The sequence below is a fragment of the Solanum dulcamara genome, chromosome 9 (genome assembly GCF_947179165.1).
Source record: "Solanum dulcamara chromosome 9, daSolDulc1.2, whole genome shotgun sequence".
Taxonomy (NCBI): Eukaryota; Viridiplantae; Streptophyta; class Magnoliopsida; order Solanales; family Solanaceae; genus Solanum; species Solanum dulcamara.
The window spans coordinates 63,925,873-63,997,961 of NC_077245.1; the positions used below are offsets into that span (position 1 = coordinate 63,925,873).

At 34.3% G+C, this 72,089-nt stretch overlaps 3 protein-coding genes across 4 annotated transcripts; 1 reads left to right on the top strand and 2 right to left on the bottom strand.

The window, feature by feature from the left end:
- Window positions 1-14,826: 14,826 nt before the first annotated feature.
- LOC129902904 (dihydropyrimidinase) lies at window positions 14,827-25,628 on the top strand. Of its 2 annotated transcripts, XM_055978350.1 has the most exons (13): window positions 14,827-15,038; window positions 16,276-16,443; window positions 17,584-17,635; window positions 17,977-18,246; window positions 18,397-18,608; window positions 21,465-21,585; window positions 22,129-22,216; window positions 22,316-22,394; window positions 22,843-22,930; window positions 23,031-23,071; window positions 23,172-23,224; window positions 23,591-23,747; window positions 25,181-25,628. In XM_055978350.1, the coding sequence occupies exons 1-13, from the start codon at window positions 14,949-14,951 to the stop codon at window positions 25,364-25,366; spliced, it is 1,605 nt and encodes a 534-aa protein (XP_055834325.1). In that variant the 5' UTR covers window positions 14,827-14,948; the 3' UTR covers window positions 25,367-25,628. The 2 variants fall into 2 exon arrangements, with proteins under 2 accessions (XP_055834325.1, XP_055834326.1); XM_055978351.1 differs by lacking the exon at window positions 14,827-15,038 and having other exon boundaries at window positions 16,353-16,443; window positions 17,573-17,635.
- LOC129902907 (uncharacterized) lies at window positions 25,624-36,026 on the bottom strand. Its single transcript, XM_055978353.1, has 7 exons — window positions 35,965-36,026; window positions 35,216-35,404; window positions 33,970-34,152; window positions 29,454-29,633; window positions 27,745-27,927; window positions 26,103-26,288; window positions 25,624-25,851 (listed from the first exon to the last, which is right to left on the bottom strand). Exons 1-7 carry the CDS (start codon window positions 35,980-35,982, stop codon window positions 25,801-25,803), a joined length of 990 nt encoding a protein of 329 aa, XP_055834328.1. The 5' UTR covers window positions 35,983-36,026; the 3' UTR covers window positions 25,624-25,800.
- Window positions 36,027-37,215: 1,189 nt separating this feature from the next.
- On the bottom strand, window positions 37,216-45,956 carry LOC129902905 (transcription factor TGA2.2-like). The gene is made up of 9 exons (XM_055978352.1): window positions 45,641-45,956; window positions 43,617-43,739; window positions 42,565-42,627; window positions 42,423-42,482; window positions 41,794-41,871; window positions 41,613-41,664; window positions 40,056-40,327; window positions 38,826-39,071; window positions 37,216-37,642 (listed from the first exon to the last, which is right to left on the bottom strand). The coding sequence occupies exons 2-9, from the start codon at window positions 43,671-43,673 to the stop codon at window positions 37,496-37,498; spliced, it is 975 nt and encodes a 324-aa protein (XP_055834327.1). The 5' UTR covers window positions 43,674-43,739; window positions 45,641-45,956; the 3' UTR covers window positions 37,216-37,495.
- Between the last annotated feature and the right edge of the window lie 26,133 nt (window positions 45,957-72,089).

The window sequence follows — 72,089 nt, forward strand, 5'->3', positions numbered from 1 at the left end:
GACTTGGATTGACACATATCCTTGACACGTGGCATGATTTTAGTGACCTATTTAATTTGACTTGGATTGCCACATAACTTCGACACGTGACATAATTTTAATAGCTCATTTATTTGACTTGGGTTACCATATTAATTAGACTATTTTTTTGAATTTAATAAAGTCCAAATTAATTTACTGATTTAAATATAATAAAATTTTGACACTTATAAATGCCCCTTACTTCAAATCTAGTCAAAATTTATTTATTAAATTTAAAGAGTAGGTTTGAAGTAAATATATTAGAGTGCTATTGTGAGATATCAATATGAAACAATGTTCTAGAATAGAGTAAAAGGATAACATACAGATCTTATCAGTTTGTATGTCAAAAGTTTAAGAAAAATCCTTTTTGTTTCTAATTATTTTTTTTTGTTGTTGTTAGTGTTCTAGTGTAACTAAAACTCATCACCGCCTTAACATATCATGTCCATTTAAAGACGTGTTACTGCAGAAAATAATTTGACTTTAAATTGGACAGGGCAAAGTTGAATCCTTGTAGAATTAAACTTTGATTTCATAAAAAAATAACTATTATTCTTCTTATCCCAAAAATATTTGACTTATCAAATATTGAATTTGTTTGGGATCTTCTCAAGCTAGCCTATAAATAGTAGTTAATTCCTTCAAAGTCATTCATAATTTTGCCGAGAAGCCGTGAGAACTAGCTTCTAATTATTCTGGTAAGCTTCTTGACTGCCCCTCTTTCTCTGATTTTATTTTAAATTTGATCACGTTATGAACTTCTTGTCAACTTTTCAAAAAAATTGAACAAGTTATAATTTTAGAGAAGAACATAAAGGTACAATCCCTTTTTAATAAAAGAGAATCAATCAGCCACCTTTGTTGACTTTTCAAAAGGTAAATTTTATTTGTTTAAATAACTATTATGTACGTTACATGGAAGTGGCTAAAATCATATTTTTTTTTCCATTTTAACTCACCAAAAAATAATTTTTTTGATTGATGACTTGTTTTCTTTAGTCATATGATCCAAATTTTATTTTATTATTATTATTATTTTAATAATAATAATAATAATAACAATAAAAACTCATTTTATCCCATCCAGAACAACGAATATTAGCATGGTGGTAACAAAGAGGACATGATTGTCGTATCTCTCTGGAAACTTTGTTTGCACATTTTTTTTTGTAGATGCACCATTATGTTATCATACATATGTAAACAAAATGATATTATGATTATCTGTAGAAATTGTAAAACGTAACTTCTCATAATAGTTATTTTTGTTGACTTTGTAGTGATGGCATCATTTTTTTAAAATAAATAAATAAAATTCCAGCATGCATGTTTATTTTGTCTTTTATGAATCGCCAATTAAAATAATTAATTTTTAATTCATATGTACTTGTTTTCTTTACAATTAAGTTTCTCCCCTTTTTTTGTTTAAGCAGTAGCCCTTTTTTGCAGTTATTTTTCAAAAAATAATTTGCTTCTTATCCGGCGAATTTTTAGATTATTTAAATCAAAGGCATTGCATTGTTTGAGAAAATAATTTTACATTATCCTTGACGAAAAATTTACAACGCTTAAATCAAAGGCATCACATAGTCCAAGTCAAAGACTTTACACCATCTAAGGCAAGACTTTACATGATTTGTGTCAAAAATTTTACATCATTTGAGTCAAAGGCATCACATAGTCCAAGACAAAGACTTTACACTGTCTGAGACAAAGACTTTACATAATTTATGGCAAAGACTTTACACCGTTTGAGTCAAAGACATCACATAGTCCAAGCCAAATACTTTATACCGTCTGAGGCAAAGTCTTTACATGATTTGTGGAAAAGATTTTACACCATCTAAGTCAAAGGCATCACATAGTCCAAGCCAAAGACTTTACACCTCTAAGACAAAGAATTTACATGATTTGAATTGAAGGTATCACGTCGTTTGAGCTAGAGACTTTACACCGTCTAAGACAAAGACCTTACATGATTTGAGTCGAAGGTATCACATCGTCCGAGTCAAAGACTTTACACCGTCAAAGACAGAGATTTAAAACCTAAGGCATCACATCATTTGAGCTAAAGACTTTGCACTGTCTAAAGCAAAGACTTTACCTGATCGATAAAGACTTTACACCGTCTAGATTAGGCATAATTCTTGCTCAAAGAATATAATTGTTCATTATTGAGGTTCATAACCATGATTATTGAATTACTAATTTAAGTGCTAATAAAATACTTTATTTTTTGCAAATCGAATCATGGTTTACTTTAGAGATTTGACGTCCTCTTCTTTAGAGTCGCTACCTTGTAATATCATATCATAAGGACAGTGAGGTGGAGACCAAATTGCTTATAGGTACTCTATTAACTGGCCAGTATGCTACTCCATGTCCATCTTTGGGGGACCTTCCTAGTTTAGACGATTGGACTTTTGAATATAACAATCGTCCTCCTAAGACGTGGTAATTTGTACTCCTAATCATCGTACCAAAAATATTATAACTTTTTTACCATGTTTGGGGCGATGAATCATAAATAGAGAGACTCGTTGGGATGACACTTTCAAATTTGATGGAGAGTTTTACTATATTCCAGGCTATTGAGAGTGGGCTGAAGATATCCTTAGTAGGAATTGCTAGAATTTTAAGCATACAAAAATATATGATGCTATGTATGGTTCGCTTTTTCCTTATGATCGTAACACTAACATCTTACAAGCTGTATGCGAAGCTTGGTGTCCTGTTACAAATGCATTGCTTACCTCAGTAGGAAAACTATCTATATCACTTTGAGATTTACACGTGATTGGTAGTCTACTCATAACAAGAAGTCTTTACGAGAAAGTCGTGCCAAATGTTGTAAAACTTTTAAGCACATTTGATAAGGAAAAAAAGTTTCTTTGTCACTCTTGTGAACGTTTATTTAATGTCTTTCATTAGATCCGAGTAAAGAATAATCTTGATCCGAATATTTCTGTGGAAAGATGGGTAGAGGTTTGGTGTAAGAAAGAAACAAAATATGGACAAGCCTCATCAAAAAGAGAAAAGAAGTCTACCCGTCTCAAGTCATTGCATAAACCAACTAGCGTAATTGGTGAGTCTGTTAATTGGTCTCCTGTTGAAGAAGCTTTGTTTCACAAGTTAGAAGTTAAGAGTCACAAAAAAAATAAAACATACTTGGCAGCCTTTTTATATTGCTAATTGTGTGTATTTGTACTTCCTGCGAATGAGGATGACTTTATTCGTCCAGGCGTCTTCAGAATCGCCTTTCATTTAGCATATGAACAAAGAGTTAGACTTGCAGTTCCAGTCTTAGCCAGCATTTACAAAGGTCTAAATACAATTTCAAGATGCTCATGACTTGATCTCGTCTAAACTTGTTTTCCAATTCATTATGTATATGTTTGGTTGGCCTATTACTTCAAGACTCATTACCCATTAACAAGTGGACCAACTGATCTTCTTATGTATTCCTTTTTTGACAAAGGTGCTGTCAGGTATTTTAAAAAAGAGGATGCAAGAAAGCATATACATGAAAAGGAAACCATTACCTGGGATGCATGATTGATCAAAAGGCCTAATGCTCACCATTATCGCGATGATGATACTAAAAAGGAATCTCAATCGAATTTATTTATGAGCGTTCGCTCAAACTATCTCACTTTAAGGAACGAAAATATCTTTATTATGGAGAATTATAGTCCTTATAGATTCAGTCATCAATTTAACTTTTTTCAAGATGCTCTTGATTGATTAGATCGAGATTTTCGTGAAGCTTCATTAGCCGAGGGTTTAAGACTTGCATAAATTTGTGTGCTGATAAAATCTAGGGCAAGAGCAACATTTCCTCCTAGTGGATCCAACTTGAAGAAATTATTTATGCTCAATTACAAGTCTTGGTGGGAAAAGGTGCATAAAAATTTTCTTGAAAATTATATGCAACCCTTGGTGAGTGTTGTTGGTCCGGATACTAATGTTCTTCAAAAGTAAGATGAGAAGGTCTTAATTGTGAGTCAACCTTCTATTTTGAGTCTAAAATTATTGTTCCAGACAAGATCAAAGGATCTTCCCATGAAGAAGTTCAAAAACAAAAGTATTCAACTCAAATTCAACGGACCTCACACAAGCGGCCATCTCAAGATGAAAGTAGTAGCACCCATAGTGCTCGTTGTTGGAAGCAATTAAAACTACCTTTTGACACGTTAAACAATGCTAGTTCACATTCAGTAGAGATTTCCGATAACAATGTTAGTTCTTCAAGGACTTTGACGATTATTAAAGAGGTAATGATTTTTTTTCATTCCACGATACCACATGACTCCACTAATTATGATATTTCTTCTTTTATTTATTTATATATGTGTGTGTGTGTATATATATATATATATATATATATATATATATATATTATTTTATTATTTTTATTTTTTGCAGGCAAACGATGTTAGCATGTTGGAGACTTCTTACAAAAGCAAGTCACAAGATAATAATGAATCTGTAGAAGGGACGACTTCAAAAAAATTAATTTTATCACCCAAATCAGAGCTAGAGGCTACTTTTATCCCACATGAAAGAACTACATCAAATGTAGAATCTCCGCCCCATAAGAAACCGACAATGTCCATGTCTATTTTTGATGAAAAGTAAGTCATCTCAAAACTTCGAATGAATTTTGTGGAGGGAGCTTGAAATACGATTCGTTCTAAACTTGCCGATCTCACTGCAAAACGTGTTTCTTCTCTTAAGGATGAGGTCCAAGTAATTATTAAGGATGTAGATGAAATGGGGGTGGATATTTCTCCTTTGAAGAACTTATTTGAGTCTCTCTTTAAACTTGTCATCTCCTATGACCAAGCACGTTCATCCCTTGCTGATAAAACCCTGAAAATTAAAGAATTCGAGTCATATATGAATGCCAAGAAACACTTTGATCTTGTCTTGAATGAAAAGAATGAGAAATTCAAAGAATTGTCTGACGTCTGTCAATCCCTTAAGGAGGCAAGGAAAAAGGTGAAGGAGTTAAAATCCCTTCAAGATGCTGCCAAAAAAGAAGTCAAAGATGTCGAATGTAAAGTCTCAGCAGCTGAACAAGAGTACAATAAATGTGTTGATGTTTCCCTAGATATGGCGAATGCCTCGAATGATGTGGAAGAGAAGAAGAGAGTTTTAGAGATTCCTCTTCAAGACTTAACTAATCATAAGTTACGTTTAGACTAGCTTATTATGAACTTTTTTTGTCTCCTTTTTTTAGCATTCTGATTGATTAATTTTCACTCTTTTAGAAATCCTATTGATTGTGTTGTACTGCACATTTCTTTAAGTATTTCTTTTACATTTCAGCTTCAAGAGTTATTTACTCATATTGATGCATTGACGTAATCGCATTAAGATTGGACTTTCCCCTAAACATCGTTGTTTATCACCTTGTGTGTTTTGATAGTACGAGAGATATATCATTGTATGAGAGCACCAAAGCCATGAGAAACTTAATTTATCAAAAATCAAAATTCTTAATCTAAAACATATCCAAAATTTATAGCTCAAGTCCCTCAGGATCGTTCTAACGAAACTTCAAAAATAAATTTCACATGCAAAAAAGCTAACAGTTTCATATTCACATGATTTTATTAAAACTACCCATATCTCAGCGTAGAGAAACCAAAATAATAATATTTTTGATCCATTAAAAAGAAGATTCATAGAATTACAACATGTACAATAATCACAACTGTACGAATATTTCTTTAAATTCAGCTCAAATTCTGTCTTGATTGGCCCTCTCTAATTCACACATTATATATGAAAATCTACAAGAATATTGTGATGCTCAAATAATAGCGTGTCTCATTTTTTTTGAACTTATGAGACTAAACTTAAGACGTAACTCCAAGCACCACAGACCTCGGTGAAGAGGGTCAAGTGAGACTATGTGTTTTCTGGACACTCATGCGACTAAACTCATAATGTAATTCCAAGAGCCTATGTACCTCAGTGAAGAGGATCAAGTCATAACGTAGTTCTAAAGGAGTGCTTTTTTGTGTCCTAACTTTTTTCTAGGCTGCCTCTTTCGAGATTTTCAACCTAGCAGATATTTTTTTTTATGTCGTGCACGGTTTATACTCTTGTAGGCCAGGAGTAATATGCAGTTTATGCTCGTACCTTAAGGAGCGTGTTTCTTTTATTCAAGGATAGTATATCTTTATGAACTTTCCATTAATAGGGCCAATGTACAATCCTTTTGAGTCAACCAGTTTGTAAGCGCCACTTGAGTATACTTCTTGTACCACATATGGTCCTTCCCATTTAGCGGAGAACTTGATTCCAGACCGACGAGAAGTAATAATGAGCCTTCTTACAACAAGAACTTGATCACCCATTTGGAATCATCTAAGACGAACCTTCTTATTAAAAGATTGAGCTAGACGAGCTTGATAACATTTTAGAATTTGTTGAGCCTCTAGTCTTTTTTCATCAAGAGCTTCCAATTCATCAAGGCATAACCGAGCATTTTCTTTATCAGTGAATCTTTCTTGAATGATAAGGCGCAATGATGGGATTTGACACTCAAGTAGAAGGATTACTTCAACTCCATAAACAAAAGAATCGGGTGTCGCTTGTGTTGGCGTGCGATACGTAGTCCTATATGCCCAAAAAACTTTTTCCATTCTTTCATGCCAATCTCTCTTAGACTTGGAAATAACTTTCTTCAATAAGTTGCAGAGTGTCGTATTAAATGCTTCAGTAAGATCATTAGCAATTGCATAATACAAAGAGGAATTTCGTTGTTTGAAGCTAAAAAGATCACATATCTTTGTCATCAATTTGTTATCAAATGGCTTGCCATTGTCTGTCAATAAGTATCGAAGAATGCCGAAATGATAGATCATATTGACTTGAATGAAGTTAGCGACATTCTCTTTCTTCACTTCTCTGAGAGAAACAACTTTTGCCAATTTTAAGAAGTAATCAGTTGCAGCCAGGATGTACAAATGTTCACTGGAGGACTTAGGCAATAGTCCAACAACATCCAAACTCCAAGCTTCAAATAGCCATGAGGCAATAGTTGGGTGCAATACTTTTGGGAGTTGATGTATAAAATTTGCATGGAATTAGCAAGCTTTACACCTTTAGAAGAAATCTAGACAATCTTTCACTATGATTTTCCAATAATATCCCATCCTTTTTATGTGAAAATAAAGTTTGGGCCCAAATTGATACGCTCCACATACTCCAGAATGTGCTTCTTGCATGGCTTAAGTAGATTTATTTGCCCCCAAACATCATAAGAAAACTCTATCGAACGATCGCTTATAGAGTGTATCCTTGTAATAAAGAAAATGAGGGGCTCGCCGTCAGATTTCTGTCCTTCTTCGAAGATTTTCTAGCAATATTCCATAACACAAGTAATCAATTATTAGTTGTCGCCAATCTTTAATTTCTGCCTCAGAAGTTGCGATAACTTGTTGAAATTCTTCTTCATTCTCATATGGGGCCAGAGCTATCCATCCCTGGCAAATCACAACTTGCATTTGATCGGGCGATACTAATGCAGAAGCTAAAGCTGCCAACGCAGCAATCTGCTTAGTTTCCTTTCTAGGGACATGTTGAATAGTCACCTCTCCAAGCCAACATATCATCTTTTGAGCATAATTGCATTATGAGAGTAACTCAAGCTTATTTACCTCATAATTACCCAGGAATTGATTGATCACCAACTTGGAATCCCCAAAAACTTATAGTTGCAATTGTTTAATATCAACAGTCATTTCAAGCCCAAGTAAATGTGCTTGATATTCGACAACATTATTAGTGCAGTGTTGTGTTAGAGTGAAGGAGTACGGCAAAACTTCTCCATGGAAAGTGACAAACACCACTCCAGTACTAGCTCTTTGACGATGTGCAGACCCATCAAAATACATCTTCCGTGGTGGCTGAATTTCTACTAGCATTGCGTCTTCATCAGGTAATTTATCAGATAACTCTCAATCATTTAGAATTAGATGATTGGCCAAGAAATCTACTAGCACTTGTCCTTTTACTGCCTTTTGAGATATATACACAATTTCAAATTGTTGAAATTAGAGGTACCACCTTGCTAGTCGATCACTTAAGGCAGGTTTGGACATGACAAACTTGATAGGATTCGCTTTAAAGACAAGTCGTACAACATGAGCTTGAAAATAATGCTTCATCTTCTGAATCGAGAATACGAGTGTCAGACATAACTTCTCAATAGGTGAATACTTGATCTCATTTTGTGTCATTATCCTACTTAAGTAATACAGGGCATTTTCTTTCCCTTCATTATTTTCTTGTGCCAGAAATGCTTCTAAAATCAATGATTTTCCAAGTATAAGAGCTACAAGTACTGGAGGCTTCATCAAATGAGACTTTATGTTCTCGAAAACATTGGTACAATCTTGGTCTCATTCAAAAGAAACATCTTTCTTCATAAGGCAATTGAATGGTTGACATCTCCCAACTAGATTTGAGACAAACCTCTTAAGGTATGCTAATTTTCCCTGCAAGCTTTTAAATCATGAATATTTTTTGGCTCAGGCATCTTCAAAATATCAGTTATCTTGTCTTGGTCAATCACGATCCTTTGATATCGAATAATAAAACAAAGAAACTTTTCCGAAGTAACTCTAAAGGCACATTTTAAAGGGTTGATTTTGAGTTGGTATCTTCGAAGTCATTCTAACACCATTCTCAAATCTTACAAGTGGTCATCCCTCTTCCTTGATTTCACCACTAAGTCATCAACATAGCACTCAACATTTTTATGAAGCATGTCATCAAAAATATTCTACATGGCTCGTTGATAAGTAGCCCAAGCATTTTTAAACCAAAAGACATTACTTTGTAACAATATATGCCTTTAGGAGTGCGAAATGCAGTAAGTTCTTCATCCCTTGGTGCCATGCGAATTTGATTATATCTAGATGAACCATCCATGAAAGACATTGTCTCGTATCCAGTCGCGGCATCAATCATAAGCTCAGGGGAAGAGGAAATTCATCCTTAGGGCATGCATTATTAAGATCTCTAAAGTCAACACAAACTTGGATTTGACCATTCTTCTTTCTTACAAATACAGTGCTTGAAATCCATGTAGGATATTTGACTTCACGAAAGAAACATGCTTCAATGAGCTTGTTAACTTCAATTTCGATCAAAGGAACCAGTTCAGGTCTAAAGCAACGTTGAGCTTGTTTAACAGGACGAGTGCCTCGTTTCACAGTAAGACGATGAACTGCAACTCTAAGGACTAATCTTGGCATCTCTTTGTAACTCCAAGAAAATACATTCTTAAACTCCATAAGCAGCTTAATATATTTCTTCTCTTCATTACCAGTCAGTGATGCACTTATATATGTAGGCTTTATATCATTATCAACCCCAATATTTACTTCCTCCAATGAATCAACATTATTTTTTACCCCTTCCTCGAGTTCAAGTGGAGCATCTTTAGCATCCTCATCTTCTTGAGTATCACCATCATTAAAAGATATGTGATGGCATGCATGAATATCAATAAACCCATCCTCAATTTTTGCATATCGTCATAAATTATGATGTGATTTAATGGTCCCACACTTTCTTCATCTTCATCTAGATCCCTAGTGTGAACTATGGTATGAGTTCTTACTCTCAGGACATCTCTACATAAAACTACAAGTTTTGTTTCTTGCCTCATTCTAGAAGGAATCAAACTGGGACAATTCTTGGGTGAATTATGCTCTTGACAATGTACCTGTTCTTTCATTGTTCTATAATTTCCTTGACATTTGTATTTATTTTTCATTGGTCCCAACCGATCAAACATTAAATTTTTTGGATTTGATTCGATAAGTCGATCAAATGTAGAAACATTAGGAGTCATGCCACTAAGTCGATCAAACACAGAAGGTTTTTTGTTAAAAATCATAGGTTCTTCCACAGGGGTAATGTAGTTGATGCTCATCCTTTTTATAGAGATTCGAACTGGTGACGGTTGTTTGTAGTCTTCTATAATAAGTAGTTGTGACTCGGTCTAGCTAGGACAGAGCCATCCTAAAGAGACTTTCTTCTGTTCTAGGTTTCCACAAAGCGGTATCAGGTTCGCGCGATTACTTGACAACATAGCCTCTCTTAATCATCCTTTGAGTAGGATTTAGGCCATGATTTGCATAACTTTATTTGGAAGCTTCCCTACTTTAAAAGATTCATTGGGATTATACCCCGCTTTTACCAATAACTTATAAGTATTTGGGTCAAAATCCTTATTTGTACGCTTTTTAGGAAGTGATTCATTTGAATCATGGTTCGATGGTCTGACAAATCCTTCTATCATTTTTGAAGGTGATTTGATTGCATCAATTTCCTTGATATGGTTTGATGGTCTGACAAATCCTTCCACCATTTTTGAAGGTGATTAGATTGCATCAATTTGCTTGATAGGAAATGTCAACTTGCTACTCTGCAACTCAGAAGGTGGGATCTTGACCTTGTTTGCCTTTGGTACATAGTGAGAAATAAGAATCACTCTCTTATTTGAAGATGCCTCACTTGTCTTAGGTACTTTGCCCATATCTGAAAGTGCTTTATTCTTTTCAATCATAACCTTCTTTGTGATATCATCCTTTCTGATTGGTATCGCGTTATCAACTTTGACTTCTTTTGAGACATGATTCTTTAAGTAGAATTTTGCATTTGCACAGTGCACTTTTGTCTTGGTGAAAGGTTCATCATCAGCAATTAACTTCTTTTGAACCCTATCTTCAAAGTATTTAAAATATTGATGGTAGGTGGACGATACCACTTTGTTCTCATGTATCCATGGCCTTCTTAACTAGATATTATATGAGGTCTTTGAGTCAATAACATGCATCCATGCACTCGAACGCATATCTCCCATCGTTATTTCTAATTTGACAGAGCCACTGGCTCTCTGCCCCCTTGATTAAATTTCTGAATCATCAAACGACTTTCAGACAATTTATTTAACGGTATTCCAAGTTCTTTCATAATGCGAATAGGAAGAATATTGGCCCCAGATCCATCATCCACCATGATCCTATTTACTTTATGTCCATGCACAAAACCTACCATATATAAAGGACGATTATGCAACACTTCACCCAACAAAAGATCATCATTAGTGAATGTAAACTTCGTATCACAAGGGTCCACTTCTTCAGACTGAGACTTGATAGGGCCTTTATGTGATGGAAGTAATGATAGAGATGAGTCTTCTCCCGTTGTCTCTTCTTTATCAATGTTACAACATGAGTCCTTGGTGTCACAATGAGAAATCGTTTCATGAAACCAACTTGGCAAGAATTCTCTTAATGTCACCGGAGAACGTTGCTTTTGATAGTGATTCCCGCCAATTCTTGACTTCTTCACATTCTTCTTTACCCTTTACGTTTTAGGTAGTTTATTCATCTTTCCTCTTATCACTTGCTTACTTGGTTCTCTTTGCAACCTCATTTTACAACGTCTTCATCGTGTCACAAAATCCATCCTTCACCATCAGTATAAGTACCACAAAATTGATTTTCCTCCAGAGGTTTATCTTCCCCTATTACTTCATTCATGAAAGAAAAGAGCAATGATGTGTTAACATCTATTGGTTTGAAGTTATCAAATTTAATCATCTTTGATGGTGATGTGTCTAGGACATCGCCACAATCATGTATTTCGACAAAGTTGCAAAGAACTATGGGATCGAGTGAACCAAAAGTGATAGAGACTTTATTTGAACTCTCCTTCTCGTCTTCAAAAAATATATTTCCTTCACGGGCCAAGTCCATGATCTTTTCCTTAAAGATAAAACACTTTTCAATAGGATGGCCCATCAAATGATGATATTTGCAGTTATTTGGATTATTAGTCCTCCCAGCCTTATTTGGACGCTTCATTTCAGGTAGCTCAAAGAGTTTTTATGCCAGAAGCTCTTCGAAAATTGTTGGAACATCTGAGTCCAAGAATGGATACTCTTTTGCCTGCATTTCCTTCAAAGTCAACTTTCTACCAGCGCTATTCTAAAAAGTCATGGTCATCACCCTTTGATTCTTGCTTAGATTTGTAGCCACTTTCAAAAGTACGACATTAACATTCATCGACTCCTTATTTCTAAACTTGGGTGTTGATTTCCCTTTTTCTTTACCTTAATTTTGTCTTTTCCCTTGCGAGGCTTATAAATAAGTGGTCCTTCAATTCCGCTTGCGGACATGCTCAACTCCATATCATGAGCACGTGTGTCTAGTTCCTCAAATTATTTAGGTTCAATACCCTGTAGGATATAATAAATTCCCCAACGCATTCCTTGAATACACATTTCTATTCCGAAAGATTCACTAAGCCTATCCTTACAATTGAGGCTTCAATTTCTCTATCGATTGATGAACTCGATGACATGTTCATCTTTCCATTGACGTGTATTTGTGAGTTCAACTATGCTCATAGTACGCCTTATGCTATAGAAACGATTGAGAAATTCATGCTCAAGTTGTTCTCAACTATCAATAGAGCCAGCCTCGAGATCCGTATACTAGTGAAAGACATTTTCTTGTAAGGAGCGCACAAATTGCTTAACCAGATAATCTCCATATGTTCCAGCATTATTGCAAGTTTCAACAAAATGGGCGATGTGTTGCTTTGGATTTCCCTTTCAGTCAAATTATTGAAATTTTGGAGGTTGATAATCTCGAGGCATCTTCAAAATATCGATTCTTGAAGCGTATGGCTTTGCATATGTAAATGATGACTTTGAAGACACATCATACTTATCTTTGATAGATCCCATAATGAAGTCCTTTAGTTGATGAATGGGAATTCCTCCTGCAATGGATACTTGCAGTGCATCACCCACATGTATTTTTTTTGTAACTGAATCTCCTTTTTCTTATACAATGGGATATTTTCCAGGTGCATGACTTGAGTCCCCCTCCATAACATTTTCAACTCTATCCGTCAACTTGACAATTCGATTATTCTGATCTTGCACATATTTTGTTAGACCTTCAATTGTCTTTGTCAAATTCGCCAGTTGTTCTTCAACAGTTGAGGCGTTAGTCATCATTGCTTGGATGGATGTTATGGATAATGAAGTAGAGCATAGAATTTTCCTCAAACTGAAATTTATTTGGAACAAGTTACTTGGAGTGACTGGGGCAGATCTAGTGATCAAGACATCATCTTCATCTTGAATAGTGCAATTTCTTGTGTTAAAAGGACTAAGTCAAGCCAATGTCTTTTCAACAATATCATATATATTCTCTCCTTCTTTCAATTCATTCGGAAAGAATCTTGGCCTTTTTGAAGATGGAATATCAAAAATAAGAATAGATACGGAGGATACTTGAAGCATTTGTTGTCCTAGCAAGTTTGCCCTGTTCCTAGTGATGGGTCCCAAATTTGTCATAGTAGCATCCAGTATGTTCTCCACCTCAGAGAAAACTTGGAATCAGTAGCCTTAACAACAATAGTCCTAGAGTCGAACTTCTTAGATTCCATTTAAGTATTCTTGAAATTTGATGATCGATGTAAAAAGATGAAAGGTAGAGATGGTCCCACTGGGGTGCCACAATTTGTAAACAACAAATTTTTGAGCCGAGAAAAATAAATAATCAAGACAAAAAAATTGAAGTAATAAAGTGTAATATTTGATTTCAAAATGTAGTGCGTGTTACAATCTCTATGATAATCCTCTGATTCTTCAAATAATATGGAATACGTTGAACTTGAATTTGATGTTGAGTCAAGAGCTTGAATAGCTTGATCTTGAATCTTCGTCTTCAAATTTGAATTTGAATTATTCGTCACAAACACTTGTATGGTTATGACAAATAATAAATATGAACAAGTAACTTGATCTTAAACGCCTTGATATTTGCCTTCGTTCTTGATCTTGAATTTGAACTTGAATTTGATTGTTTGAACTTTATAGCTTTGTAGAGAATTTGTGGCCTTTGATCCACGAGCTCTTTTCTTGCTTCTTGTTCTCCAAAACCTCCCATTCAGAGAATAATGAGGACCCCTATGTATAGTCGTAGGGAGTGGTATGCCTATGTGATTTGATTGGTCAGTTTGAACTTACCAATCAGATTCCTTTGGTGAAATTTTTTAATTTGATTGGTCAGAACATGTCACATTATTCTAGTGACTCATTTAATTTGACTTTAGATTGTCACATAACTTCGACATGTAACATGATTTTAGTGACTTATTTAGTTTGACTTGAATTGCCCCCTAACTTTGACACATGACATGATTCTAGTGACTTATTTAATTTGATTTGGATTGACACATATCTTTGACACGTGACATGATTTTAGTGACCTATTTAATTTGACTTGGATTGTCACATAATTTCGACATGTGACATGATTTTAGTGGCTCATTTATTTAACTTGAATTGCCACATTATTTGAATTATTTTCTTGAATTTAATATAGTCTAAATTAATTTACGAATTTAAATCCAATAAAATTTTAACGCTGAGAGGTGTGGTTGCCCAGGTTGCAACTTTGATTAACAGCAATCCCAATCCTATGGAGATACTGAGCAGTTTTGAGCCTTCCATGATGCATTAGCTAAATGAGAGTTTTGATTTTATTTGGTGTAATAAGCTTTCATATCCAATCAAAACTTTTTCCAATGTCAAGGTGATTATCATAAGAAAGGGATTCTTGGATAAGGGCGTACGCAGTCCCAGGGTGGAGAAGAAGTTTGTTGATATATAGCAGAATATGTTGGAGAGAGAAATGAAAATTTTATTTAGCAGAAAAATAAATGGGGCCCACTACTCCTCTTTTTTTTTTTTTCCCTCTCTTTCCAATTGAAGATTTAAAAGGTCTTGTGAACTGAAAGTCAAAACTGATTGCAATGGAATCTTTATCCAATTAGAGATTTATTCAAGAATTTGATCGACCCATAAAAAATTAATGGAGTTTTTCCTCAGAGCTCAATATTTGGTTTGTGCGGTTGCTCTTTTTCCCACCCTTTTCCTTCTTTCCGAATCCAGCAATAACCAGGTATGTCTTCTCTATTTCATTTGAATTTTCTTTCTTGTTATATAGTTTACAAGACTAGGAAAGATTCAATCTTTGACAATACTAAATCCTAAAAAGACTATATTTATTGATTTTGTAATGGACAGATTTTTACTAACTTGACACTTATTTTGGGATGGACGGAGGGAGTAATAATTCCGAAATCAAAGTTGTGTTTGGACATGAATAAAAGTTGACTTTTTCAAAGGGAAGATCAATCATTTCACTTCAAAGACTCTTCAAATGAGTTTCTCAATATTTCAAATAATGATGACCAAACCATTATTAGCAAGTGCTGTAGTTTGAATTATGAATTCTATACTACTACACTAGACTGTCCATGGAGCGTATCTTTGACAGATGAATCAAAGTGAAATCTGGTTGAATCTTCTGGTGGTTTTATAATAAGTTGATTTGTTTCATTGCTATTTCTGTTTTGTCCCCAAGTATTGGAGAGACGTGATTAGGCAAGACATGATAGAACTTTAGGTTACCAAGTACATGAACTTAGATAGGAGGGTGTGGAACTTAGATAGGAGGGTGTGGAGGATCCGTATTAGGATAGAAGGTTAGTAGTTAGTGGAGTATTGTCTTACTTGCCGAGAGTTTAGGCTTGTTGGTGTTTTTTGTCGTACTAGTTGTATTATTGTTGTTCTTCCCTGTGATATCTATTATCGTTTGCTGTTTATTGTGTTTTTATTATCACACTATTTTGGTGTTTATTGTGTTTTTATTGTGGTTAGGCCCTTCCCCGGACCCCGCGCATAGCGGGAGCTTTAGTGCACCGGGCTGCCCTTTTTTTACTATTTTGGTGTTCTAGTTCCTTTCTTGTAGGATTTGCATTGCTCCCCTTATTAATTGCTATGTTTTTTCCAATGTTTTCTTCTTCCTTGAATTTGGATTTGTTGCACTTGAACCGGGGGTCTTTCGTAAATAGTCTTTCTACCTCCAAGAGGTAGTGGTAAGGTCTGTGTAGACTATACCCTCCCAGACCTCACTTGTGGTATTTCACTGGGTATGTTGTTGTTGATGTTGAATTGTTCCAGATTTTGTGGATGACCTCTCATTTGAATCATTGTAGATGATTAAGATTTAGGAATATGAACTGTAGTATGTAAATTTGAGGAGTAAAGAAAATAAATATTTTTTTCTGCTTTTCATATCAATGTCAGGTTGTTTCTTTTGAAGGATGGTCTAAATCCATTTTTATCTTTCTCAGTTTTGTGATGCCACAAATATTTATGGAGATTCTGGGTGCAATGTTTTGTCGTCAGTTTCAACAAAGATACTGATAAAAGGAGGAACTGTAGTGAATGCTCATCATAAGGAGGTTGCTGATGTGTATATAGAAGATGGAACAATTGTGGCAGTGCAGCCTAACATTAAGGTAATTGTTGAAGTTTCTCTATTTGGTTTGAGTTTTCTTAATTTACTGGGAAGTGAATAATAGTTGGGCCGCTTGTCTATTGTGATTGATCTCTCTGAGATGATAGCTGAATTTGATGCCAATTATTGTTCTTAATTCATTTGTAGCTAGCCACATTTTGTTCTTATTAGGTGGAATAACGAAAGGGTTTAACAAATATTCTGTTATTAATCTGAACAACCGAAAAATGTTTCTCGTATGTGAAAGTTTGACTGGTATAATTCTGAAATTAACCCTGGTCCCTGGTACACCAAGATTGAAAGACTAGCAACTCCTGTGAGTTATTTAATGAGAACATGTTATTGTTTAGTGCAGTAGGATAGTATCTTTTTTTTTTTTGTTTTCCTTTTCTGGATTTAGCTGAAGAGAAATCCAAATCAATTCACATGGTTTATGATAACATGAGATTATCATGTCCAAACTGTGAGCAAGAATGTTCAGGCCTGAAAAGATATTTGGAAATCCTGGGTTGTGCCCTAGAAAATTCAGTTTTGCTTAATTTTGCAAGGAAAATGTGTTTTAAATTAGTGTAGAGACGGGTAAGAGTCATAAGACAAGGTTCTAGAGAATAGCTTAAAAAACCCTGGACATTCTTTGGTGGACATATGGATGTAGGATCACATGAAAGTTTTTACTGAGGAAGGAATAGCTTTTTTTGACTTCATATCATTTTGCTAAATGTCACATCATCATCACTGGATATAAATTGTCCCGATTACTTTAGCACGATAGAAAGAACTTCTGGCTTTCTCATTTTATGATGCTGAAGTTTGCTGAGCGGGGAGAATTGGCTTAGTACTCTAATCCTTCCTTCCACTTTGTGGTTTAGGTTCTTTTGTGTCTTCACTTGTTGATCAGTGCAATGGTCACATTTATTTCATTTACTTCTTAAGCTTACCTGCTAATATGCAACAGCTGTGCCCTCAAGCTGGCTTTATTTATTCCTTAAACTCTCTGTATGTTTTCACTGGTTGATTATCTTTATCCTTAACGGGTAACTTCATTGCTTTTTGCTTCTGAGTTGCATATGTTTTTCGGTCATCAAAAAAAACTTCATTGCTTTTCATCTGAATATGATGCACAACTCAAGACCATCTGCAGGTTAGTGACGATATCAAGGTCATTGATGCAACTGAAAAGTTTGTCATGCCAGGTAGAGTTTCTTTCTTCAGGGGTGTGGTGCTCAGTTGATTGTATTTTAGTCTCAGAATCATAGTTTTGCTTTTTTCCCTGCCAGAAAAAGACCCATAAGTCATGGCTACTGTAGACGAATACATGTTAGTGTCATATGTGCAGCTCTTACATCTGTTCCATTTACGTTAGTTTTATGTGAATGAGCAGAGTTTTTGTTTAATACAATATATTCCAGTCTTAGTGGTAAAATATACATGAGAGCATTTTCTTGAAATTATAGTTCCTTATAAACAGTCTCACTAGTAAACCTTGGCTAACAGACAATTTACCTTCGCTTGCTGATTCTTATGACGATGACAGGAGGAATTGATCCTCACACACACCTTGCTATGGAATTTATGGGATCTGAGACAATTGATGACTTCTTCAGTGGACAGGCGGCCGCATTAGCTGGTGGAACAACAATGCATATTGACTTTGTTATTCCGGTAAATGGAAGCTTATCTGCAGGTTATGAAGCTTATGTAGAGAAAGCTAAGAGGTCATGCATGGATTATGGTTTTCACATGGCAATTACAAAATGGAATGAAACTGTTTCAGAGGAGATGGAAATTATGGTCAAGGAGAAAGGTTTTACTTATTTCCAGATAGTGTCTTTCATCTGAATACTTTTTAAGTTTTGGTTCATTCTTGCAGGGTAGTTCATGGGAAGCATCTTCCCCTCTGCACTTTTTGGTATCTCTTTAAGTACTCTGATTGACTTTCTTTCTCTTATCCTAGGTATCAACTCTTTCAAATTTTTCCTTGCTTACAAAGGCTCCTTTATGGTTAATGATGAGATTCTGATGGAGGGATTGAAGAAGTGTAAGTCCCTTGGTGCCTTAGCTATGGTTCATGCAGAAAATGGGGATGCTGTATTTGAAGGTCAAAAAAGAATGATCGAACTTGGTATTACTGGTCCAGAAGGACATGCACTATCAAGGCCTCCAGTGGTAAAGTCAACCTATTTTGTTTCAACAATCACGCCTAGGAATAAGCTGCTTTAGGTTTTTCTGTCTTCTATCTTGTCAACATGCATGCATGCACTTTTGCCTTATTGCCACTAAGTAGCCAGAGCTTTGAGATCCAGAAAAAAAACAATTATTTGGTAGAAATTTGTGCTGTAGGATGGTAATGCTTTCTCATTATTAGAACCTGTTAAGTGATAAGAACAGAGAATAATGTCTAGGACATCCAGTGTAGGAAATATCTTTCATTTTCTAGCAAGAAATGTATATTACAATGCATAATATCTTGAGGCAATGATATTAAGGCCTGCCGACCAACAATACTAGATATTGGTTCTATTTGTGACAGCTCGACAAGGATAGTGAAGTAAAGTATTTCTTCTTCAAGCTTTTATGTGGTTAAAGTTTCTTTGGAATTCTCCCTCTCTTTCTTGAATATATGTATACTTTTTCATTTGGTAGAAAAAGTTTTTACAGTTGGCCAAATGTATCTTAAAAAGGACTCATCATTGTAATAGCTTTCGCTGGACAACTTCACCAATGAAATTGTAGCATTACTACTATTCTGGTAATCTTTCGTGAAACTAATTAATTAAAAGTAGGATGAGAATTGTGCATCATAGATACAAATGTGAATGTGTTGTTCGACTGACAGAACTTACTTTTTAGATAAATTATGTAGGTGATTGCGATGAAGAAATGAACTACTTCTTTAATTTCTATTAGTGAGTTAAACTGAATATATGAGCTAATTCAATAAACCATATAGACAAGCTTCTGTGAATACATGTAACTGGATTGCATATGAATAAGTAATAAACGTTGCTTAGGTCTTCTGCATATGTTGACAGTATAGGATAGGTGAGTGACTGTTGGTCATATGAAATTTTTTCGGACACAGCCCAAGGTGTGTAAGATGCTTGGTAACTATAGTTGTCACCATGGATAGTCATATTTTTTGGATAAGGCAGTCATGGATAATTAGTGGTGTTCATGAAAACCGAGGTAAAAAATAATTTAAAACTAAGGGTGGTAAGGGTTCTATTCTAATAAGCACTGTATATTCTTGTAATCAAAGGCTGACATAGCCAAATTCTAACCGGAGAACCATGTTTAGGCCTACTTTCAGATCTGGGCCAAGGATCATATATTCTATTTTTGGTTAGCAGATAGCCTGGATCATATATTCTATTTTTGGTTAGCAGATAGCCTTTTTTCTAAAGCCACCCTCCAGTACTAGCCTTAGCAATGAGGCAGAAAAGAGAGAGCCTTTCCAGCATCTCGGGAATTGTTGTCGCTTCGTACCTGACGTTTTCTCCGCTAGGGAGAGGAAAGACCGGAAAGCATCTCCTACTCAAAAATTCGAATAGAATCATAAACAGAGGATTAAACCAACATTTTTTGGTTTGGTTTGGTTTGTTTTTTGGTTTTAAATTTTAAAAACCGACATAATTTGGTTTGGTTTTGGTTTTGGTTTTAAGCAAACAATAACCGAAAGCCACCAAACCAAACCGACTATATAAATACATATTTAAAAAATTATAGTTGAGCGCGCGCGCGCATACACACACACATATATTATAAATATTTTAAAATTTTATGGTACATATTAATCTTTTACACCTTGGTTCGTAATCTAGGTGTTTACCTTTATAGTAATCGAATTCTTTGCCTTTTCTTTCTAGTTTGATTTGCAATTTTTATTTTGGTAATGCCAAGAATCTATTTTATGTTCAAAATAACTTGTAGTCTCTTAATTAATCATCATTGTTTAATTCAAATATCGTCAAGATATCTTGGTATATCACAACTAAATTTTTAATTTGTTGCACAAAATATTCATTGTAAGAAATTTTATTATATTCCTTATAAATGATTAAATTCTTGGGCAATACGTTTTTTGGAGGAAGCTACATATATAACTTGATTAAATATAGATATTTCCTTCTTTTCTTAAAGAGAAATTGATTTGGTAGTGTTATGTTGTAATATAGTCGACCGAGTATGTGCTTGGAAGTATATCATCAGATATTTTATAAGAAAATTAATAAAAACCGAATAAACGAAAAACCAGTGTAGTCAAAGGCACGCTTTAAGCGCGCTTAAACCCTGAAGCGAGGCTCAAAACGTGTTGAGCGCTTCGCCTCGCTTTATGTGCGCTTCAGTGTCGTCATCAAGGTTCTAAGGCAAACTTTTTCTTGTCAATGAGCCTCTTCTGAAGAAGTGACACTAAACAATTGATATTTCACCTTATCATAGTTTTGTTTTTCAATTTCTTTGGTCATATATTTGTCATTCATGTTTATAATTATTAGTCTTGGACTAAACATATATATTTGTATTTTTTTGTCCCTTTGTGCCTTTTTTCATTAAAGCCCACGCTTTATTTGCGCTTTGCGCTTGAAGCCCCAACAGACCTTAGAGTGTTTTTGCGCTTTTCGCCTTTGATAACACTGCGAAAAACACGACAAAACTGAAAAAAACCAAAGCGATGAAAAACCGACTTAATTGGTTTGGTTTGGTTCCAACATTTGAAAAATTCAATTGGTTTGGTTTCCTTTTGTGAAAAACCGGTCCAAACCGTACTGTGAACACCCCTATCTGGATAATCATGGATATATAATTTCAGAAATGGTGATGCTACGTAGTTGTACGAACTAAATATATGTTAGTTTGTGGTGATTTCTTCAAGAATTTTGTTATTTGTTGTAGTTTTGTTCTTTCTAGCCAACAATGTCCTCACTGTGATTGTGAATGTTTGTTCTTTTATTTGACATGGCTATTTCATTCTTTGAATAACTTTCCTAATGGTGTTCCTTGCAATATCATTAATAATTGCAGCTGGAGGGAGAGGCTACTGCTCGAGCTATTCGTTTGGCTAGCTTTGTGAATTCTCCATTGTATGTTGTTCATGTCATGAGTATTGATGCAATGGAAGAAATTGCCAGGGCTCGGAAGTCAGGTTTGGCATAAGCTGTTTGAATAGTATATTTGATGGAAATTTTGATTAGTGTGTCTTTGTAATGCTTACTTTATGGCGAATCTGCAATGAATAGTTGTCCCCTCTAAGGAATATTAGTAAGTATTCCCATCATATTATTCATGCAAACCCATTTTGTGGCTAAAACTTTTGTTAGATTTTTTTTTCCAACTGACCATGGAGCTCCTTTGATTAGAAGGTCCTCTTTTCTGCTCCATCCTGTTATCAAATTGCTTACTCTACTTTAAACTTACCAACCTTCACTGGGAACTTGTAAACAAAACTTTACTTGGTACTTGTAATGTTTCTATCTCTAACTTCCACTGTGTGCGTTGTGTGTCTATCTTTAACTTCCACTGCGCGTGTTTTTGTCTCCTCTCTAAAAAACACGTTTATTTGCATACTCTTTGATTTGGAACTATTTCTCTTCCATGCTAATGTTATTTATCAAAACACTCTGCTTCAGATGCCAGTTTCATGGGACTTTACTTATGCCTCTATACTAAATTTACCATCTCATTTCAGGTCAAAGAATTGTTGGGGAGCCAGTCGTTTCAGGTTTACTTCTTAATGATTCAGTACTTTGGGACCCTGACTTCCATTTTGCAGCAAGGTAAAAATCATTTTCTCCTCTGTTGTTTAGATTTTCTTTCTTTTCTTTTCTCCCTTCATAGATGGCATAAGATGCCTGTAAACATTTTCACTATTTCAGGTATGTCATGAGCCCACCAATCAGAGCAGCAGGTCATGGAACAGCTCTTCAAGCAGCTCTTGCGGCGGGGCTTCTGCAGGTTCCAATCTTGATCTTTGTATAGATATCAATATATGTTTTTTTTGTGATGTCACAAAATTTAAAGGTACTTGGGGGACTCCATTAGCCATAGGCAATATCCAAGGTGGCGTTGACCATGTTTCATTGTGAAAAATGATATTTGGAAATTGGAGTTATATATGACCATGACACAAATTAGAGTTGTTTTTGAATTTTTGTGAGTAGTTTGGAGTGGAAAAGGTAAAACAACTTTTTAATGTTTTGGAATTTTCTGAATTTTTATGGCCAAACGTGTTTTTTAGAGTTCAACTCTGGAAAAAAGTACAAAATTATCATGGCCAAACGCTACTCAAATATTCTACTTTCCCGTCTTATGATCCATCCATTAATTCATATGAGCAAGATAGAAGTTATTAGCGTTCCTTTTCTTGTCTATACAACCAATCAGCATATTTTCATATATGCAGCTGGTAGGTACTGATCACTGTACCTTCAACTCAACTCAGAAAGCCCTAGGAATTGGTGATTTCCGGAAAATACCAAATGGTGTTAATGGTATGTAAAAGTTTCTTTTTCCTTACATATTTCTATTGCTGTGGCTTTATCTTCCTTCTAATGTATTTCTAAGTTCTTCAGTACAACCATTTCTTTATAGGTATGGAGGAGAGAATGCATTTGGTTTGGGATACAATGGTGGTAAGCTGTGACATTTTCTATTGTTCTAAATATGACATGATGCTCAAATAAATTGTCCTGTGCGAGTATATGTTTTACTTTCTTTCGATGGTTTTGTCAGGCATCTGGTCAGATATCTGTCACTGATTATGTTCGCATAACAAGCACTGAATGGTAAACTACTAAATTTTTTCTGAATAACTTCTCAAAAATTGGATAATGGGCCCTCCCCTCTACCCTTCTCCACTTAAGTACCAGACTTTTTTCTACGACAGTGGTAAACTCCTAAACTTTGGACAAAAGTCTTGCAGATGTTCTGATATATATATGTATATATTTTCTTGATAACCGTGGTGTTCGGTCTAGCTTGCGTGCACCTTGACTAGCAGATGTTCTGATATTTATTTTAGTGTGAATGTAATTCCACCAGCCTGATACTAATGCTTTCTTCTTTGGTTTAAATCACTGTATTTCAATTTCTAACAATGCAACTGTCTTATTATGGAAGCTTAACTGGAAATATCTGATCTTGTGATTTAGTGCTCGGATTTTCAATATCTATCCAAGGAAGGGAGCAATACTTGTTGGGTCTGATGCAGACATAATCATTTTAAATCCAAATTCGAGCTTCAAGATCAGTTCAAAGTCACACCATTATAGGACAGATACCAATGTCTATGAGGGTTGGACAGGCAAGGTAAGCATTCACAAATTATCGAGTTTTATGTATTACTCATAATTTTATGTTGTAGAACTTTGCTGAATGTGGTGATTCTATTGTTTCGATATTCTTATGATTTACTTAATAAGTGTTACAGAATATGATTAGCCAAATCAAAGGAGCGACTCTGGAATATTTTTCTTCATTCATTTTGATTTTATTTCCTTTAACAAATTTCCTTGTAAAAACCGGAGGTTATTTATTTTAACCTCTCTTCAGTAGTACTCTTTTCCAGTGCCATTCTCCGGCAACTCTGGCTGGAAATACATCAGTTTCATCACCGTAAACAAGTTTTCCAAGCATATTTCAATGGAAGACAGCACAATCTATTTTGATGTAGGATTTAAACCATATGATGTAACCAGAAGTGAAGCAACAACAGAGTTGTGGTATGATTAGACAGAACGTGATTGGAATTTGGAACTGCTAGAATAGGAATAGGAACAAGAATAGTATATATAATCTCACTTAGAATAGGAATAGGAATAGGAATAGGAATAGGAATAGTATATAGAATCCTACTTGGTAATTGTATTATAGTGTCTATAAATAGGGTCTCTACGTAATAATATAGATACACAATTCAATAATATTTTTCTCCAATCTTTGATCGCCATAAGTACTTCCCCCTCTTGAAAACTGCTCACATGATATCAGAGCATTGGTGAGAAACAACCTCTCTACCTCACACAAGGTAGGGGTAAGATCTGAGTACACTCTACCCTCTCCATACCCTACTTGTGTATCACAATGGGTATGTTGTTGTTAGGTGCCAACTAAGGAAAGAAATAAAAGAGAGTCCTCAAAACTTGCTATCTACATATGGGCTATGTACATTACTAAGAAAGAGATCTATATTCAATCTATAACGAATATGATTGTGGATACATACTTTATTTAACATAGGAAAAACTGTTGTCAAACTTCACCTTAATACTGTTTGAACTCCGACTTTAACCTAAATAGTTAACCAGGATGCTCTACATCGTGTATGACATTACGGGTAAAAAGATCTGCAATCAAATGTCACCTTTAAGAACTTGTGCCTACAGTATATTTTTTTGTATCTTGATGTACATAGAAGCACTTAAACAGTCGAGTAGTACATTTTGCTGGAATTGATATTCTCATAGATAATCACTTCATTTAAAAGTTGTAATTGTCCAATCCCATTAAAAAAATTATATAGTCACGAGAAGGGAACACTATATTTTTCCTGAAGCGTATATTTTCTATAATTCAACCATCCACTGACTTTCTGTTTTTTCCTGAATGACATTTGTTTTTGCATTAAGTGCACCAATTTCCACAGCTCCTCCTTTAACTGCTTCTCAAACATTGCCACTGCTTTGTGTTTGCAATTTATTAAACCTATGCTTTCTTTTTTTCCCTTTTTATTCCTTATACAGGGAAAGGTTGAAACTACAATTGCTGGAGGAAGGGTTGTTTGGGAAAATGATGAGCTGAAAGTCATCCTTGGTGCTGGCAAGTACATTGAAATGCCACCTTTCAGTTATCTTTTTGACGGGATAGACAAGGCAGATGCAAAGTACCTCTCTACCTTGAGAGCACCAGTAAAACGATCAGCGACTTGATTTGGCAATTTCATTTTTCATTATGAGGAACAGAAAGTCTCTCTCTATTTTCTTGTAAATACAGAACATCCTTAAGGACATTCAAACTCTTGCAGTTGCACAGACAGGCCATTGGGCACATAATGTTGTTTTATAAAAGTTATGCTTATTCCACAAAGGATGTTATACAATGCTGTATAGCTGGATTACTGAATGGAGTTTGAGTGTTTACCTTGTAGTGCAGAATAAAAGAAGATCCCAAGAATCACACAGCTTTTGATTATAACATTGCTAAATTTTCTTGATTTTTACTCCAAGCAAGAGGCTTGGATGAATACATACTCTGATGGAAAATGATAAAACTCTCTCATGCTTTCATTTATGAATACAGGAGAGAAATAGTCAGTTCAAGATTGCTACAAAGGGGGTCGTCGCTCACACTAAAAACCACGGCATCATACAGGAAGACAGCAACCAAGGTAGTTCAGGAACTTCTTCTTTTTCCTCTGCACAAAGGACGTTCAAAATGATTAGAGGTATGGTTGCACTTGCATAACCACAAACTACAGCTATATCGCTACATACTGTTTGGCATGTTCTGATCCTAGGGCGTCAAGCAAGGACGAATATGGATCAGAACAAACCCCAAGATGCCCTTCTATTCTGTTACTTGAGGAAATTCTGTCTTGAGAATATTAACACAGTATTGAAGATGTGTTTACTGTAACATAATTTTTTGGAGACTAGGATGTCTTACCGTGGCAGATTTCTCTCGCTCCCTGGATAGAAGATCCTGCTCAAAGTCATAGCTACGATGAGTTAAATCACTCTTGTGCTTCTTTCTGTTGGCGCGCGCTTGTGAGAACACCACAGAATAATTGGTCTCACTCGGAGTCTTTTTCTCCCACTCTCCAAATTGAGGTACAGACATCCAACCAGTTTTCTACAGATTTAGGAAACCATCTGATAAGTTATTAAGAGCTAGTGAGTATCTTTCTTGTACAATCTCATAGTAGTTTATGGATGATTAATATGGAATTCATGACTAATACAACTTTGAAGTGCTTGATTAAAAATGTGAACAAAATGAACACATTACTTGTTAGCTAATAAATAATTTGATAGAGAGATTGGTGTAAAGGGAATAATTTTAGGCATTAAGTAGACTTCTAGGTGCACTAAAGGAATCAGCTCCAAATTAGTCCATATTTGATTCTTAGAAGTTTCTATTCTGACTAGTAAACATATTCTGTTAGGGCTGATGCTAATCAATTAACTATACCTCCATCCAAATTAGTGGGTTAACTATATGTATTTTTGTTCCCATTGCACTCAAATTAAGTCAATTCATTCCAATACTAAAAAATTTTCTTCTCAGACAAATTAATGAATATCAAAATAAAAGGACTCCGTACCAATACTTCTACCAACTTACTGGTATGTATGGAGGTCTATGCTAGGTTTAGTTTAAATACGACGTCGAATTTGACTCATTACTTTCAGGAATGGTTTCCGTTCTTTTTTATCACCTTCAATCATCATGTTTTCGTACATACATTCCGGTCATATGAAGGTCTACAAGACTTGACCAAACTATCCTAAGATACATTCTCTCATTTTATCGTTTGTGTTAGTTTCACACTGTATTAGATGTGTCCTGCTACTCTTGTCCAATCTTGTATGACAACACATATGTGTTAACATCCATATTTCTATGATATTCATCTTGTGAATACGGTTCTTAGAGGCCAGTAATCATGCATTTACCAAGCCAAAAACAAGTCTCTTTTATATGCCTAGAAGGAAGTTTGGGGCAAGTGCACAGATAACCGATTTTAGGACTCTTATTTAAGACATAGCCAAAGATCATAAATTTTTGCGAGTGTAACCGCTTCGCAATTAGCTTCACAAAACTTCTGATATACGCATTTAGAAGTTTGACTTTCCAAAGCATAACGTCTGAAGTTTTCATATATGAATTAACTTCGGGCATATATGACTAAACTTCTATTGGAAAAAGATTTAACAATGTCCAATCAAAACAAAGTCTTATATCTCATATTCAAAATTTCAAGCTTGATGTGGGCTTAAAGGTGTTTCAAGTTTCTTCAAGCTTCGAACCTTCAAATGGTACGTTGTCTTTCAATCTTTTGAGCTCAAATAACCCCGAATCGATCTCAAGTGCCAAGTAGTCCACAAATATCCAAAAATAGAAGTCAAGTTTGAAGTTCCAAATTTTTTTTCAACAATGTTTGATATCTTCTAAACCTCAAACAGCAGATATTTTTCGATTTTGATTCCACAAGATCACGAAATCAGTTTTCAAATTGAAACAATTCCAGGGAATTTAAATTTTCAGTTTCTAGCTTGTTTCAAATTTAGAAAAAAAAAGTTCTTACCATAGGTGAAACATCTCGGTGTTTGCCAAGCTCTTGCTCAGTTCCCAGGCTGTGGCGTGCTAAACCATGTCTATGCTGCTTCTTTTTGGCACAATCATGGGACAACCCCGTGGGATAATTTGGACTCTTCCCAGTCTTCTGATCCCAAGCTACATAATGACGCTCTGCCATAGGAGTATTTTTCTAAAGACTCAGAAATATTAAAAAAACAACTATCAGTGAAACAATAACACTATGAGTAATCCACTCTCTGGAACACTTGAAAAGTTATCTAAGTTTTGAATAATTAACAATAACATAAACTATGTTAGTTGAAAAATTATCCAACATCCCCCGCACGCCCATGCGTGGCAACAGGAGAGTGGACAACATAATATAGGGGCCAACATCGGGTAAATCAAGAATTGGGATAAGCCTGACTTTGATACTATGATAATTAAAAAATAGACTTTGGTTTTAACTTAGCCCCAAAAACTAGCGCAACAGGTGAAGATTTTCCAAGACCACATAAGGAGACCCACGGACCACATTCCCATTGATGTAGGATATCCAATAATTATAAAAAGTGAAACAAGGTTATGAATGATGATCATGTGAAACATTGTTGATATCCCTATGATCAATGAAACTGAACAAACCATGATGAACATAAAGTGAAGTTAACCAAATCATAATATTTGTAGTGTTAAAACTGGAATTAAATTCACATATGTGGTGAACTTTCACGTATATTCAATTTTGTCAGTGCACATTAAAGTGCACTTTATAGCTATTGCACCAGAAAGTCTGTCTACTTTTTTTCCCTTTCTTTTTACGAAGTTATAGGACAGTAGGAGCGATCTAACTAGACTAGAATTGCCAAAAGACCTTGGATTTGAATTTTTGACACTGTAATTTGAATTCTCATCTCTTCGCCACTTCTTTAGCAGATGCATTATATTTTGGTACAATAAATATGTGCAGTACTTTTTTTCTCTCTTTTCATGTAATTTGTTCTCGTCCTTGATGCCTAGGTCAAATCCCCCCTTTGTCAACAGATTCACCCATTACAAACTATACAGACTAGAGTTATGAGGGATGATGTGTGAATATTTCCTTCCTAGTCAATGGTGCAACTACTAATCTTCAAACCAGCGGTAGGTAATAGATCTAGTAAAATGCACAAGTAGATTAAGTTAATACATGATACATATAGATAACTTTATTACCTTTCCCAATCTCCACTAGGCACTTCTATCCCAGTTGGGAAAAAGGGGTTTAGGCAGTAATCTATAGCTTTAGAATGCTGACAAAACATATTATTCTCATGAACCTAACTGAAAAAAGAGTTGAAAGACTTTTCTGTCGTATGTTTCTCAAGCAAACCCATATTACCAACTATCGTTTTCTTACCTTTACTATTTTCCTACTAGTTTCGTATGGAAGACCCCTTTAAATGCTAGAAAATGCTGTCAAGTTTTACTGGTTAAGCATCTCCTCCTTTAACTGGTTGGTTGAGCCTTCAAGTCGTGTAGGGAGTAACTAGGAACATTGTTGAAACCCCTAAGGTCATTTGCTCACCTAAGTGAACGACATACTACTCGTGCTCTAAATTGTCTAACGACATGCAAAATAGGGTGTAGTAATCATGTTTTTACTATACCGGGGACTGTTTCCATTGTATAACTGAAGAGAAGTTTGTCTTGATAAGCGAAAAAAGCATTTCTTACCCTGGGTGAAACCTCATGGCGCTTGCCAAGCTCTTGTTCATTTCCCAAGCTGCGGTGTGCTGAATCATGCTTATGTTGCTTCTTGTTGGCACGAGCTTGAGGGGACACTTTCGAGTAATCAGGACTACCCCCACTCTTTTGATCCGACTCTCCAAATTGAGGAACAGACTTTGGACGAACCTTATACAATTTATATGAAAAATATTAGTGAAACAATAACACTATGGGTGTGTTCAGTATGAAGCAGTGCTATCAAAGGCGAAAAGCGCAAAAAAGCTCTAAGGTCTGTTGAGGATTTAAGCGCAAAGCACAAACAAAAGTGTGGGCTTTAATGAAAAAAGGCGCAAAGGGAGAAAAAAGTACAAATATATATGTTTAGTCCAAGACTAATAATTATAAACACGATTGACAAATATATGACCAAAGAAATTGAAAAAAGTTTATGATAAAGTGAAATATCAATTGTTTAGTGTCACTTCTTCAAAAGAGACTTATTGACAAGGAGAAGTTTGCCTTAGAACCTTGATGACAACACTGAAGTGCACATAAAGCGAGGCGAAGCGCTCAACACATTTTGAGCCTCGCTTCAGGGCTTAAGACCGCTTAAAGCGCGCCTTTGACTACACTAGTATGAAGTAAGTTTTTTGTTCCCAAACCTATCTTTAAGTTTTCTGTTCCCCAACCTATCTTTATTCTCAATTAGTGGCTTTTAAGTTTAGTTCTCATTCATTTATTTTAGACTCTTTATTGTCATGGTGTTAGTTTAGTAAACCATTCATTATAGCAGTTTATAGATTATTGTTGCTTTGGTGAATGATATTAGAGTAAGGACATGTCCTCAGGTGGGGCTAGAGACGTGGTTCAAGGGTGACAAGGGAGCCGATTGGTTGAGATTTGGGTATTGGAACATAGGTACTTTGACGGGAAAGTCTATATAGTCAGTGAAGGTTCTCACTTCACTTCTCAAGAGGAGGAAGATCAATACAACTTGTATTCAGGAGACCAAATGGATAGGAATTAAGGCTTGAGATGTTGACAGGTTTAAATTGTGGTACTGGGGAGGCATGGGGAATAGCAACATAGTAGGCATTTTAGTGAATAGGAAACTCAAGGAGCTTAGTGGTAGAGGTTAGGAGGGTGAATGATAGGATGATGATGATTGAGCTAGTCATTGGAGGACTTATCTTGAACATAATTAGTGCATACGCACCACAAGCAGATTTGGTTTAAGAAGATAAAAATCAATTTTGAGAGGATTTGGACGAGGTAGTGAGGGGTATCCGCACACCTAGAAGCTATTCATAGGAGGAGATTTCAATGGCCACATCGAGACAACTTCAAGTAGTTATGTTGATGTACATAGGTTTTGGTTTAGGGATATTAAGGAAGGAGTTTCACTTTTGGACTTCTCTAAAGCTTTCGATTTGGTGATAGCAAATTCGAGTTTCTCAAAGAAAGAGGATCACTTGGTGATCTTATGTAGTATGGTGGCTAAGACTCAAATAGATTACTTTCTCTTTAGAAAGTGTGATAAAATTATATATAATGATTGCAAGGTTTACCCGAGTGAGTATTTTATAACTCAAGATAAGCTCTTGGTAATGGATTTGGAGATTAAGAGGAAGAAGAGAGCTCTGTATGACCTGCCGAGTATCAGATGGGGTGGCTTGACTATTGTCAAAGCTCCGAAGATGGGGAGAAGTTGATGGCGATGAGGCTTCAAGAGTAGTGGGGATGCAAATAGTACGTGAGATATGACAACCAATTACATTAGGGAAGTAGCTATAGAAGTGTTGGTGTCTAGAGGGTAACACTGGTGGACATCGAGGGAATGGTGGTATAATGGAGAAGTCCAAGGTAAAATAGAAGTCAAGAAGGTTGCTTATATGGAGTTGGTGGCAATAAAGACTAGGAGGAAAAGAGGAAAAATAGGGAGAGGTATAAGGCGGGAATAAGGAAGCGAATTTAGCTGCTACAATGGCTAAACCGATAGTCTTTTAATGCTTGTATGAATAATTACACGACAATAGCGGGGATAAGAAATTGTATAGGCTCGCCAAGGTGAGAGAGGCGAGTGCCTGAGACCTGGACCAAATGAAGTGCATCAAAGATGAAAAAGTATTGGTGGAAGAGGAACACATTAGACGACGATGACATACCATACATACTTCCATAAACTCTTAAATGAAGAACAGAATATGAATATTGTGCTAGTTTTAGAGCACTTTGAGAGTTGTCTAAAGTTTGAGTATTGTAGAAGTATAAAATTTGAGGAGGTTAAGGAGGTTATTCGTAAGATGAGAAGGTGGAGGGCGATCGTACCAAACAAGAACCTGGTGGAATTTTGGAAGAACGGGGGTAAAACATGTATGGAATGGCTAACTGGGTTATTTAACGCCATTTTTAGGATGTCAAAATTGCCCGAACAATGAAGGTATACAATGATCCCATTATAGAAGATCTAGGGCGGTATTTACAATTGTAATAACTACAGGGGTATGAAGCTCCGTTAAGACAGACTATGATAGTTTGGGAGAGGGTGGTAGAGATGAGGGTAAGCAGGGGTGTGTATGACAGAGAACCAATTTGGATTCATATTGAGGTGTCTAACTACATAAGCTATTCATCTCGTATGGATATTGATGGAGCAATATAGGGAGAGGAAGAGAGGCTTATATATGGTGTTCATTGACCTAGAAAAAGCATACCACAAAATCCCTATGAGGGGTTATATAGAGATGTTTGGAGGCTGGAGGTGTACATGTAATTTACACTAAGGTGATTAAGGACATCTACGGTACAACCAAGATCCGAGTGAGGACAGTGGGAGGAAACTTAGAGCACTTCTAAGTCAGGATAAGGTTTCACTAGGGATCCACTCTTAGCTCGTTTTTATTTGCCTTGGTGATTGATGAACTAACGCGGCATATCCAAGGAGAGGTGTCATGGTGTATGCTATTTACTAATGACATAGTATTGATTGAGAAGACTCCCTTGGACTCTAAAGGGTTCAAGTTGAAAAGGACTAAAACGAGTACTTGGAAGTTTCAAGTATCATGGATCAATATCCAAGAAACGGGGAGATTGACTATGTTGTTCCATATCGTATTGAACAGGTCGGATGAAATAGAGGTTCACATCCTATATCTTGTGTGTTAAGAATGTAACAAGAAGACTTAAAAGGTAAGTTTTATAAGTGGTTGTTAGACCAACTATATTTTATGAGGCGGAGTGTTGGCCTATCAAAAACTCACATATCCAGAAGATTAAAGTAGTGGAAATGAGGAAGATGAGATAGATGTGTGGGCATACTAGGAGGGATAGGATTAGGAATGAAGATATTCAAGACAATGTGGGAGTGACCTCCGTGGTGGACAAGATGAGGGAGGCGAGACCGAGATGGTTTGTGCATGTGAAGAGGAAGTGCACAGGTGCCCCAATAAATAGGTGTGAGAGTTTGGCTATAGCAGATTTTAGGAGAGCTAGGTAGGCCAATGAACAATTTGGGAGAGGTGATTTGAAAGGACATGACATATCGTCAACTTACTCAGGGTATGTGCCTAGATAGGAAGGTATGTAAGTCTAGGATTAGGGTAGAAGGGTAGTAGGTAGCCGAGTGTTGTCTAGTTTTCCTTATCAATATTATTATGATTACTACTCTTCTACTATCTTATTCGTCTATTTCATTATTACATATTATTTTCTTTGTTTCGGTTATCGTATTATTTTTTCTTGCTACTATTTTTTTCTCCATTACTTCCAACGTGACTTCTTCACTATTGTATTTCCTTTTCATATTGATTTTGATGTGCTTTACTTGAGCCGAGGATCCATCAGAAACAACATCTCTAATCTTCACAAGGTAGGGGTAAGGTTGCGTATACACCACCCTCCCTAGACTCCACTTCTGGAATTACACTAGGTATGTTGTTATGTTTTTAGGAAAATAAGTGGGTTTCTTACTTATCTTCTTGTGTTCGCTACATAAGCAAAAAATTATTAGCCTAAAAGCATTCGGATATAATGTAGACAAATACTATTGGTGGAGGGGGTAGAGGTGAACATGAGGTGTGTTTGAGGGTGAGGAGAACACAATCAAGGTAGAATGCCACTTGTGGAACTTGTTTTTCCTACTTCTACTCGGGAAGTCATTTTCTTCATTTTAAGGAACTTGTTTTCATAGAGAATGTTTTCCAAAAAAGTTGACCAAGTACAGAACATGGGAAAAATAAAAAATATTTTCCTACTGTACCGAACACACCCTATGTCGTATCATTTTCTAGAAGACTTGTGAAATGCTAGCTATGTATCGAATTATACTTGTTTGGTGCATGTAGTGGGTACAAGTGAGTATTTTCTTGTGAAGGAGTCCTGCAATTCCACCCCAAAGACAATTTCCAACAATAACATTAAAGGAAAGTTTGTCTTTTGAGAGTTGTATGATGCACTAAATGAAGATGCATCTGCATATGTAAATGAACCATTTAAGGTTTACAAGAGATGTCTTATTTCATACCATTGGTGAAACCTCTTGGTGCTTCCCAAGTTCTTGCTCATTTCCTAGGCTTCGGTGTGTAATATCAAGTTTATGTGGCTTCTTGTTGGCACGAGCTTTGGGGGACATCGCGTAATTATCAGGATTGCCCTTAGTCTTTGAATCCCATGCTCCAACTTGAGGCACTGGAGTAGAACTACTTTTCTACAAATTTAGAAAAACTATTAGTTATATGATGACATTATGAGTTACCCACTCTCTAAGGTATACATGAAAGGTAATTAATTGTATTGTAAACTAGAATAACTTGCATAAGGAGAAACAATAAATAATATTTGATAAAATCAGCAAGTATGGTCATGAATGATGATAATGAGAATTATAGTTTATATGTTCCATTAGTTGATATACCAGTGGTTGATGCAAATTAGTTATTCCAAACATTAAAGGACATCGTTAAAATGAAGTTGATTGTTCGAATTATAAATTAAGGTTTATAAACCTCTGTATTCTTGGTTTGCCAACATTGGACCTTCATGTTATGTTGTCCACGCTCTAAACGTCTAGAGCTAGGGGTGTAAGAATGTCCTACCTTAGGCAAGAGAATAACATATTGTCTCCTTGTATAGACTTGGTTAATTCTCACATAAGCTAATTTTTAGGTTCTGAATTTACATTCAAAGAGAAGTTTCCACTGTATCACTAAAGGAAGGTTGTCTGGAGAGTCTCTTTTTTTTTGTTGTTGTTTAATCATCTTGTGTTCTTAACCCATTGGCCAGTCGGTAAAAAGTCCATTGTGGAGGGTTTTAGTGTTCCCTACCAAAGAGAAGTCTCCATTGTATCACTAAAGGAATGTTTGCCTTGAGAGCTAGTCTCATTTTTTTTTTTTGGCTTAATCATCTTGTATTCTTATCACATTGGCCAGTCTAATCCGGATTCTCACCGTGAAAAGTCCATTATGGAGGGTTTTAGTGTTCCCTATCAAAGAGAAGTTTCCATTGTATCACTAAAGGAATGTTTGTCCTGAGAGTCTCATTTTTTTTGGTTAATCATCTTGTATTCTTAGTCCATTGGCCAGTTTAAACCGGATTCTCACCGTAAAATGCCTATTATGGAGGGTTTTAGCTCTCCCAAGAAGGAGAACTCCATCACCAAGATTCGAACCCATTACCTCTGGTAAGGTCTCTCATGATAGATTAAAGTGAGGATATATGTGTATATGCAAATGAATTTTCCTGATGTTAGAAGAAATATAAAATGCTATCACTATCCTTGGTGAGACCTCTTGGTGCTTGCCAAGCATGTCTTGCTCATTTCCTGGGCTGTGTTGTGCTAGGTTGTGTCTATGCTGCTTCTTGTTTGCACGAGCTTGGGAGAATACCATGGAAAAATTAAGATTGTCCCCGCTCTTATGATCCCATGCTCCAAATTGAGGCACAGACGGCGATCCATTTCTCTATATAGAAAAATAAACTTTAATTAGTGAAACAATGACTATACGAGTTATCCAGTATCTATGATATAAAATGCATGTTGTACACTATAATTTGAAAAGAATGTTGTGAATGATCATGGGAATCAGTGAATCACAGTTTTTTTTAAGAAAAATAATAATAATGTAGAATTGGACCAATAAAAGATAGTTAACAATGTGAAATTCACATAATCAAATGGATTTAGATGTATAGGAATTTCCTAAAGGAAATTTTTCTTTTTATTCCTTAGAAATCATTATTCTTGAAGGCCAGAAACCCAAAATACAGAAGGAGAAACAAAATCATTCACTACTAAAGATAGATTAACCACCTAAATTCATGATCGTTTACGTAAAAAACAATCAAAAACATTTACTTTTTTCCTCGTTTTACATTTAAAAAAAACTGAAAACAATTTTCAAAAGAAAAAGAAAAGCAGAAACGAATATGTAAGAATTACCCAAGAAAAATAACAATCTTCAAGCTAACAAAAATGAAATTTAAGAAAAAAAAGTCATTTCTTAATGTATGTAAAACATACCTCCCTTTGTTTTGCCATGGTGAAAGAGGACAGGAAAAAAGAAGAGAGAAAATGGTGGAAAATTTTTGGGAAGAATTAATTATGTGTTGAATGATTTATACATAAGCCTCTAATTTTTATGGAACATGAAATATTCTAACTATTCAAGTATATCCATTGCCTTAAGAAACTAGAGGTGAAAATTAAAGGATAGATATTATAAAAAGAAAAAAAACATTAAAAACAATAAGGTTGCTTAAAATTTATTTTGATTAGTTTATAACAATGAAGAAAAAGTATTTACTAAAAAAATGTTTTCTTTTATTTTGATATAGAATGAAATGTAAAAGAAAGTAAATTTGTATCGGTGAGGGTTCAGGTAAAGCAAACTCTATTAAAGGAGATTTTTTTTCCTTTCTTATTTTCTCTTTGATCTTTGATGAGGAAAATTTCCTTTAAAAAAAGAAAAGCAATTAAGTTGAGTTGAAGGAGATTTTTCTCTATTTTCTTTTAAAAAAACATTAAAAGAATTGTCTACCTTTTCTCCTCATGAAGAATGCTTTAGGTAAGTGGATTTAATTTAAGTGTATCATATAAATGGATGTAAGTTATATATATGTTGATAATTTAAAGACTTTTTAGACCGTTAATCTAATTGAACATCTGATAATATGTTAACTTATCTAAAATAACATTGAATATGTTAGTTATTTGTTGTGCAAATGGAATTGGAATACCCAAAACAGCAAATTGAATTTAATACCCCAAAAGAATAGAAGGATATATTACCCATTAATATATAATATAAGGGAATTTATAATGGTAATACCCATGCAATTAAAAACTAATTACTTTGAAAAATTGTATACTACTACTACCTAATAGTATACAACAATATAATTCAACTATTGTATATCTTCAAAGTATACAACTATGCGAATTAAATATTTTTGTATACATGTACAAAACTAGATGTATGAATGTTAACTAGAGGTATATATGGTACAATTACGTACAAGCCAAAGGCCAGAAAAAAGGGTATACAAGTATATTTATAGATATAGATAGAGATTCTACAACCGCCTCTGACAGAAATGCAAGGTAAGGGTTTAGAGCACCAGACTGCCCTTTTATAGAAATTCTACAATGACGACAACTACGCCTCAATCCAAGACAGATACAGTGAAAAATTCAACAGCTAAATAAGATAACAATGCAAAAGTTGGAGAGAAAAAAGTGAATGTCCATTTTAACCTAACTGGAACCATTAGATACGCTAAAATACAACAACAATTCATTGATCACACAGTCTATCTTTGTTAAATATGAAACAATGTTACAATACCATTACAACAGATGAACAAGTAGGACTGAAATGGCTGCCTGAAAATCTAAGCCCGCTAATTTCGAAAGAAATATATATATATATATATATATATATATATAAATATATTTATCGATTAAACCCCAGCAGCTCAGCTTTCCCAGAGGTTTCTCATTTACAAATGTTACCAAGGGTCTTTCAGAGCAGTGTATTAGAAGAAAGTAGATGTTATTCCTGGGGACGAGCAAGCCAGAGAGAACTCAGTGCTCGAAGCCGAGAGAAGTAATCACTAATAGCAAGAAGAGCACGAGCTGATTGGCGAGTTGTCAATATGCGATGCATTTGCTGCAATGTCTGTTGCCGAAGGTTATCAGCCTGAAAGGACATTTTAATTTACAGGTCAGCCTATTTAGGTGGGAGGAGGGGAGGGGGGGGGGGGGGAGACGGAAAAAATCTAGCAATGGCAGATTGTGATTTGAGAAAGTGAGTTTTGAAATGTACTCACACACGCTCACAAATATGTGTATAGTACGACTCTGAAGCATGGGTTCTACAGAACCCATGAATCCATGGATGGATTTGCCTGATTGCCAATATGTTCCGAAGCAAATCTATGTAAATTATCATATCACTAAATAGGAGTAAGCCTTTAAGCAATGAGTAGGAGACCAATCAAACCCCTTCTCCTCCCCATCCGTCTTCGAAACAAATACACAAACCTAAGGCTTGGAAAAGAGAATCCCCAAGATAGATCTTAAATGCAACTATTAACGCCAAATCCCAGATCTATGGACGTCAGAATCAATCAAATATTTCACAGCAGGAGTATGTACAACTCCTAAATTAACAAGGGAATAAGCAACTTACATATTTCAACAATAGCAGAAGGTTCTCCTCTGCTTAAGTCTCTGGAACTTTCAAATGACTAAAAAAATTAAATTCACTGTCACGGAGCCACTATAAGGAGTGCTAAAACTAAAAATGTTCTCAGCCAGCGTTCAGCAGCAAATATGCAACTGCAGATAGCTGGTCATTCCAGTAGACAGGAGAATATGTCATCAGTTGGCTAGGGGTACTGTGAGGTGAAATCGCCGCTTTTCGTTTGGCTGGGAGCTAAAGCCGTTCAGAGATGTTATTTTGTGAAGTAAATAAGAATTAGTGGTTCCCAGCTTCACTTGACCTAGAGTAAGCAAGAGTTTAATCCTAAGCAGGAACTTCGGTGTTCCTTCCCTTTTCCTCCCAAGGCCCCTCATCACTTGTACTTCAAGAGGTATTGATGATAATAACAATATGGCGCAGTAAACAAGTTTATTTGGATTAAATTGGAATATGAGAATCTAACAAAGAGACCTAGAATTCGTTACTTCACCCTTTTCCTTCTCCGAATGCATCTCTCATTTTTCTTTTTTAAGGAGATAACTATGGAAAAGGCTAGTCAACAGAAAGATGCACAAGTTTGACATGTCAATGATGAATCTGCAGGCTTTTAGGAAGCACATCAGACAAAGCAAACATATTATTTCAAAGGAATAGGAGACAGATGTGGAAGATTAAACACCTGCCGTATGAAGCCCTCAAGAGTTCCAAGCTTCCCCATTGCCATGGCCATTTGACCCATATAGTTTGCAACATTCCCAGAGGAACCTGAAGGTCCAAGAGACCCTGCGAGAGTCTCAGCCAAAGACTGCTGCAACGCCTCCATTCCCTGGGATAAAGCATCCTCCGCCTGTTGGGATGACTGTTGTAAGTTGTTGATCGCCAATAATTGTTGTTCGGTTAAAGGCTCCAACTGATTAATGAGAAGCTGCAACCAAGTGGCAAGAAATTTAAGAACTTGCAGGAAAAATTAAGTCAATAATCTCTTCTCATCACCTTCAACCCTTGAAAATAAAAAGAGGGGAAAAAAAAGAAGGAAATGTGCAATGGATATTAGAATGTACCTGGTTTTGTAAAGGGAAAGATAGGGGTGGATGGAAAGGTCTGACTAAAGCAAGACCATGGGAACATTAAGAGCTGTTTATTTACTGACAAGAATAACAATACAAAGACGATAAATAGGAGTTCCAAGCATGTTGAAATAAGAGCATTGCCTACCAAAAGAAGATCTTCACCAAGAACTTCCCACTAGAGAAGTAAGCAGATGTCAGTTATCAAGAAGGTGGCCATAACTAAGGTCAGAAGCTCTCTCTATGTTTCTTAGTGAAGGAATATGCCAAAAGACTTCAATATAAAAGCGAGAGCGAAAGAGAGAATAAGCAGGAGGTTCTAGATGCTGAACATAATTAGACAAACCAGAATGGAAGAAGGTAAGAGTAGAGGGAGAGTAACTAAAGTGAGACCATAGGGACAACAGAGCTAATCTCTGCACAGAACCACCACCATAGGGACACCAGATAGGAGGTGGAGCATACTGAATCAGAGTAGTGCACCCCAAAAGAGCATCCTTACTGAGAGCTTCTAGCCAGAGAAGTATACACAAGTAGTTTATCAAGATGCAGCATTAAATTAGGTCTGAAATTGTCTTTAAAGAAAGAAAAAGAGAACTTCAGTCAGAAATTGATATTTGTCCTCTACAGTTCCTTTCAATGGTAAAATGAAAAAAGAGCCACCATTCACAAGTACAATAGACCCTTGTGGTCGGGCCGTTCCCCGGACCCTGCGCATAGCGGGAGCTTAAGTGCACCGGGCTGCCCCCCCCCCCCTTTGTTTATTTTTTGAGCCAAAGGGAGGGTGGAGAAAGCTATTCGCCGAGCTGCACATTCACTTGTGGGAAGACAAAGGCTCTCACCTTGAGTAGTTCAGACGAACGGAATCCACCAAGCCACAAGAAGCATCTTTCTGCAGGAGTTTTCCACATGCCCGACAATATGTGAAAAACGTCAGCCTTCGCCGCATCCCCCTTTATCCTGAATATGTCATCATAGTGTGCCAAGATTCCATCGACTATTATGCGAAGTTCAGCATCACCAGCATGAGAATTAACAGCTCCCCTTAACTCATTAATTCGTCGGTTATGCTCTTCCAACCATCGGGCATATTCTACATCAAATGCCAAAGCTCCTAGAAGGACCAGAAGTTGTATTACTTACTTTAAAGGAATTTTATATTCAAGCTTTACAAAATCAATTATTCTGAACTCAAGGGCATTCCATGTTATGTAAAGGAATTAAGACCACCAAAAAGCTGATGATTCACTACCCCACAGAACAACAATTATTGATGACTAATCTAAAAGCTTCTTTCATGGTTTAAGCTTCTCCTCAATGAAAACATATAACCAAGGAGGAGGGAAATTGTTACAGTGTGGACAGCCTATGCAAGAGGCATAGAGAGGACATAAATTGCCTCTTAGTGGATCTAGTTTCACATCACAGCTATGGAGCCTTATAATGCTCCTTGGTTGGCATCTCATGAGTGTTCCCAGGAGCAGACGAGTTAATACGGTCGAGCTGAAGTGCAGATTGAAGAACAACACTTTTGTACCTTTTCGGGATTCTTTGGATCAAAAGAAGTAGGTGACTATTCCATTATAGTTGAGAATGATAAAAATAATATAGAAGTTATTGTTTTTTTGTACTTCTGGTGCAAGAAGAGCATTCAATTTTGAACAGACAAATTGACTATTTTGATGGATGAATTTGTAAAGCACACACTGTATCTGTACATACTTCCTACACCATCTTGGTAAGTATTAATGAATGCATTTCAGTTATCCAGAAAAGGTAAAAGAAAAAGAATGCAATAACCTCCAAACTAAACTTCTTCCACTATTCTGGTCAGATTCTTCTCCATTCTTTATCAAAGTTAAACTTCCCCTTTCTTTTTAATGATATGTGTACATGTCTAATCCTTCAGGCAATAACTTGATGAAACATATGGGCAAATATAGCTTCGACAATTACGATAAATGAAGACCACTAATGAATCTGAAAGTATATAGGAGAAATAGTACTTTTATTGATAGATTAAATTTCAATTACAGCATCAAGTGGTAAAATAAAACAATGGAATCAAACAACGAAAAAAAAAGTAAGAACCCTGGATCTGTCCAAGGCCTTCGAAGAATCAACCTAGAAAACTATAAGGAAGCCCACCATTAAGATGCAAATCTATAGGGTATCTAATAAGTAGCATCAGAAAGGATATAAAACAGAAAGTGAATATACAATCATTAACAAGGTAACCAATTCCACCATTAATCTACTTGTACTTGGCGATAACACATCGTTACTCAGCCATAATGTTTTGTTCATATTTTTGGAAAATCAGTCCTACTAGATTATCCAACATAAAAGAAGTGAAAAACTTGTAATGATAAAAGTCTGAATGTAGAAGATGAGCATACCATTTCCACTCATCGATTGCGATTGATCTCCTGAACCTGAAATAAATATTCCCTTTGGGAAAAGAAAAATATTGTCTCAAAAACTGATAGGTGAGATTGTGAGCTAATATCTACAGAGGTGCTAGATATTTAGGTGATCAAAGAAAAAAACAGATAAGAACACAAGATTTACTGAACAAACCTGTTGCCGAGCTCGTTGAAGCTCCTGTTCTAGTTGTGTCAGCTTCATCCTGCTGCTCTCTAACTGTTGAACATATGCCTGGACCAACAAAAAAAAATATAGGAATAAAATGCCATTACAATCGCCTGGACCAACAAAAAAACAATATAGATATATAATGCCATTACAATCAGTGCACATCGATGTAGTATTGATACCGATATATATAGTATTTTTACCCATCTATGAAGTTCGACACACATTGAAAGTGTGACACTTTAGCTCATTATGTGACATTTGTAGAGGGAGAAATTGCTGAATCAGAATTTTCGGGTTTTAAATTGACAGTTGCAAGCATTTATCGCGAGGGAAAAAATTTCGTCTTTTAAATTGACAGTTGCAAGCATTTATCGCGAGGGCAATGTGACAAAAGCTATAATATACAGACCAAATCCTTCATTTATTCAGGGTCGACTAGATTCTGAACTAATACATTCTGACATTAAACCTTCTTTTTCATCTTGATTAGTATTATGACACTGTACTGCGAGACCCACCAGATAAAATTTAAATGGAAAGATCTAGTCAGGCAGGCTTTGGATGACCACTAACGTAAGGACTGTTAATTACATTTCCATATCAATCTTTACCTTTTTCCTAAGACGGCTTTTTCGAGCAGCTTCACGATTTTGAGCAAGTCTACGGAGTGTCTGCACAAAAAGAGCTCAATATCATATAAATGTTTCTTTTCCTCATATTCCATCATTCGATATGTGATGATAAATGTGATACCTTTTGATCTTTCGGTCTGTCACTTCCATCAGAAGCTACAGCACACAGTTGTTGATTTAGGAACTGCACCAACAGAAACCAAATATCACTTTCATTAACTTTTAATACAGATTAGTTTCAAAGATAAAAGCTACACAATAAGATTCAGGAAAGTCTGGACGAATTAGTTAATGGCCTTCTTTAATCAGGAATGTTTTCTATTTTTCGTTCTTATCGAATATCTAAGAATTAGGTTATATGATCAAAACAATGTCTTAGTATTAGATTAAAGTCGTGTTTTTTCTTTTTCTTTTTTCTTGAGATGTTTGGTAACAGATGCTGCTTATCAAGTAGGAAGAACAGTTTCAACATGTTCTACCCATGTATATAAATAACAAACATAATGTAGCTTAGTCAGAAAAGCCTAGTCAGTAAGGTGTCCGGTCTTAATACCCCTTACTAGTGTACCTACCTAAAGTGAAAACCGTGTTTTGTAACGCTTTACATGAGCCGAGGGTCTATTGGAAACAACCTCTCTACCTTCACAAGGTAGAAATAAGGTCTGCGTACACAGTACATACCACCCTCCCCGCACCACACTTGTCAGATTACACGGAGTATGTTGTTGTATATTCTTTTGAATTGATGTCCTCTTTTTATTATTTTATTATTGGTACATATATCTCTTCGTTATCCTCTTTTATTAAATAAGCCTCTTCTTCCTTCACTCCCCCCACACTTTCCACCCTCAACATTCATTCCTCCATTCAATAACTCCATCAATCATCTTTTACTGCGTTGTCAAGTTCAACATTCAACGATTTGTGCCTTCTTCTCTCTTTCCACATTACAGACATGTCTCTCTTTTACTTTTTACCAAGTAAAAGAGCAGAAACATGTTTATATTCTCCTTGATATAGGAAAATGAAAAAGGCCTACTTACCAAACCAGGTTTTAAAGGAAAACCAAATTCAAATTACAAAGTAGTAATAATCAATCAAAATTACTAGTCATAGTTCAAAACATAAAACTAAATAATGACTAGATATGGATTTGAGAGGTAACTGACTTACCCTGTTCTTATCTTCAGTATCGGCATCTGTTGATGTACTAGGACTGATGTCAGCCATCGTGGACAATAGCCAACTTTGTGGATAATCAATCGAAATTGAAACACAAATCAGATGTAGTATCTTCTGTAAATCACCAACGCAGAAGCAGATGTCAATACATATCAACTTGCAGACATCAAATTGGTAACTGCCAAAGATATTTGGGTAACATTATCAAAGCACAAAAAGCTTGTCTTCAGCTTAGATTACAAAGAGAAGGCGTGTATTTAGCAGATCTTGTTATTTAACTCTCCAAGGTGATGAACACATGAATATTCTATCATCTCCCTCAATGTCATAACAATATTGCAAAGTGTGAACTACAATACTTGAGAACTGCAGGCATGATTCATTCACAGGTACCGAATGTACAAAGATTGTGGTGTCTCTCTAGGTCACATAAATTTGGAAACGGTACATATTCGTTACGGTTGTAACTTGTAAGTATCCGGTAAGGGTGTGTGTTTTTTTTTTTGGTAATCTTTAGAATATTTTGGAGGATCCTCAAAAAACATGTACCCATGTCCCACCCTGTTCATAGGGGTATGCAAGGCAGTTGAACAACTTAAAGCCAGATTAAATTGAATTTATATTTTCCAACTGAACTGAATAAACATTTGTAACAGTTTGATTCAAAGCACGCTGCTAATTTCAATTCACTCATTAAAAAGCAATACAATTGCTGAATATAATAGATGAACCCAACTACTAATATTTATCAAATCTGATTCTCAACAAATAGAGACCCTTCCTAGTTATTTGATTTCATTACTTTACAATTGGGCTCTCAGTAAATTTCTTCCATCCTGCATGATGGAATGTCATAATCTCTTGGAGCGTAAAATAAGCTAACAAGCTGGCAAAGCTAGATACCAGCATGTCAAGGTCTATTAATCCATATAGCATTCCACAACAAGCTACTTATGTTAACTATAAAATCAATAACTAATTCAAGAAAAGACCGTCTCTGTGTATTTATCCAGCAAGAAAATGCACACTTATCTGCCATCTAATACTAAGCTTTAGTTTGCATACGTTCTTTAACAAGTAACATTCTCCAGGTGAGGTTCTTGAAGCAAATATTAGTTGTTAGGGTCGATATCTGAATCAGTTGGTTGCTTGAATGTCAACCCCTCAAATATTGGCTGCAAACCGGAAATTTCTCTCCTTTTTTTTTCAGTGAGGGTGATGGAAGAAGGGAAGGGGGTTAGATTTGGTTGGGGAGGTGCTTCACAAGAGACTTGAATCATCATGGACTTCGTACAGTTCAAAACTAATATATTTCATTGCAAAGCAAACAAACCTAAATTGTAGATTCAAAGACTCATTACTCTGGCATCTCAGATTACAAGATTCTATCAATTAATAAGTTTATTCATTTTGCACCAAATTACGGCAACTAGAAAACAAAGTACTGAAACTTAAGCAACATTAAAGAAGTAGATGAAAATGTTTATATAAGATAAAGCAACAAATACCAGCCACGTACTGCTTCCAACTCTCTATTGAGGACAGAACTATCAAAAGCAACAGAATGGCTTAATACACAGCCTCAACATTAATAGACATACAAGCATAACCATCGCGATAGATGCATCTTCCATCAAGTTATTGAGCTTAAGCTGAAGAACATCTTCAGAGCTTATATAGCCTTTCTCTCATATCAAAAGTTAGAAAACACTAAGATAGAATTTTTCATCTAATTCTCAAATCCTAGACACTACTAATCCCAAAAATTGAAATTTCTTAGAATCACGAATCATGCTCACAACTAATATCTAGTAAAATCCGAACAAAGACTCCTCCCTAATCCACACCCCACCCCTCAACAGAATCAAAAAAGGTAAACTCTTTCCTCAAAATCCAAACTTTATAACTCTCCACCCCAAAACAACCACACCCAACTTCAAAAAAAAAAAGCAGTATACGATACAGTAGCAAGTTACATAATAAAACTGAATAATAAAGAAAGCTAAGCTGCTTACAGTTCAAGAAACGAAAAGGGTCTATAGCAAAAGGCTCAAGCTTTGCCAGAAAGCCAAAGTAAGACAACAGAATCATCAAATCTTGTTGTTTTTTGTAGGGGGGTTTTCTCCCTTAAATTTCTTTAGCCTTCTGGGTTCCTCAGCTGGAGAAATGAACTGAAGTTTACAATCAGCAAATCACTAAATCAACCGTTGCCGGAAAGTACCCAGATGGAAAGCAGGTGAAAGTTGCTAAAATGGGATGACGTCCTATACCTTGTCAGCTCTCCTTCTCTCTCTTACCAGCCAATTTTGACTTATTGGTCACTCTGGTGTCAATCTCTTATTTCCAAAAAAGCTTGTTCCAACTATTTTTATTTTTTTTTTGTTTTTTTTACTTTTACTTGTCTCATTCACTCAATTTTAAAAAAATTAACTTTTATTTTTATTATTAATATTATTATTTTTAAAATATTTTTTTAATAATTAGAAATGATAGACTAAAATAATTATTTTATTTATTATTTTTTAAAAAGAGTGTCAAGTAAACATGGATGAAAGGAGTTAAAAAAATTTCTTTTATACTCATGTCTGAAGTAGTTTGTGCATTAATATTCTATTGAGTCCCTTGTAATTTTTATTTATTCAAGAATTGAAAATTCTCTCCACCATAAGATAAATAAATAGAAAAAAATAGGGATAATTTCAAATATATGTAATAAACTAATTAGTTTACAATAAAAATAGTCATGTTTTATTTATTAAAAATAGCTAAAAATCATAGAAAATATATCGGGACTATATAATATTAGCTTGCAAAAGTCATAAAAAGTATACAGTGACTATACAATATAAATTATTTATACATGAGTTATACACTAAATATACGTTATGATACTTTCTATACATGAAGTATATACTGAGTATACATGATATACACCGAATATATGTATGAATATACACTAAATGACCATTTTTTGATAATTAAAATGACCGAATGATCATCTAGTGTAATTATCCATTTATTATTTCTTTTAAAAAAAATTCTAGGAGGATAAATTGTACCAAATGTTAATAAAAAAAAATATTTCTAAAACCACGAAAAAGTTTATCGCTTTAATTACTTTATGTAGAATTGATGAATATTTCATGTTGAATTTCCCCTTCTCAACACTGCTAATCACAGGATAAACTTGTGTCTTGGATGAACATTTGGCTACAAAGTGATGCTCTTCCAAGGGACTTTGTAACATTGTGGAATCGAAAAAATATACATACTCTTAGGGTGTGTTTGGTAGGAAGAAAAATGTTTTACGGAAAACATTTTCCTATTTTCTCATATTTGTTTGACTTAAATATTTTGGAAAATGTTTTTCAAATCAACTTAGTTTACTCAAATTTAAAGAAAATGACTTTCCTCCAAAAAAATTAAGAAAAACATTTTTCAAAACTCTCTTCCAACCTCAAATTATAATTTTTTTCTTACCCCACCCACACCCTGACCCTACACATCCAAAAAAAAAAAATCTTTTTAACAAATTTTTTTAACCCCTACCCAAAACCAGCCCCCACCCTCCAAGAAAATTAAAATTAAAAAAGAATTGAAAAAATACTTTAAATTTTAAAAAATTCAATTCCCCCACCCCTTATCTGTGACCACCCCCGCACCATGACCCCCACCCCCACTCCCCACCCCCACACACAAAATAAAAAAATAAAAAATTTATTTTTGAAAATTTTATTTTTTACCTCATTCCTACCCGACCCCCATACTAGCCCCCATAAGAGTGGCAGCCAGACCGGCAGCTACCGGTATCAGTATTGGTCCATCCTGGTTTTCTATCGTTTTTGGTACAGTCTGGTAAGATACCGGTAGGGGTAGGGGCGATCGAAATAGGTAACGGGACCGAGGAAAATTTACCTGTAAGTGCTGGTACCAGTCCGGTCAGTCCGTCGAAAAATTAAATTTTTTTTTAAAAAAATTCTAGCCGTTTTACTAGCCATTGGGGGGCACCAAATGACTATTTCAGCCAAACACCCCACTATTCACCTCCCCCACCCCCTCTATCCCTCAATTGTTTTAATATCCTAAACTTTATAAAAAATACAATTAGATCCTATTTTTTAACTATAAAAATCCCCCACCCTTTAATAATTTTTCCACACTAATTTCTACTCTCTCAACTCTCAACTCTCAATTCTTTCAATGTTTTAAAATACTCTCTTAAGTGTTATTAAATTCTATTAGTTAAAAAAAATTGGTGGATTAGTTTGGAGCATCTTTAAGCTTCAAGATTCATTCTGACTTATAATTTTTGGTTCTTATGTCGGCTTTTACGCAAATGTTCGGTACATTCGTTCCAACTTACAATTTTCATCTATTTAGTCTTTATTAGTTTACTTAATTATTTCTTTGTGTTTAATTTACGTATTATATTTAATTTGTCTATTTCTAAAATCATAATAGTTTACTTATTTAGTCTTTACTACTTTACTTATTTATTTGTTTGTGTTTAATTTGTCTATTTGTAAAATTTTAATATGGCTTTCGGTGAAAAAATATATTTCAAGAAAAGGTAAAAAAAATAATTTTTGATAGTGTTGCTAATGTTTTAACCAAAAAACTAAATTGGGTGGTAGTTCTTCTAAAATCTAAAACTAGACAACCAGAATTACGTATTAGTACGGATGATTATATGCATGTAAATGAAACTTGTTTTGATATTGATAGTAATCTCAATTAGACCATGAATATTTAGAAAGAAGATTTGATAATTTTGAAGAATCACTAGATGATGATAATGTAGTTAATGATGATAATGATACTTTTGATGATGAAACTGAGCCACTTACGGCTACTAATCCCTTTCCTCGTCCCGCTCCATCTCCCACTCCCCCTGTACATCCTAGTAGGGCTAAGTCTAAGCCTGAACGTAAAAAAAGTATGTTGTTTGACAATTTTTGACTTAAAATGAAGATAAAACTAAAGCAATTTGTAATAAATGTAAACATGTTATGAACCATAAAATTGTGGAAAAGGGGGTGGTATGGGTCATTTACAAAATCATCTAATGAATTGTTGTAAAAGAGAAATTGAAGAAGCTAACGCAATAGCGGAGGCAATAAAACATGGTACGCCTCTTCCTGATGCATCTATAGGAGTAAGGGGCTCTAACTTGGCACAATCGCAATTAAACCCTTCTAATGTCTTTGACTTAGTACACATCAATCATATAGTAGAGAAAAAGATCTAGAAGAATTGGCTAAAATGATTGTTGTTACTGAATTGCCTTTTAGTTTTGGTAAAAATCCTGATTTTATTCATTATATTAAATTAGTGTATAATCCATCGTTTAATGATTTTTCAAGAAACATTATTAAAAAAACCATTTTTGACTATCAAGGTCAATATTTTTATTATCTCCGTTGTTTATTTAATTATAATATATGTAAAATAGCTATAACTTCTGATATGAACCGTAGTGTAAATGATAATGATTATTTTACAATTACCGGTCATTGAATTGGTGAAAATTTTAGTTTGCAAAAACGTATTTTGGGTTATAAAAGTTGTGAAGTTTCAAAATTCGATGCTTACATTGCTTAAACTATTTTAGGAGTTACAGAATTTTTTGGAATAACTAATAAAATAATGAGTTTCACTTTAGACAATGCTTCTAATAATACATTTGCTTGTGATATTTTAAAAGGTATACTTAGCCCTATTTATGATGATGGTTTTCATATTAGATGTGTTGCACATATATATAATTTAAATGTTAGAGATGGTATAACAATGTATAATAATGGTTGCATTAAATGTGAAGCTGCATGTTATTTTATTTTTAAATGTCAAGTAAAATCTAGACGTAAATATTTTGAAAATAGGTGCCATGAATTTAATCTTCCATATAGAAAAATTCCAAAAACAATTGTTACTAGGTGAAATTCTCTATACGAAATGCTTAAGGTAGCTTATGAATAGAGAAACGATTTGCAAATGGTTTGGAATGCTCATAATGTAGATAGACTTCAAGATAAAGATTTAGATGATGTAAAAGAACTTGTAGAATTTTTAAAACCTTTTTACTTAGCTACGAAACAAATTTCTAGACTTTATGTCACGACCCGAATTTGGGTGTGATTACACTCGCCTAACCCACCAAGACGAGTCAGCCTAAGAGTTTAAACAATTCTAAACAAGTGAAAATGAAAGCGGAAATGTAAAGTCTAATATGATATTGTTGACACCCAATTTTGATCCTCCACAACGCAAATTAGCTATCGAGTTTCTTTAAATTTCAAATATTTTTGAAATAATTAGCTTTTATAAAAACAAAAATATTTTCATGTTATTCTTAACTATTTTATTTGTTTATAAATTTTAGTATAATATACATATTTCTATATAACTATATCTTTGATTACTATTTATGTGGTTATTCGAAAATCATTCAAAATTTTTTATTTTTTACTAAAAACAATATTACTTAGGTTAGTTTAATGATAGTTTGTATTTTTGAATTTTTTTGTTTTTTCTAAAAAAAAAACTATTCTCCCACGTCGAAAATTCATGAAGAATTTGGGGTTTTTGAAAGGCTCACATTTTCATTAAGAAGAAGGGGGAGGGGGAGGTTTTTTAGCCACCCAAAGTTAGAAATTTTCTTAACTTGGCTAAGATTTTGGACTCTTGTCCTCAGCCTAAAAGTTGTGAAAATTTTTAGCTTTTAATCTATATTTTTCTTCAAGGAAAATAGGAGATTGAAGTTGAAATTTAGGCTAAGAACGAAGTTCTTATAACGTCGAACCCACGAAGGTTCGCGTCTAAATTTTTCTTTTTTCTTTTTGTGGATTGGAGTTCCATCAAGCTCTTGGGCGGTGGTGAAGTCGTCTTCCGTTCGTCGTAGGTAAAATCTTTTCCCAGCTTTATTTTATTTAATTATTTCATATTTTATATTTTGTTGATTCGTAGCCTTTTTTTAGCATATATTAAGAATAGTTAGATTAATGATAAAAATTTCTTATAGTTAGCATGTGTTAGGATTAATTAGCTAGCATGTGTTAGGACTATTTCATTAAAGCACTTAGTTTGTTCATTATTTTTTCAAGTAGTTTTCTTTGACAATATAATTTTTCATGTTTTCAATTTCTTCTTTTAACATGATTTAGATAATAAAAATATTCTTAAGCTATTATTTAATTAGAACTTCATGACCTAATTGATTTAATTTTTTCTTTAAAATTTGAGTTAGTATAACATATATATTAATTCTGTGTCCTTTAGTTACTTGAATATATTTGTTATTTCCTTTTCTTTGTCTACATATAATATATGTTGTTAGTCACCTTTAGAATTTTCATCAATTTGATACCTTAACATATCATAATATATTCCTTGGTTTAGTTTAAAATGAGTAGATGCTTATATAATTTTATTTAGGTGCATGTGATATTAATTCGGGTCCATCTTTAGATTCCATCCTTGCATATTGTTGAGTTTTGCATCTTCCATCATCTTGCTCAAATTGCTGAAAAGTTGATATATGGAAAGAAAGATAATATTCATGATTTGAATATTGATATTTGGCTGTATACACGGAATACAGGTAGAAAATAGTGTCATATACACTGATATACAATATCTATATAGTCTGATATGCAAGAAAATACTATTGTATACAAAGATATACAGTGTATATACAGTCTGATATACAACAGATACAAGAAACAAACATGTGGTATATAGTGTGTATACAATTCAATATACGAAAATAATATTGTATACACTGTATAGAGTGTATATACAATCCAATATACAGCTGCAATATACAGTGAAATTGTGCTTAAGGACCAAAACGCAGATGACCCAACAACTTAGTCCAGACTTATAGAAATTAAGTGTCGGGCCATATTTTCATGTGTTATTTATTATTTATTTATATTGATTTGGGTTGTAATAATTTATTTACCTATTCTATTTATGCTTCCTTAGATATTAATTTTAATTAATTTTAAATTAATTAGATTTCTCTAAAGATAAATCAATTCATGTTAATTTACTCTTTAAATGATTTTCTACCTTACTTAGTCATTTGATAAACTTTTACTTTTTTTATATACATGTATATTATTTTCAATGTTTAAGTTTGATCATTTTTTCTAAAAAATAATTTTAAAGTGTTTGTTTCCTTTTAAATTAATATTTTCAAAAGTTAATCAAATAATTTTTTAAATCATCGGATAACCGTGCGTTATCGACCACTTTGAATGCTTAACATCTTCTCAAAGTGGAAATAAGAACTCCATACCTTTTTCTCTGAATTTTTAAAACTTAAATCTGTTAGGGTCTTTTAAATTAAGTTTTCTTAATTTCTTTTAAAAATTTAGTAGCGGTTCTTCTTTTCTAAAATTATTTTTTTTCTCTAAAAGTTTAAATTAATTTTAAATCATCTTTTTCCGACATAACAGATATAGATAAGGATAAGCGAGAAAATAGATTCTAACTACCCAAGACTTGGTGTCACATGTACAAACCGCTATTTCAACAGAAAGGAAATAGATACAAATATATATGTCTTAGTTCTCAAGTAAAAATAAACATAATGTAAATGGACGACGAGAGTTTGTCGAAGAGAACAAGTTGCTACCTTTCAAGCATCCAGAAGCTCGTCCTGATCAAGGAGTACTAAGAGCAAGAGGTTCCGGGCTCAGATACTACATAAATGTAGAAGCAAGGGGTGAGTGTAATGACCCATTAGGTCATTTTGAGAACGAGTCCTCCTTTTATAGAAGATCCTTTTCGTAAATTTAAGTTGAAAATTTTGGACCTTTCTGTAACTTCGGTTAATTGGTTGAGGGATAATTTTAGAGAATTAATTTAGTACATGATTAATTTAGAAACGAAAAAGAAGAAAATAAATAATAATAAAAGAAAAAAAAAAATATATATATAAAATATGATGGCATTAAGCTGTCAGATGTAAGCGAGAAAGCGAGAAAGTGAGAAATGATTACAGAAACTGGGAAAAAAATACGGAGGAAGAAAGAAAAGAAAGGGAAAAAGAAAAATAAAGGAGAAGAGAAAAATAGGGATTTTCAATCCAAAGCGTCAAGGTAATTATTCTCATCCTTTCCATTAAATTTTTATGTGATTATGAACATATTTTTAGGGTATATTGGTGGATAAATAATGTTGAAATAAGAAAATATGACCTTAGGGTTCTTTACATAAAATCTTGATTTGGGGGTTAAATAACGATTTATTTTAGCTGAAATTTGACATTTGAATTTATTTTATCATGAGTGAACATAATCGGAAAAAAAAATTCAGATTTGACTTCAATGATTCAGAATGATTTTTTTGACCCAATTTTTGATCCGAAAATAAATATATCAATATGGGTGTCATTGGATTTGTATTCTTATGAAGATTATGTATTTGAAAAGATTTTGATCGTTCGAAAGCATTACGAAAGGCTTAAGTTTTAAAGTGATTATTCAATTTAATTGAGGCAAGTGAATTTATAAACCTCAGGTTAAGCTTGTAGATGCTTGTATTTTCGTGTTATGTGTACTGGAGAGTAATGAGAATTGTCTGGGTTATTGACTGTATGATTAGCCTTAAAAATGAAGATAAGGGGTATAAAATGATGATCTAATGACATGTACTGGTGGAATTGATATGTTGTGATTATGGATTTATTTTGGACATGTGAAATGACTATGCTGATGTGAGATAGGAAAAATTATTGTTGTTGTCATGTTATTATCGTAAATCATATGAACATGAATTGATTGCATTGGTTCTGACATATTGTGCTGAGACTAAAAATGATATGAAATAAAGGGGTCGGGCTACACGCTCTGTGGAAGGATATGTATATTGAGGGGACGGGCCACACGCTCCGTGGTAGGTAACATGGACAGAAATATTCCTCATGGGTTTCGGATTGTAATTCAGCGAATGTGTACCGATAGGACAGACATGCATCATCTCATTGCATTGCATTGCATCGCATTTTGTTGATATTTGTGAATTTGTGTTTACCCCTTTATTGCTCTGTATATGCTGAACTTGACTTGATATGATTCATTGATGAGACTATTGATGAGTATTCGTGGACTGTATTACTGTTATTATTGTATAGGTGTAAAGTTGGGCTGGTTTTATGTAGGTTGTAGTTAAGGAGGTTCGGTTGGGAGGAATGGAGTACTTGTATCTATTGAGCTTTGCTTAGATTTAGTTGTCCACTTGCTGAGTACCGTGTTATTTGGTACTCACCCCTTGCTTCTACACTTATGTAGGTTGTGAGCCCGGACCTTCTTGATCTCTTAGTGTTCTCTACCACGTCTGAGGCTATCATCTCGAGTGTTGAGGTAGTTGTTACATCCATCTAGCGGACACCTCTTACTCTTTAACATGTTTTAGTCCTATTCTAGAGACAAAGATATTGTGACTGTATTTCTTTTCATACTTCGATAATATATTAGTGGCTTGTACACGTGATAACTAATTTTGGGGGAGTTGAATATATTTTACGTGGTTTCGATTAAGTTAAATTTTGATTTATTTCTTTTTCTTCTGCATCTACTTTCAGATAGGTATTAGACTGACTTGTCTCGGTGGGTTGAGATGAGTGCCATCACACCGGGATTTGGATCTTGACAAAAATGAAGAATCAATAATATGGTACTCAGTAAAATAGAAACTAAACCCTAAGTAAAGCAATGTGGAATACAAATACTCTTGACATCCCAAACACAATACTCCACAACTACACACATGCACTCAGACACCCCAATCTACATAGTTTATATCCCAATTATACCAGAATTCTAGACAGTCCAAAAATAGAAACTATAAATACATTATCACCACAATACTCAGGCAAATACATGAAGTCTCAAATGATGATCAATCATAGGATGAAATAGATGTAAATACAATGTCAAATATTGTGATGCATGTCTATCCTATGATACACATCCGCTGATCACCTCAGACCGGAACCCATGAGGGCCTCACATAGACCATGTATCTTCTAGAAGAGACCTCGGCCAATATCTGCCGAAAGAGACCTCAGTCATAATATTCGCCGGAAGAGACCTTGGCCACCGAAAAAAACCTCGATAAATTACCTTGATCGGTAGAAACCTCGGTCCTAATATCCAGTACCTCACTCATATCATACCTCAGCCATCACATATATAATATATGCACACGTAATGAGATGTCATATAATCCACAATCACACAATAAATCAATGTCTCATAATTCACAACACTTAGATAATTACCCCTATTCGGATTCAACTATCATACTTCAACTTATATAATTCAGTTCAATCTAATGACCCAACATACCATAAACACCTCACATAGGAAAATAAATGGTTCAGCATACTTAACAAAGGTTAGAATTTCACTTGTTTGAGCCAAAAGTCACGAACAATCCAAACTAAAAGCTTTTCTCCTCCGATGATACTCCAAATCACCACAATCTAATCAAATATACACTCACAATCACATTTTGAAACTATTGACACTAAAATCAAGCAATTTGGGTGAAAGGGGTAAAAAATCTCATATCAAAAATCGAACTCAGAATCTCAGAATTCTTAGATGAAAATGTTCCTTAAGTAATCAGGAATCTACTGATGAAATCCGTTTCAAAAATGGAGTTAAAATAAGTTGAAAATCATTAGAAAACTAAATTTGCATTATTATTCTTGAAAAATCTCGATTCCCCCAACTCAAAATCACCAATTTCATGTTAAAAAATACAAATAAGTAATGAGTAATCAAGAAAATAGGTTAGAATAGCTTACCCACTGATTTTTCCATAAGAAATCCCTTCTGAATTGCCTATTCGAAGCTTGAAAACTCAAAAATGGTGAAAAATGACTTAAACCACGACTAAACACTGTTCAGGCAGATTTATTTTCCGCGAACGCGGACAACTTACCCCGCGAATGTGGAGACATCTCTCCGCGAACGCGGATATCCCTCCACAAATGCGGAGAAGGAACTCGGCACACTCCTCGAACGCGGATGGTACTCCGCAAACACGAAGAAGGTCTTTGCTTCGCGAACACCGAGAAGGGAAACGTTACCCTCCGCGAATGCGGAGAAGGAATTGCCAGACAATATTTTGGCAAGTCTAAAGTCACGGAATAGACCCTCGGGATTCGTTTAGAACCCCGTACACACAAACCATATATGCAACTCTGCTAAATTCGACATTCCAGACTCAATGGAATCATCAAAATTTGAATTCGAGGTATTCTTGACCCGGAACAAGATAAGTCACAACTAAACTAGTTTCGGTTCTTGAAATATCCAAAATACCCTCGGGACCTCTAAAAATTATAACGAAGCCCTTTCTAGTGTTAGAATCACCTCCCAAAACCATTGGATCCATCACAAATCCAATCCGAGCACCCGTACCTCAAATGTTGACCAAAGTTAAATTTGGATCAAACTTTAATTTAATTTCTAATTTCGGATCTAAATTCCACGTTTTAACTCCTAATCTGATTTCGACAACTCTCATGAACCAATTTACACATTCCAGAGCTAATGGAATCGATGGAATTCCATTCCGAGATTCGAAACTTCTAATGAATCCAAAACTCAAATTTTGACAACTTTAGCCTTTGAAACCCATTTTTCAAGCAAACCTCAGCTTTTCACAAGTTTTTCCAAAGCTAACTTTTAGAACCAACTAAAAATGATTCTGAAAAACTAACGGGAGGAGTAAAACAATAATTTTATCGAAAATGCCAAGAATGACCTTCTAGGTAATTACACTTTATTACCTTAATATTTGTTCTGTTTTATCAAATATATGTGCAGTTTCTACTAAATTTTATTACTATAGAAATAAACAAAGATTTAAATCTTCTATTGATGTAATGATTGATAAATTTAAAAAATATGTTTTTTCTATTCCTCAAATTTATTTAACTATTTGTTTATTAAATCCAACATACACAGAAGTTGGTGCATCACTAATGGTTGAAAAAGTTTATTTAAATTTAGGTATTAAAGATGATGAAGGACCTAGTTTAGAAACTGTTAAATATAGTATTAAAAATGAAGCTAGAAAATTATATGCCTGGTATAATTCTACTATTGTAAATGAAGTAGTACGTCAAGAAGAACGTCAAATATCTAAGTGTAAATATTATGAAGATAATATTAATGCTATGATAGAAAGTTATGTAGGACTTACTTTTAACGAAAAAAATAATTTTGATGAATATCTTAATCAGGGAACGGAAAGCATTAAGGATGCAGAAGACAAACCCGACCTTTTGAATTGGTGGATGAATTGTGGCAAGGCATTTCCAAAACTTCAACGGATTGTTCGAGATTTGTTTGTTATTCAGACATCTTTAGTAGCTTCGGAGGGAGCTTTTAGTGCAACCAAATTTCAAATAGGAGAGCATAGACATTAGTTAGCATCTAACAGCTTAGAGATATCAGTATTATTTAGGAATTGGATCAATGCGGAGCGTAGGAATTTTGGGTGTCCAAGTTTACCTACCCAATTTAAATATGATATTGACAATATTTTGGTAGATTCAAGTGAAGACGAAATGGATGCATTGGAGGAACAAGTTATACAACTACTTTCGAAACAAATAACTAGAGAAATGTTAGAAGAATTAAGACAAGACTATTTTGGAGAGTACAAATATTAGAAAATTCGAGGCCTAATTAAAATAGAACCCTTCCTAGAAGGTGGCTGCGTAGATTATGTACTCTTCTAATATTTGTAAATTGTAATATAAATTGTACTAATTACTTTTTTATAAATAAAATTATAGGCTATTCCTCTTATTTTTTTTAATTATTGTCTTCAATTTAATTAAAGTCTTTTTTATATATTTTAATTTTCAAATGTTTCAAACTTTAAAACTTTAAAGCTTCAATTTTCAAAATCATTTTTTTCAAATTTGAAATTTAAATTTTAAAAGTTTAAATTTGAAATTTAAACTTTGAAAATCTTAAAGTTTAAAATTTGAAATTTAAACTTTGAAAATTTAAACTTTAAAAGTTAAAAATTTAAAATTTGACCTTTTAAAAAGTCTTAGCTTTTTAAGTTATACTTTTGGAACAAATATTAAATAAATTAAGTGTTTTTGAATTTTTTTTCAATCATTAATTAAGTTAATTTAACTAATTAAAAATAGAAAATATAAATGAAACTCAAAATACTGATCCGCTCTCGTACCGGTATGTACCAGACCGGGATGGACTATATGGGATTTACTAGTTAGTACCGGTACCGGCCCGATCGAGTTTTGGTATCTCTGCCAGCCATAACCCCCCTCCCCCCACAAATAAAATTTAACAGTTAATTTTTGAAATATATTTGTAATTTTGAAAATTTTAATTTTTTTACCCCATTCCTATCTTGATCCTACCAGCTCCCCCCCACTTCACCCCCAACCGCCAACCCAAAAAAATTAAAAGTTTATTTTTCAAAATTATTTCAAATTTTAAAATTTTATTTTTTACCTCATCTCTATCTCGACCCCCTACTAGCCCCCCCTCCCCCATTTCAACCCCAACCTTCAGCCCCAGCCCCTACCCCCAAAAAAATTAAAAAGTTTATTTTTGAGAAAAATATTTTCAAATTTTAGAAATTTCATTCTTACACTATCCTTACCTGACCACCCTATCTTCTCCCTCCCCCCTCCCCCCAAAAAAACAAAACATTAAAAAAAATTAAAAAAATAATCAAATTCTGATTTGAAAGTTAGGATCGAGGGTTAAATTCCAGTTTGAAAGTCAGGATCCGCTCCCAAGTCGAAGATTGTGGGAAAATTCTAGATCGATAATCAGGGTTGGATCTTGAATCGATTGTTGAAGCTGAATTTCAATTCAAGTGTCGAGGTCAGGTCCCAAATTGATCAATGAGGTTGATTTTAATGTCAAAAACTATTTTTCTAAAAAACATTTCTAGTCTCTAGCCAATAATAAAAGATATTTTCTAAAAAAAAATTTTTCGTTCACCAATCAAACAATAGAAAATATTTTCTAAAAATATTTTTTCCGTTTACTAACCAAAAATGAGAAAATAAGTTAGAAATCAACTTGTTTGCAAGAAAACATTTTCCATGAAAAATATTTTCCTTCATACCAAACACACCCTTAATGGAGAATGATTGTTCTTGATCACAATAACAAGTCTAGACCTGAAATCAATTGAAGTTGATTGTATGACATACTTGCTAGCCTCCATAATCTTTCTCACAACCTTGGTAGCATTTCAAAGAATGTTACGAGTACCAATTGGAGATAGTTTTGTATGAGAATTTTGTACCCATTTAATTTAGAGACCTTTTTTCTTATTGTTGGTGCATATACCACAAATTATAGTAAATTATAGTTGAAAATAAAATGAATAAATAAATATTGGCGCACATACTGCACTTTCATTGACACCTATCGTAATGATAAATGGCTCATCTTGCTGTACGAAAAAATCATTCTATTAGATCGATCGCTCTTCTTAAGAAGATTCAAAAATAATGCAGTATAATCTACATCAATCTAGCTTTAACGACCTGTCCCCGTCATTAAGAATAAGACAATGGAGAAATATTTCGGGCCAAAAAACTTCGAGTAGTAACTTCAGAAAAACTTAAGCTTAGGCCAAACTTGGACAAATTCTGAGTCAGGTAAATTCTAGGGGGATCATGTAAATTATGGGAGGTCAAACTCTGATTTGATTGGATAGGCTGATAGCCAGGATGATACAGAGCATTTACGGCTTCGCTGAATCGCATTCGAGTGAGTAAAACTCTCAGAATTGAAATTGACGTAAAGGGTAAATTTTAATACATCTTTGAAAGTGGGTGTGTTGTGAAATGGGAGATTGGATCACAAACTCCAAGCTCACTATTTTTGCATATCCCGCCAGATCAGGAATACTCCCGCTAGAGCAGCTCCGCCAGCACGGGATAGTCACGACTTAAGTCGTGAAAAATCCCAAAATGTTTTTTTTTGCAAAATCAGTTACTAAAACTTCTAGAGATGACCTAGGGCGAATTCTATCAATTTTCCATGAATTTCCATGCTTAAGGTAAGTATTTTACTTTCTAAATTCATACTTTGATTTCTAGAACCTAAAAAGTATGGTTGGTAATCATTGGGGGAGGGTTTGAACTGAAAACTAATGGTGAAAAATAGTCACAGGGTGAGGTTAGAGTCATGGATTTGGCCTAGGATGTGAATTGTATTATATTTCAGGATAGTTAGGCTATTGTATTGATCCTTTATACGTATTTACTATTTTCTAGACCAAGAATGAGAAGAACGAACTCGGAAAGGGAAGGATCTTCTATTGTAAGGTTGTTGAAGATCGAAATTGAGGTAGGTAAGGATCCAGTTTTCCGTATGTGTGTCATATAGTTGTTAAATTGATTAATGATATGCATGTGTGTATATGAATAGGGAAACATGCTAGATTATGTGCGAAATGATTACTTGCTGACCTGTTTTGTGTTGAACTTGTTTTTGGTGATATATATATTGTAAATACTGAATGTATTTATGATTAGTATGGTTGGATCGGGTGTCACATTTTGGCATATATATGGATTGGGTGTCACATTCCGACACAATATATTTGGATCGGATGTCATTTTTCGATACATATTTGGATCGGATGTCACAAAATTGATTGTTTGTAGGTTCCTCGACAGGATCTTTGTGTGAAATTATAGCATATGAAAGATATTGAGTTGTGATATTGCTTAATATAGTTGAACTTGAAATTAGTTTATTTATTCTGTATATGTATATGCCTATTGTGTGGAATTAACTTGACTATGATCCTCTTAAGAGCTAAACGCGTGATCCTACCAGTACACTATTATTTTGTGTATGATACTACTCTTTCTTTACCATTGTGTTGAGTACGGGGCATATTCAGCCAGCTGCAGAGAGACCTAGTTTGAAAGATTGAAAGCTTGTTCAAAGTCCAAGAGTGAGCTATTCTGTCGTGTTGCTGTGAAATTTCTCATTAGTCTCAGTCCTTCAGTCCTTCTTTTGAGACTCAGATATTGAGACACTATTTTAATATTATGACTTCTTTTGGGAGTGTTTCCCTTTTCTTATTCAGATATTTTGTTTGAGTTTTGGTAAGAATGACTTTTAGTTGCTAGGATTTTTTCACACTTCTTTTGATATTTAATTTGGTAGATGAGTTTATGGGAACTCATCTTCCTCAAGTCTTTAACTGTTTATCTCATAAGTTTGATAAGTTGGGTTGAAAGAAATGACTCTCCCAATAGAGGGTTATTGTGGGTGCTAGTCACAACGGTTTGGGGTCGTGACAAAGTTGGTACCAAAGCCTAGGTTCATTGATCTCCTCATACCAAAACGAGTCTAGTAGAGTTTTGCGGAACTGTATAGAGACGTCTATACTTTTCTTCGAGAGGCTACACAATTTTTGGAAAAGTTTCATCACTTTTGTTTCTTCGTGCTATAACTTGATTCCAATTGGTATCTGGCGATCCAAATTAGTAGCTAACCTCTTTCACTCTCTTGTCCGAAAATGGTAAACATTCACTATAATAGTGTTAGTCCCGTAGTTCCAGTGAAGCCAGAAGAAGAGCCAGCCGTTTGAGGGCATAGCAGAGGAAGAAGCAGGATAGGGAGGCAAAGCAGGGGTAGAGAGAGAAACACTTTCTAGAGTGGAGCTCCCTATTGAGGATATGCTGGTAGATGAGGCCTTTCATGCTCCCAAAATGAGTTCGAGGGAGTGATGGAAGTTGGAGAAGAGAAAAAGCAGGCTGAACAAGAGGAGGACACCCAAACTAGGGCTGCTAGTATTCCCATCTGGATCTAATATTAGCTGAGCAGATAATGGCCTTTTTGAGTGGGCTGGCTGGCATTGGCGCCATACCCATTATGTCTGCAGCACCTGCTCCTGTTACTCATCCGTTTGCTGTTGCAACTTAGCCAACAGAAGATGTGGTAGGCACAAATGCATTTTCAGGCCACTAATGGGTCCTATGATGATTGGTACTGAGCATGACATACTCACCAAGTTCCTCAAGCTCAAACCTCTATTCTTCCATGGTACTGAAAATGAAGTTGCCTATGAATTTATTCTTGATTGCTATGAGAGGTTGCACAAGCTAGGGGTATAGTGCATCAGCATGAAGTGTAATTTATAACTTTTCAGCTGCAGGGTAAGGCCAAATAGTGGTGGAGGGCTTATGGGGAGTATTGTTCATTTGTGTTGCCTCCATTCACTTGGGTTCAGTTCCATTCTCTATTCCTAGAAAAATATGTTAGCCGTATTTTGAGGAAAAGAAAAAAGGATGAGTTTATGGACCTTAAGCATGGAAGGTTATCAGTGGCTGCCTATGAGGCCAAGTTTCATGCATTATCTAGGAACGCTACTCAGCTGGTCACTATAGAGGAGGAGAAGATCAGTTTATTTGTGTAGGGGTTAAACCCTGAGTTGTAGATACTATCTGTCCATATGACTTCGTCTGGTAGGAGTTTCAATGAAATCACAGACTTTGTTAAGAAGGTGGAAGGTGTGAGGAAATATGGGCAAGCCAAAGCTTTGGATAAGAAGCCCAAGATTATAGTAACTTCCAGGGATCATAATTCAGAGGGTTAGGCAGGCTAGTAATTGTAGACCGGCTAATTTAGTCAGCATTGCTCTCTTTTACTGGCAGTTTTTCAGGTACTCCACTACAGCATCTGTCCCATGCTGGTCAGGGAGCATCATTCCTAGGTATCCACCTATTCTTTGATCGCGTTTGTTTTAATTGTGGAGAGCCGAGTCACATACGGAGGGATTACCCTCACCCCACAGGATAGTTTTAGCACCAGTAGGACAAAGCAGTGGTCCAGTTGCTGGAGGGAGCAATGGTAGAGGACGACTATAGGTTGGATGAAGAGGTAATTTGAGAGGCCGTAGGGAATAAGGTAATGGTAGTGCAGGTCGAGGAGAATCCCAGCCAGGTAGGGAAGTAGCCTGTCAAGATGATCAGGCTCAGTTTTATGAATTTCTAGGTAAGATCAAGGCAGAGGCGTCTGATACAGTTATCACAGGTACTATTCTTGTCTATGATCGGATGATTATTGTTTTGTTTGATTCGGGGTTCCACTTATTCTTATGTGGTTGTGAAATATGCCTTGTGTTTTGATACACTGTGTGATATATTGGATGCCCCTGTTCATATTTCTACCCCTGTTGGAGAGTCAGCCACAGTTACCTATGTGTATCATTCTTGTTTTGTTGTATTTATGGGATACCAGACTTGAGTTGATTTAGTGATCCTAGACATGACCGATTTTGATGTGATCTTAGGTATGAATTGGTTGTCCCCCTACTTTGCTGTCAATTGAAACTGAATGAGAGGAACTATCCGACTTATGACTTAGAGTTGGTAGCGGTAGTGTTTGCATTAAAAATCTGGAGACATTACCTGTATGGCGTCAAGTGTGAGGTATTTATGGATCACTGTAGCTTACAATATGTGTTCATCCTAAAGCACTTGAATTTGAGATAGCAAAGGTAGATAGAGTTTCTTAAAGATTGTGATGTCATTATCTAGTACCATCCAGTTAAGGCCAATGTAGTACAGACGCATTGAGCATGAAACTGGTAAACATGGGCAGTTTAGCTTGTTTGGGGGCTTAAGCGGCTCCTGGTTAGAGAGATTCAGATTTCGGTTGGAAGATCGAAAGCTTGTTCAAAGTCCAAGGGTGAGCTATTCTGTCGTGTTGCCATGGACTTTGTCATTAGTCTCAGTCCTTCTTTCGGGACTCAAATGTTCATTCACTGTTTTAATATTATGGCTTCTTTTGGGAGTGTTTCCCTTTTCTTATTCAAATATTTTGTTAGAGTTTTGGTACGGACGAATTTCAATTCCTAGGATGTTTCCGCACTTCTTTTGATATTTAATTTGCTAGCTGAGTTTATGGGAACTCAGTCTTATTCTGGTTTTAATCATGCTTCCGCAAGTCTTTAATTGTTTATCTCATAAGTTTGATAATTTGGACTGAATGAAATGGTTCTCCCATTGGAGGGTTATTGTGGATGCCAGTCATGGCGGTTCGGGGTCATGACACAAGAAGTATAACTCTTGATTTGTCTCCTCTAGGATACAACAACCCAACTACGTCTTATAATTCGAACAGTTTCAAATTAGTTGAAGAGTCCAAAGTTCCACCAAAATATCTCTTTATATAGTGAATAAGCTGGAGACTTAGAATATTTTTCTTAGTCTCAACTCACTCTTCACTACACTAATTTCAAAATATAAACGCAATATAATCTTCTCATTTTTCTCTCTCCCACGACACAAGGAAGAAAATATTTTTTATATTGGTATAGGATTTCTTTCACAAATAAATATCAAGAATGTGGACCGTCTTTGAGGATTAGTGGGGGTAATTAGTAGGAGATAATGAGGAGAACATGTCATTGTGGTTACATGAGTTACAAAGAATTATGTCACCACTTTACTCACTTTATGCCTACTAATTATCATGCACTTAATATTTAAATTTTTAATATTAAAATGCATAATAACACCAACATTTTTCCATTCATTTTCAATTTTAAAATAAAATAATACTTCACAATTTAGTTGAAGATAGGGTATTATGCATAATGAAGGTGTAATGATTTGCTGATGCGGAAAAAAAGATAGCAAATTTCTACCAAGATAACTGGAAGTTCCAACTAATAAGAAGCCTAATGACCCTAAAAAGGGGATAAAGGCCCAACAGAAATTACTTATTTTTTGAAACCCCGTTATAAGTTCTATCCATATATCGTCTGATTGTCAAGTCAGTGATCTGCATTGAACCTTCACTTAGTAGAACAATAATCCTTTACTCCAGAGTCAATAGTGGTCTCAGACTTGAACTATACTGCTTAAGAAAAAAAATAATTATCACTGTTTATACATAATAATCAAGGTATTGACATAAGCTCTTATAATTAACACATTTCGGTCTTGTGCTATCCTAGTTTTCATGAGTGTTTTTGGAAACAATTAGCTAATTCTCACATAAAGTTATCTACTTTCACACTCACATAGGTGAAATATATCAAGGTTATTCTTATAATTCTGACACCCCACTCATACGAGATACATATATTCATTAAAAGCTCATAAACTCAACCTCCATAAATTATTACAAGATAAATGCACTCACATCATAGGGAAAAAATAAAAATTAATAGTGGTGCATTTCTAACGAGCCATCATATGATTTCTGTTTTTCATTTAACTTGGTTATATGTTATCTAGTTCTCAGATTGTGTCTCCTCATATATGACACTTGAAATTAGTGGCTTTAATCTCATCCCCCTAGATGTGCTTTAGACCTTTAACTATAAATCTATAAGATTTAACACAACTAGTATTAATGGTATGCCACATATTAATATGATCTTACAATACTATATTTTCTTAGATGGGTTTGAATTTATCCTCGTAATAACGATTTTATATTCTATCAATAATATTGGTGCTATCACGATTAATCAAAAATAGAGAAATTGATTTCTCAAAATAAAGTGATTGATATAATGAATCTGTAATAACCTATTTTTTAACGAAGAATTAATTGGTAAATTAACCGATTACAACAACAACAACAACAACAATAATAATAATAATAATAATAATAACAACAACAATAACAACAAAATTTTCTGATAATGATAATATCATGCCTGATAATTGTGGTACTAATTGTACATGTGATAATTGTCTGTGCAAAACTGATGAATTTTATAAACTCCAATCACAATTTGAAGATTTAAATGTCATACAACTACTTCTGGAAATGTGATTGAATTACTGAAAAACATTTCTGATGAAAATATGAGGAGCAAGATCATTGATATGACATCTAACTCCCAATCTTCTAAATCTTCTAAATCAAAAATGCTTTTGATTCAAAACCTTATTCAATAAAAGAAGTTCTTGCTCGTCTTGACAAAAAAAATTGATATTGTTATAAGAGACACTTCTTTTAATGATTTAAAAATTGAAGTTGAAAAACTGAAAAATGAGATTAAAATTCTCAAACAGAATCAAATAATTTATGATCATAGGACTTCTCAATTAGAGAATTATGAGTAGAATGATTCTGCGTCAATGCCTCCTGTTGATAAAGGAAAAGGTAAGATTGATGATAAAGTTGAAGAACTTATTGATAGTTCTAAATAAAATTCTTTTTTAGAAATGTTGTAGATTGTAACTGCTCATAGATGGTATATTAAATGTACTATATTAATTAATAATGAATTTACTATCACTAACACTGCAATGATTGGTAGTGGAGCAAATGTTAGTTGTATACAAGAAGGGTTGATACCCTCTAGATTTTTTGAAAAAACTACCCATGTTGTTAAATCTGCACCTGACATACTTTAGATATAAAGTATAAATTATCTAAAACTCATATTTGTCAGAATAAAGTCTGCATTTCTCATTTCTTTTTATTAGTAAAAGATGAGATGCATCCTTCAATTATACTTGGAACTTCTTTTATTAATGCCATTTACCCTTTCTCAAAAATTGATTCAAAGGGATTTATTGCTAGTTATAAAGATCTTAACCAGTTACTAGAGATATTAATGCTTTGATTAATATGAAACAAAAGCATGTTGATTCTCTACAACTTGAAATTTACAGCATGAGCATCTCTAATACTTTACGTCCTGCTAAGGTACAGAAAAAAATCAAATTAATTTTTGAATAGCTGGCCATTGATATTTGTGCTGACCATCTAAGTGCTTTTTGGAACAGAAAAAGAATATTGTGACTCTTCCTTATGAAGATAACTTTTGCGAAGATGACATTTTCTCTAAGTCACGTCCCTGTCAAATGAATGCAGAGTTAGTAGAATTTTACAAAAAAAAAGATTGATAATCTCTTAGAAAAGAGTTTAATAAAATCATCCATGTCTCATTAGTCATGCACTGCTTTTTACATCAATAATGCAGCAAAGAAGGAGTGTGGCGTTCCTAAATTTTTTATTAATTATAAATCTTTAAATAAAATTTTAAAATGGATTAGGTATCCTAATCCAAATAAAAGAGATTTATTATCAAGATTATACGATGCCAATATATTTTCAAAATTTGATTTAAAATAAGATTATTGGCAAATTCAGATTTTTAAAGAGCATACTTATAAAACTGCTTTTAATGTTTCTTTTGGGTAATATGAATGGAACATTATGCCTTTTGGTTTAAAACATGTCCTTTCTGAATTTCAGAAAATTATGAATGATATGTTTAATCTATATTTAGATTTTATCATTGTTTATATCTATGATATTTTAGTATACTCAAAAAATTTTGAAACACATATCAAGCATCTTGATATTATCAAAAAAAATATTATTCAAAATGGTTGGGTCATATCTAAACCAAAAATGAGTTTGTTTCAAACTGATGTCCGCTTTCTAGGACATAATATTGCCAAGGAAAGATTACTCCATTCAAAGATCTATTGATTTTGCTTTAAAATTTTCTAATGTTATAACAAATAGAACTATGTTTCAAATATTTTTAGGAAGTTTAAATTATATTTCTTCTTTATTATAAAAATTTATCTAGAGATTTATCCCCATTATATGAAAGGTTAAAAAAAATTTATAAATCTCTTTGGAATGATAGTCTGACTGAATATATCGGGTCTATTATAATAATTTTTGGGATAAATTAACTAGAAAATATCGAAAGACTAAATAGTCATACGAACAAGAGTTCGTAGATCAAATTCGAGCAAAAATTCAATAATATGCGGTGATACCCCAAAAGAAGTTAGTAGCTAACAATTCAGTCAAGCATATTTCTAGAAGAATTCATTACAAGAGGAAGACAAAAGCGAGATGATTAATGAATATCTCGAAGAAGTTAAAAGAAATTTGCTTTAAACTCTCACACAATATGATAAATCAAATACTTCGATGAAGAGTATGGCAAGCAACGATGATATCGCGGATGCACAGTCCGATGGACATGGACCAATGTTATTTGAAAATAAGCTAGAAAAGGTGGAAGATTTCCTCCAGTCCCTACAAGGAAAGGAAGAATTCCTCAAGACAATTGTAAAGGAAAAAGGAAAAGCAGAATAGAACAACCCCACATCAAACAGTAGATACATTGTACCAAACAACAAATACACTGTACCAGGGACCCAAATGGGACCTACTTTTATTTTTATGTTTCTAGTGTAAGCCTATATATATGGCTATTTGTTTTTCATTTAGAGGTAGAAGCGAATATGCTAAGTCACTCCCTCTAAATGGCAGAGTTGCATGACACCTCATCCTCATCTGGTAATTTTTCAGTCTTGAGATTGGGAAATAAGAGTTTGACAAACTTGAAGATGGGAGAATCATCATTCTTAATAGTGCCAACGGATAATACTCTTACAATTAATGTGGAAGATATTTCAGAAGACAGTCCATTATATGGGCAATTAAAAGAATATTTAGAATCTAGAAAGCAAAGTGATACATTTGCTTCAATGGTCAAAGAAGTTGATGACCATAAATACTATGAAGAAGGATCTACCAAAGAAATCATATTTCTTTTGGAAAACTCTGACATTCAGAGAAGAGACGAACCATAGAAGATATTCCAATGATATCTGGTAAGGGGGTTATATTTTCCCGGAGAGTCCTATAAAAATTGATCTTATTATGAGACAATAATGATTAAAATGGGAAGTGCTGAATTCCAATACTTTTTGACAAAAGCGAATGTTTATAACTTCTCAAAAATTATCATCAAACAGATTATATTTGTAGAAGAGTGGGGAATCTCCACTATGAATGAAAGATAGGTTTGTGTAAATAAAATAAACATAAATCTTATTTACTGGGATTATATCCAAGCCTTTCACAAGGTATTGTATTATAACAATGATAAGCATAAGCACACCTCATTCATAAAAATCTGTGCTAAGGTATTTGAAGAATCAATTCTAAATTGGTTTTTAAAATGGTGGACTTTTCATGGACCATCAGTAAAGATTTTACCATTCAAATATTTGAATTTATACAAAGAATGGACCAAGGTCTGCCCATTTCTTACTGAGTTATATCTCTTTGATCATGTATGTAATTTGGAAAAAATTGATCAGATATATTTTTTTATTAAATTTTCAATCCTATGAATCCATAAATGGCTTTCTGAAGTAGGATTTACTTCTGAAGAGAAAATTATTTGTTTGTATCAGATCTATTATAATAATTTTTTGGATAAATTAACCAGAAAAGATCCAAAGACTAAATAGTCATACGGACAAGAGCTCGTAGATCAAATTCGATAAAAAATTTAAGAATATTTAATGAACCCCAAAAGAAGTTAGTAGCTGACAATTCAGTCAAGCACATTGCTAGAAGAATTTCAATACAAGAGGGAGATAAAAGCGAGATGATTAATGAATATCTCAAAGAAGTTAAAAGAACTTTGTTTCAAACTCTCACACAATATGATAAATCAGACACTTCGATAAAAAGTATGGCAAGTAACTAACGATGATATTGCTGATGCACAATCTGATGGACATGGACCAATGTTATTTGAAAGTGAGCTAAAGAAGGTGGAAGATTTTCTCCAGTCCCTGCAAGGAAATGAAGAATTCCCGAAGACAGTTATAAAGGGAAAAGGAAAAGTAGAATAGAACAGCCTCACATCAAACAGTAAATACACTGTACCAAACAATAGATACACTATACTAGGGACCCAGATGGGACCCACTTTTATTCTTTATATTTCTAGTATAAGCCTATATATATAGCTATTTGTTTTTCATTTAAAGGCAGAAATGATTATGCTAAGTCTCTCTCTCTCTCTAAAAACTTTCTTTGTAAAATATTCTAGTGTGGTTGAATAAAAGTTCAAGTTTGGCAAGCTATCGTGTTCTTAAGGTATTTTAATTTTCGGTCTTTATCTTTTAATTTTTACCTTTTCTCCATAGACATGACTATGTCCGTTTAGAAATCTCATATCTATGCTGTGTATCTAAGTTCTATCGCATATTCCTCATGAAAAACTAGACTCAATTGAAATATACGAGATTTTTATCATAGATTCTTGACTTGATTCTGAGATGATGGTATAGTTAATTTTGACACTAATTTATTGATTTAGCCTAGCAAGCAATGGTGGTGTAAGTTCTCGATAAGAAAGAGAAGAAAAAGGGACAGTGTTTACCACTATTAGAACTGCTAGTTGCTAGATCAATAATGGTATGTATCGGAATATCTGACAGACCTATTTCTCAGGTGAAAGGATCCATACAGTCATAAAACTAAATAAAAGCCTTTCATATCAATTTTATTTCAAGCTAGATCTGGATGGCCTCGTGGATTACCGTCAGCCTTGTAGATCCTTGTTGCAATGGTATCAGAGCCTAGAAACTTTCATGATAAATATGTAATGGATCTGAAGTATTCAACATAGATTTGATTTATTTTCTTATGGATCTTGGATAAATTAGCACTAAAAGTACTAGGTTAGAAGAGGTAGATATATCTTAAGATCTCAATTTATTAAACAAATTGAAGATTCCAAAAGTTGATACTAAGTCCATATATGATTATGGTTGGTTTGATAAATTTTCTTCTAAGCAGTTGATAAAAACAACTGAACAATCTTTGGCTCTTAATTCTAATGAGCAAACTATCTGTTTATTAAATAAATGAGATATTGAATTTTATAGATCTAAATTCAATTTTATGCATATTGGCATGGTTTCTAATAGCAAGGATAAAAGGTCTAAGAAATATAGATATTATAAGGAAGATAACCCTGATAGACCTTATAGAAGACATCGTCGTTCTCGACAAAGTAAAGAAAAATGTGAAGCTAAGAAAGCTCACTGTAACAACAACAACAACAAGAATAATAATAACAATAATAACAAGAATAATAACAATAAAATAGTATCTTTTGAAGTTTTACCATGAAAAAACATTTTCCTCTTTCTAAGTATGCAATTAGGTGTCACTGCCACCTTTGATGAAAAGATCTTATACATGACTAATGATTGGTTAGCAATGGAGGACTATATGATTATGGGAATGATGTAAAAAAATTGCAGTAACGATGCAAAGTTCTCAGAAACTATTGGTCACTAGGTGATGCCTTTGTTTTGCATCTTTTGAAGCATATGTTCTATACAATGTTTCCTATAATTTTTGGGATTACACCTTAATTTGTTCATACACAGTTTGAATACTATTTTGGGATTAAAGCATTAAGATATTAATTTTCACAAACTAAGTTTTAACAGTAGGGTTATAATATTTTCTACTTCTTATACATGGTTTAATGTGTGAGATATTAAAATTTATCTCTAAACTTGAAAGTTAGGAATATTGAAATTTGACCCCGACTAGCATAATTGATATCATTGATCAATATTTTTGTGTAGACTGAGGTCATTGGGAGCTGTTTGGTTGGTGTTCTATGTGTGCAAGGTTGTGAGACTTGTCATTAGCAAGGTAAGAGAGAATTTAAGCTTTAGTGCTTGCTTTTCAAATCTATTTTGAAAAATGTGTTTTCTCTGCCTGGTTCATGTATTGGGACAAGCATGTGCTTGACAAAATCAGTGATTTTTGATCAGCTATAGATATGATATTTATGAAGAATATTGAGTATTTTTATAAGTTATATGTGGTGTGATGTTGGATATATTTCTTCATTGTCGTGATATAGTTATTAGGGTCATACATAGGTGTCGTAATATGTTAGGGACACACCTATGTTGTTGTAATATGTTAGGGGCCTTGTACATGCTATCTTAGTATACTTGAGGGCATTATATATGTTGTCGTGGGCTTTTTGAGGTTCTAGTATGATCTTCTTCACTGTCTTTTATGACAAGCTTTGAGTGTGGATTGAATTGAAATATGTAGTGTCCTTTTTAAATATTTGTTTGGACTTATTCAGCTTTATATTATGATATGTATAGTTGTGCATATCATTATATGGTTTTTGTGTAGACGTATTTTCTAATTCTTGTTTCAGGGGTAGTAAAGTAATCGGTCGAGAATTTTATAAGATTATATTTATATATAGCTCACTTTTTACCTTCTTGTCTATGCAAATACTGTTGTAGAGGGTGAGACTAGTGGTTGGCAAGTTCATTCGCGTGGATTTTGTTGTTGTGGTAAGCCTATTTATAGTTTATATCTTCTTTTCCTGGGATTTGCATGCCTGACATTGAACTCATGTAACTCTGTTAGATACTCCATGGTCTTGTTGTGGGATTTGGGCCAGAGATATATTATTCAAGTGATTGTTTCTTTTCATAAAATCCTACATACCTTGGTGAATTTAATTCTGAAATTGGAGAGGAGACTTTGCGTTCTTGAAACCTAGCTTGGCTTGTAGAAGAAGACCTTGAGAGAATTCACTTGATTTCCTTAGAAAAATAATTTTTTG

Excerpts from the sequence above, each read along its gene's own strand:
- LOC129902905 (XM_055978352.1), bottom strand. The coding sequence starts at position 43,673 with ATGGCTGACATCAGTCCTAGTACATCAACAGATGCCGATACTGAAGAT. Across the intron at positions 40,328-41,612 it reads GCAATCGATGAGTGGAAATG|GAGCTTTGGCATTTGATGTA; the intron begins GTATGCTCATCT and ends TGGTCCTTCTAG. Across the intron at positions 37,643-38,825 it reads TTGAGGGCTTCATACGGCAG|GCTGATAACCTTCGGCAACA; the intron begins GTGTTTAATCTT and ends ATGTCCTTTCAG.
- LOC129902907 (XM_055978353.1), bottom strand. Across the intron at positions 34,153-35,215 it reads AAGAGGTCTCACCAAGGATA|AAAAGTAGTTCTACTCCAGT; the intron begins GTGATAGCATTT and ends CTAAATTTGTAG. Across the intron at positions 27,928-29,453 it reads GCCATGAGGTTTCACCCAGG|AAAAATACTCCTATGGCAGA; the intron begins GTAAGAAATGCT and ends CTGAGTCTTTAG.
- LOC129902904 (XM_055978350.1), top strand. The coding sequence starts at position 14,949 with ATGGAGTTTTTCCTCAGAGCTCAATATTTGGTTTGTGCGGTTGCTCTT. Across the intron at positions 16,444-17,583 it reads CAGTGCAGCCTAACATTAAG|GTTAGTGACGATATCAAGGT; the intron begins GTAATTGTTGAA and ends GACCATCTGCAG. Across the intron at positions 23,748-25,180 it reads ATGAGGGTTGGACAGGCAAG|GGAAAGGTTGAAACTACAAT; the intron begins GTAAGCATTCAC and ends TTCCTTATACAG.